Source organism: Pinus tabuliformis, chromosome J (genome assembly GCF_031772625.1).
Source record: "Pinus tabuliformis cultivar Carrire ecotype Pingquan chromosome J, CPIR1, whole genome shotgun sequence".
Classification (NCBI taxonomy): Eukaryota; Viridiplantae; Streptophyta; class Pinopsida; order Pinales; family Pinaceae; genus Pinus; species Pinus tabuliformis.
The window spans coordinates 621,551,670-621,623,758 of NC_142295.1; the positions used below are offsets into that span (position 1 = coordinate 621,551,670).

The 72,089-nt window shown below is 37.0% G+C and overlaps 2 protein-coding genes across 4 annotated transcripts; one reads left to right on the top strand and one right to left on the bottom strand.

The window, feature by feature from the left end:
- The first annotated feature begins 11,506 nt into the window (after positions 1-11,506).
- Positions 11,507-50,663, top strand: CHR5 (chromatin remodeling 5). 3 transcript variants are annotated; one of them, XM_089378229.1, is made up of 32 exons: positions 11,507-11,878; positions 12,513-12,748; positions 13,424-14,197; positions 14,382-14,455; positions 15,234-15,662; positions 16,694-16,927; positions 17,104-17,187; positions 17,448-17,507; positions 17,631-17,734; positions 20,910-20,961; positions 21,583-21,646; positions 21,947-22,040; positions 22,153-22,240; positions 22,348-22,482; positions 23,322-23,513; positions 23,657-23,724; positions 24,404-24,497; positions 24,643-24,767; positions 24,907-24,970; positions 25,148-25,360; positions 25,861-26,103; positions 26,218-26,328; positions 26,412-26,501; positions 39,358-39,540; positions 39,699-39,779; positions 40,109-40,354; positions 40,943-41,098; positions 41,214-41,391; positions 41,481-41,662; positions 48,894-49,292; positions 49,432-49,522; positions 49,701-50,663. In XM_089378229.1, exons 3-32 carry the CDS (start codon positions 13,486-13,488, stop codon positions 50,291-50,293), a joined length of 5,439 nt encoding a protein of 1,812 aa, XP_089234355.1. In that variant the 5' UTR covers positions 11,507-11,878; positions 12,513-12,748; positions 13,424-13,485; the 3' UTR covers positions 50,294-50,663. The 3 variants fall into 3 exon arrangements, with proteins under 3 accessions (XP_089234355.1, XP_089234356.1, XP_089234354.1); XM_089378230.1 differs by lacking the exon at positions 12,513-12,748 and having other exon boundaries at positions 14,385-14,455; XM_089378228.1 differs by lacking the exon at positions 12,513-12,748 and having other exon boundaries at positions 11,508-11,878.
- Positions 34,184-35,189, bottom strand: LOC149228489 (uncharacterized). The gene has a single exon (XM_089376864.1). It carries the CDS (start codon positions 35,165-35,167, stop codon positions 34,184-34,186), a length of 984 nt encoding a protein of 327 aa, XP_089232990.1. The 5' UTR covers positions 35,168-35,189.
- Positions 50,664-72,089: the final 21,426 nt, after the last annotated feature.

Sequence of the window (72,089 nt, forward strand, 5' to 3'; positions counted from 1 at the left end):
AAATAGGAGATTGGTAAGCAACGAATTTGGCTAAGTATTGGCTGGAGATTGTTTGTGAAGCAATGAGATAGATTAAGATAGTGTAGATGTTGCTTGGGCTTGAGCAAAGCATTGTAATATTCTCATATTTTTTGATTAATGCAATATACAAATAACATCGGTTTTTTGTTATGGATTTCCCTATAAAATTACTGCGTTATGTGTGATTGAATTATTTCTCTTTTATGCTTCGTGATTTCATCGATCGTTTATTGTTTCTGCTGATGAGTAGAGTAGATTCAAGTCAATTATTTTAGCATATTACAATCTGCAGTTTAAATCTGCAAGTAATTTCTACATTCCATTCTTTAGAATTGTATTTTTGTCCTTAACTGAGGAAACATTTGAGAGTGATATTTTGTGAGCATAATAGTGAAGGAGGAGGATTATGTAGTAGTCATTTAGGCCACAATGTCAAAAAGGTAACTTCGTATTGAGTTCTTGTTCCTTTGTATGTGCATTTTACAATTGAAGCAAAGAAAGTGGAGCATAGGCCACACCTTATAGTTGGGTTTTCTCTCGTATTAGATTTCTCTTTTATTTTGATATTTTTGTCATTTCATAAAATTCGATGAAAGCTACTATTCAGTTAATCTATGATCTAAAGGAAAAAAAATAGTTCACATGGTTTAAGATTTAAGAATATTACAATATTTGTTGTGATGAACTATTCTAGTGGAATATCCATGGCAATTTGTAGATCATATATTCATCAAAATTCTACATAATTATATTTCAAGCATATTGTTCTACATGGAGATGACACCTTTTGTCCAAGTTACTCGTGAAATCCAAACATCCTATCACTATAATTTCATAATTATTCTAAACACATTAATTCACAAGCAATTAGTAGATAAATTGAAATGGCTAATAATGGTCATCATGGCAATACTTTTGGTAAAAAATAAACATTTGGAGGGCTAATGTAAGAGAAAATAGTCAAGAAAGGAATAACACTGTTGGGTCCCTATAATACTAGTGATTACCCCATTACTATTGTAGTTGTACCCCTTATTAATATTGTTGTGCCCCTATTATCCCCATATTGTTATTATTGTGCCCCATAGAATCCCTCTATTGTTATTTTGTGGCTTTATATTATTATTGTTAGGTCAGCTGGGTTATATTGTGACTCCTTAGACTCCTATATATAGAAAGGATGTTTTGTCATTTGAATCATCCAAGAATTATTCATTTATGTAATGTAAAGGAGATTGCCCGTTCGAAGAGGCTGAATTCTAAGGCGTTGATCTATCTTTTCTATCTTTTTCTTGAGCTGGTTTCATAACATTTGGTATCAGAGCTTTGGATTCTAGGGTTTCGCTGCTCCAAACAGGTCATCGTGGCATTTTCGCTACTTTTTTTCTGCGACGTTTCAGAAGTTGCAAAAAAAGAAAAACCCATTTGAGAAGAAATCGCGCTGAACCTCGGGTCCGAATTTCAGAGCTGTTCGCGCTATATTTGCGGAGATATGATTTGAGGAAGTTGGTCGTTTTGTAGACTCCTGAATTACATTCCAAACAGGTAACCTGGGGAAAAGCATCATAACTTTCTCTCTGGGGATCAGATTGAAATTTGGTAAGAAGGTACAGAAAGATGACGGACTGTAGTTTCTTGTATGCATTTTTCAGATCCAAAGGTCGAAACAGTGACTCGTGGCAAGTCGTACAAGTTCTCTCTACTGAACTAGTCTATAATCAAGTCACTGTGGGAGATTTCGTATAACTCTTCCTTGGAGAATCCAATTTGGGTCAGAATTGTGGCATTGGAAAGAGGACACAGAGGGCTACTGCAGGTCACAAATTCAAATCTAGATGATTGGAAAGTACAAAGATACATCAGAGGCAATATGGAGCTCCTACAAAGTGAAAAAATGTGTGTATATTTTCTTAAATTTTTGCTTAAGCTTGGTTTGAAAATTTATTTTAAAGGAATTCAAAGGGCATAGTAGAGCATTATTATTGGTAACTGATGCCCCGAGGAAAGAAAATGCAAACACCTGGTAAGGAACCTGAAAGCTCTAGCATGACTCATGAAGAAGAGGAAGAAATGCAACATGATATATCAAAATTACAAGACCAAGTGCAACAACTGTCCCTTGCACAAAAAGGAACAAAATCTAAGATGGATGGTTTAAAGAAAGGCGTAGAAGCTAAGATGGATTGTTTAAAGAAAGGTGTAGAAGCTAAGATGAATGACGTGGAAGCTAGTATGGATGATTTGAAGGTAGATTTGAAGACAAACATGGAAGAATTGAAGATAAATATGAATAAGTTGCTACAAGAAAGGGTCACTAATGGTGAAAGGGTAGTAAAGGAAACTCATGACGAGAACAAAATAAATGTTAATCATGATTCCATAGACTCTAATGTTGGATCAAAGACCCACCATATTCCAAAAATCGATATGAGGAAGTTTGATGGCAAGGATCTCGAAACATGGATATTACAGATGGAGCAATTTTTCGATCTCAATAATGTGCAAAACACACAAAAGGTACAATTTGCAACTTTATATTTGGAACCAAATCAGTTTGTATGGTATCAATGGCTTTGCTCTTGTAAACAATTTATCACTTGGGCAATGTTTACGGAAGAATTGATAGCACATTATGAGGATACAAAAAGCAACACTTTTTTTAGCCAATTGATAAGTCTCAAACAAAAGGGTTCAAAAAATTGAACATAAGGGTAAAAGATATTCCAGAGGAGCATAGGATTGATGTGTTCATAGGGTGTTTAAAGGATAATATCCAACATGATGTTCGCCTTTGGGAACTTGATTCATTAAAGAAGGCATTCAGGTTAGCAAGAAAAATGGAAAGCAAAATTATGGCAACCAGGAAGCATACCACTCACAACTATAAAGACAGAAGTGTTGTTGCCGCTAGTCTTCCACAACCTATAAGGTTGACACCACAACAATTGGAAGAAAAAAGAGCAAAAGGGCTTTGTTACAGTTGTGATAGCAAATACACTAAAGGTCATAAGTGTGCTGAGAAGAAATTATTCTACATAGATTGTGAAGAGGAAGAAGAAAAGGAGCAAGAAAGGTCAAAAGAAGAGGATATACTCCAGGAACAAAGCCTAGATAAAGAAGAAATGAATCCGACCATATCTTGTAATGCATTGGTGGGAATTACCACTCCTCAAACCATCAAGATAGAAGGACAAATCAAGAAGAAAAAGGTAATAGTGTTGATTGATTCAGGAAGTACCAACAATTTTATTCATTGTAAGGTAGCAAGAGAATTGAATTGCTTCTTATATCCAGCACCAGAGTGTCAAGTGATGGTTGCAAATGGAGGAACAATAAATTGCTCGGGAAAGTGCCATAATATCAAGCTATCCATGGGAGAATATGTATTGACTAGCCCAATGATTTCCATTCTAATGGGAGGTGCTGATGTTGTACTAGGAGTCCAATGGCTACAATCCTTGGGTACAATAGCTTTTAATTTTCAAGAACTTATCATGAAATTTTCTGTGGAAGGAAAGGAAGTTGAATTAAGGGGTATTGCAGGGAAACCGGGAAATATAATCGGCTCTAACGGTATGACAAAGCTTCTAAAAAAGGAACAAAGAGGTGTAATTGCACAATTATGTTCGCTAGATGTGTCCATAGTGGAATCATCTATTTCTCCAGATCTCCAAAAAGTCTTGGACAATCATTCCAAGGTATTTGAGACTCCCAAAGGTCTCCCACCTATTCGTGATCATGATCATGCTATTCATTTGATTCCAGGAAGTGTTCCTCCAAACATCAGGCCGTACAAATATCCCTATGCCCAAAAGAGTGAAATTGAACGTATGGTTGCAGAAATTCTAGAGGCTGGTATAATTCAACCAAGTCAAAGTTCTTTCTCTGCTCCAGTCGTATTGGTGCACAAGAAGGATGGATCATGGCGCATGTGTCTCGATTATAGGGAGCTCAACAAGCTCACTATTAAAGATAAGTTTCCCATTCCTGTCATTGATGCATTACTGGATGAATTGCATGGATCAATTTACTTCACCAAGTTGGATCTGTATAAATTTTGAATAATTTAACACATATTCAATGGAGATTATCCTGATCATGTACTATTGCGGAAAACATACACAATACATAAGCTCCTCTACGTTGATCATCAATATAGCAGCATCAATAACAATAAAACATCAAGAGCATTCACACATTAACACAGTATGTATCCCGGGGAAAGCATCTCGCTAAAAACCCCAACTATCTGTATATTAATGATTGAGTCATGTAACATTACACAGCATAATACTTCTCACAAGTATCTCCACCTCTGTTACACACAATACAGCTCAGATCTGATCTCCAAATCTCTTCCACTGCTTGCCTGCCTCCACTGCTCAATACCTGCTCAAGAACTGATGAGAATGGCTCACCAAACTCGTTTTTCACCTGCAAAATAGTCACTCACACTTTGTTGGACGTGAGCACAAGCTATAATGTGGGCAAATACGTGAGCAAACTCATTGGCATACTCAATCCCTTGATTGTGCAAGATCTGGTGCACAACTATAGTCACAACTGATAGCAATCTGATTCTCTACCACCTGTCCCTATTGAACTGAACATGCACTGACATGCAACGGAGTTAACTGATGTATTCATTAGTTGTATTATGAGTTAATAACTTGTGAATTAATTAATAACTAATTCACCCAACTATCTCTAGTCTATTTGCCAGTTAGACTAAATACAACCAATTTAACAAAGCTAAACTGAACACAACTCCATCAACTCCACAATCAACTCCACCAAACTCAACTGATTGAGTTCTAACTGAAGTCATGCATGCAACAACTCAACTGACTCATAAGAAAAGCGTATTTCCTTCTGACAGCTGCATGTGCCACCTCTGTAGCTCAAACTGAAGTGCTCCAAGAGAATAAGATTAAGTTTATAGTCCAAATATTATTGTGAGATAATAATATTTGACTTTTCTATTTTTGACAGCCAGTCTAAAAATAGACTTTGATCACTCACACTGTGATCACTCACACTTTCATCAAAAATAGAAGTCCATATATTTTTCCCAACTTGATCAATCATCCATAAACAACAACCTGCAATCCATAGACATGATCCATATGTCTAAAAATAGACATAGTCTAAAAATAGACTTGCGCCAAAAATAGCCTGCGGGCCCACTTAGTGAAGGCGACTCTTTTCACTAAGCTCCATCACCTTGTTGCAATCTCAACAGGATCTTCGTTCGGGATATCATCAATCAGAATGAAGATTGAAGACATTTCGAAAACAGCATTTAGAACTCATGAGGGTCATTATGAATTTTTGGTCATGCCTTTTGGCCTTACCAATGCACCTTCAACATTTCAAGGTTTGATGAATTCAATTTTCAAACCATTCCTTAGAAAATTTGTGTTAGTATTTTTTGATGATATACTAATCTACAACAAGTCTTGGAAGGATCATGTTGAACATGTTGACAAGGTGCTACAACTATTGGAGGAGAAACAATTATATGCAAAAAGATCCAAATGTTTCTTTGGAGTACAAGAGGTGGAATATCTGGGTCATATTGTATCTCATGAAGGAGTTAAGGTAGACCCTAGCAAAATTAAAGCCATTAAGGAATGGAAAATTCCCACATCTATAAAGCATCTGCGAGGATTTCTCAGGTTGACAGGGTATTATCGCAAGTTTGTTAAGAACTATGGGAGAATAGCAGCACCTCTAACAACATTATTGAAGAAAGATGCATTTTCATGGACTCCAGAAGCAACAAAGGCATTCGAACATCTTAAAGAGGCAATGTGCCAAGCACCGGTCTTAGCTACACCGGACTTCACAAAAACCTTTATTGTGGAATGTGATGCTTCAGGAAATGGAATTGGTGTTGTTTTAATGCAAGATGAAAAATCCATTGCTTTTGAAAGTCGTCCAATCAAGGGAAAGTTCTTACACAAAGCTATTTATGAGAAGGAAATGTTGGCAATACTCCATGCACTTAAGAAATGGCGACCCTACCTAATGGGAAGACACTTCAAGGTAAAAACGGATCATGATAGCCTTAAATACTTTTTAGAACAAAGATTATCCTCTGAAGAGCAACAAAAGTGGGTCACAAAGATGTTGGGTTATGACTTTGAAATCATCTACAAAAAAGGGAAGCAAAATGTGGTGGCAGATGCACTCTCAAGAAAGGATGAGGATGTGGAAGCATTGTTGTGCGCCATTTCTATTATCCAACCAGATTGGATAAACGAAGCAAGGGAGGAATAGAAGAATGACGAAGAAGTGTGGGCACTTATTCGAAAGTTATAACAAGATTCTAGTATGTCTGATACATTTAGCTGGCAAAATGATTCGTTATGGTACAAAGATCGCTTATACCTCTGTAAGAATTCCCAGCTAAAACAAAAGATTCTTATGGAATTGCACACTTCTCCCTTAGGAGGGCACTTAGGATTTTTAAAAACTTACCACAGGGTTAAGAAGGAATTTTTTTGGGATGGCCTTAAAGCAGATATTCAAAAGTTTGTGGCGGAATGTTTGGTTTGCCAACAAAATAAAGTTGAAGCAATTAAGACACCGGGTCTATTACAACCTTTATCCATTCCAAGCCAACGTTGGGAGGGGGTTTCAATGGATTTTATCACAGGTTTACCCAAATCTGAGGGAAAGAGTGTCATCATGGTGGTAGTTGACAGACTTACCAAGTATGCACACTTTTGTGCATTATCACGTCCATTTAAAGCCAGTACAATTTCTACTTCATTTATGGAAACAATTCAAAAGCTACATGGAAACCCAAAGATTATTGTAAGTGACAGAGATCCCATTTTCACTGGAAATTTTTGGACAGAATTATTTTCTTGTCTTGGTACTCAGTTAGCTCATAGCTCATCTTATCATCCTCAATTTGATGGGCAATTCAAGGGCTCATCACCTATTGTTGTGAATCTTTCATTCTTTGTCATTTGAGTTATAGTTTCTTTCTTATTAGGTTATGATAACAATGACCTTTCCTCCCTTTGTTGATCAACATTTGCTCCTAAGTTGACATCTCATCCTATAGTCCTTGACTGATAGTACCTATCCAACATTGACTTGGATGTGAGGATTCATACCCATGAATCATTTGATCCACTCACTAATAAATTTGAATAAACTAAAGTACAAAGTAGGTATATGCTTCCCTCTCTATCTCTGTTAATTTATCTTCCATAGACCTTGAACACTTTCTACATCTCTAATAATATGTCCCCATGATGAATATAGACTTTATAGTTCCCTCTTCCCCATCCCTTATATAGTCTATCAATTCCTCCTATGTTACCTCTAATTTCCTATTGGTGACATTGATATACCATGAACTCTTATTTTGTCATTCACATTCTCCACGATATGTGATACTTTGTTTGTACTCTATATAGTTTTGGATTGCTCATAGTAACATTTAGTTTTTTGTTCCAATTATAAATGATTTAATTAAAACTTTTGATTGTCATTTTGAGCCTAAAAAAAGCTTTCTACCATATTTCAACTTTTATACAAAATTTCACTAATTTTTTTTGGTTAAGAACATATTTTTGTGTTTTTTGTTATTGTTGTCACAAATTCTAGGCCAAAAAGTTATTTTTTGATGTGTATGGGTCAAAAAATGGGCTTATGGTCAAAGTGTAGGATACACAAAACTACTTAGTCATGTCCCACTTCATTGATGACTATGTCAAACTCATTGCTTACCTACATCCCTTTATAACAAACAAAATTTAAAAATAATGGCCATGAAATCAATCTTAAAGAAAGGCAACACCAAAGATTGATTCCAGATATTGTCCTTATTTGGCCACTAATTTATGTTATTTATAACAAATATTTCAGTGCCTTTGAGAATTATCATTGGAGTTAGATCTTTTTAGATATCTTTTTTGTCACCTGACAAAGACATATGCCTTTCAAAAGAGGTTATAAAATGGAACCAAACACAAGGATGGACGAGTGATAGTCGTTATATACATTGTTTCTTATTGAGAATATGCTCCTTACCAGCTCAACATACTTAGTCTTCACAAAATTGACACTAACCATACTTTAGGCCAGTTTGAATGTTAAAAATAGCAACAAGAAAATCCTAGTTTAATTTGTCCTTGAATTAAATTGTAATTCTATTCTCATAGCAACTTGTAGCAGTTAACTAAGTTAAATTGACTTAGTTGGCTCGGTAGATTCGAGTTGGAAGTCTATCTAGAGTCGTGTAGAGTGATCCCTAAATTTTAGGGGCCCAGGTTGAGTTATTATTGAGTTGTAATTATTTAATTAAGTTTATTTGAGTTAAATTCGGTTAAACTAGCTCTAACTGTTGGAGGAAATAGCGAGTGGTCAAGTGAATCAAATTGGATTTAATTCACATGTAGTGATCAATCAAATAACATATAAATCACTCAAAATAGTGCATGCATGTCAATTCAGATGAAGACCTGATTGATATTAGAGTTCAAGGACAATGTACTATTAGTTGTATAATTTTTCTAGTTGTACAGAGGGTGCATGTAATCAATAGAAGGCCTATGATGGATTGCGCAGTTGTGGTGAGGGATTTTCCCAATTAAACATGAGCTAATTCCCTTAGGTATTGCATAAGGAAGTAGGAGCTTGGCAGGCAACAATTTTGGCTAAGTGTTGGCTTGAGTTGGTTTGTGAAGCTGTGAGATAGATTGTACTTGTGTAGAGATTGTTTGGGTTGAACAAGCATTGTATTTTCTTCTCAAATCTTATGGTTAATGCAATATCGATAGTCGGGGTTTTGAGCAGTTGCTTTCCCCATAAAAATATAGTGTTATGTGCGATTGAAATTCTTCCTTTTTCTGCTTAATGTTTTCATCAATCAATTTTTGTTTCCACTGATGAGTATAGTAGATTCAAGTCTTTTGTTCTAGCATATTACATAAGCAGTTTGAATCTACAAGTAAAAATCTACATTGAACTTTTAGAAGAAACCTTGGCTACAGTAGTATACATCATTGTAACAATCAATCAAGTGGGGAATCCCTACATAATGATCAACATTTAGATACATTTGTCGATACATTGTCACACAATCAACCTCTAACATTTGCCATATAGTTATAATTGTGAGAAAAGTGAAAATACAAAACGTCTTATTAGTTGATCCAAAATTATGAAGGAACAAAATGAAATACATATGTAAACATAACACATAGATACAATGAAAGAACATAACTTTAATGAATTAATAACAAGTATTGAAAACTGTTTACATGCAGAATGAAACAAACTAGCTCGGGCAATGGTAGCTTATCTTTGAGAAGAGAGGTGACGACCACATGCCTTTTGAATTGTGTTGCAATGAGGCTCATAGTCCTTTTGATCATAAAGAAGAAGTGTGAAACCCTAACCCTAGGAGAGGAAGTGCCAACGGTTTTGGCCCCGTTGGGGTAAGTTGGATTGCCAACTTTATGAGGTTGTAACTTTGGCATATGATCTCCATTTGGCTATCATAATACTTCGTTTCGAAGATCTCAATGAGAAGGCAAAAAAAAGAATCCACGAAACAAACTTGGGTACTTTTATAGTCTCTCCATTTTCCAAAAAAATGTCTTTTAGGACCTTAAAACAACTCAAGAAGTTTAGGACCCAAAAACTACCAAAAATAGAATGTTGTGTTAGAATTAAGGAAACTGAAAGGAAACAGTGTTGGGGTCCAAGTAGAATACGCAGGTGACCACCAATATCCACCTGGATCATTAGTGGTGTCCATGCTAGCTCAAATACCCTATGAATGTATTACAATACTATTTCTTATCTCAATTGGCACAAAAAGTACTATAACATTAATTCTTTCACATCATTCTTGCCACACGTTAAGTTTTAGTTTTCCTTTTCATAAATTTCAAAGACATGTCATGTTACTTTTATTTTAATCAATAAATTTATTTTTAATAAATTAGAGGGAAGTTATAAACTTGTTGATGGGCCTTGAGTATGCCCTAGGACTACTTTTCATCGGCTAAGAGCTCGTCTTCCTCGAACATAAGGAAACAAGTTAACGACCCAAGACCCAGAGTCATCTCGTAGGAGTGACAGCCCGCCCCCTTATGGACCACCAACAAGTAATTCTAGGTGGCGTAGTTTTCCTTGAACAATAAGGATGAGTCAACACACATTTGTGAATAACAACGAGTAATAAATGTCCCCACAACTAAATTACGATAAAATTTTCCATTATATTAAAAAATACAATATTAAAAACTAAACCTTATATTTTCCAAAATGAAAAAATATAATACCATCAACCATATAACTAAAAATTTACAATCAAAAAATTATAAACTTCAATTTTGACCATTTATCAAGTCTGACCTAATATAGCCGTTTTTTCAATTTAGCTGTTTTTGAGTCAAACCTAGCCGTTGGAAGATCTGCTCTCCCTATTTAATATGCAGCCATGATCTGGTTCTTCAACTTGTCATGACGATGAACCACACTGGTTGGTTCGAAACGCGTCGACAAATATTCTATCATGTGATTTACGCCGAATTTTTTTTCTCAATCTTGATATAGATCACATAAGCCTCAACTCAACAAACTTCAATTCTATATATTGACATTATACAAATTAAATACAATATTAAAAACTAAACCTTATATTTTCCAAAATAAAAAAATATAATACCTTCACCTTACAATAACCCCACGATTTTCATCTATGCACATTTTTCACATTTTTTTTGAAAATCCTCATGTAGTGAAATATACATGGAGGGTGGCATGACCCAAAGAAATCATAAGAGTTTGAACATAAAGTTATTTTTATCCTCCTAGGGAATTAATTATTTTTAAATGAACATTATTATCCATGTATATTCCCTTAAAATAGCGTTATTATTCTCACCACATATTTACTTTAAAATAGCATTATTATCCTCACCGGCTCCTTGATTTAAAATAGCATTATTAATTTCACCACCCCCATGATATACATCTTCCTCCTATGATTTTGCAATTTTAACGAAATGTTTTAGCATCATAACCATAACTAAAACTTAAATTTAAAAAAAAAACAAAAGCTTTACAACAAAAACAAAATAAAATAAAATGGGAAGACGAAAAGCTTCTAGAAAAGGGAGAAGGCAAGGCAAGGCAAGGATGAACCCTAATCCCCTCTAGGAAGCAGCAGAAACAAAACGAGAACCATCACCATCACGTGTCGTCGGCGTACTAAACTGACGAGGCAAGGCAACGCAAGGTCTTTAAAGAGGCGTGATGAATAAGCAACTGTTTGGCACATGGCTTATTCTGATTGGGTATGGGTGCCTTCATGTGCGTGATGCGTTCCCTGCCAGCGTGGCCCCTGACCGGCCGTATCCGCCTTCCAAGTAATTGTCATTTGAAGGAAGGTTTAAATTGCGATTATAAACACACACTTAAATAAATAAATAAACAAAAAGGAAGAAAGAAATGACAGAGTGGAGTGGGTGGTTTCGTATTTTCATTCTTTTTTCCTATTTTTATCGTTATTAAATATATTCTTGTTCTTGTTCGTGCTCTTCTTCCATGGATGATGGCAGGGCTGGGTAGAGTAGTTTTTAGGGATTATTGCCTCCACGCCTTCTGCTCGCAAGACGGTCCGTGCGGTGCCTCGAGCCACCGATTAGGCTCTTAATCGACCTCCGAAACCCTCGGATTAAACAAAACCTAAGAAACAAAACCTCCAAGCCTTAACAACAACAAAAACAACGGACGGAATCCATCAATCTTTCTTTCTTTTCACAGGAGCCGCGCGGGGGAACGATCGATCGATCGGATTGCTGCCTTCCATTAGTTTTGGCCGGTGAGGTTCCAACCCCTGAGTTGTTCGGGCAATTTATTTTCTCTTTCTTTTGCATGGAGCTTTCTTTTTTATAAATTTGAAATATGGAAGCGGGGAATAGGAGACGTAGGAGGAGAGACTTGAAATAGTTATGGTTATTTTATCAGAAAAATACATACACAGCTAGGGTTTGTTAAAATGAATACGTGTCCTAGGTCGTCGATTCCCGATTCGTTTTCGTTGCTTCTTGATTCGTGTTTCTAATGAAGAGTCACACGCATATTTGACAACAACCCCTTTTATGGATCCGATCAACGCTATTTTATCAAAGGAAGTATTCTTTGAATACGCCCATTCTGCTTATCCATTATGATTGTTTTAAATTTGGGTTTCTTTCCGATGTGATCGGTTTCTCTCAAAACCATCTATCGGATTAGGTCGACAGGCTCTTGACTTCATTCGCATTTCTTCTACTCTTATGTTGGGCGTGGGCAATTGGTTTTTGTATCCGTCATCGCATAGGAACCATTTGTCAATCTCTTTTGCCACAAATTTGGCTACAATTACCATTCTACATGTTCAATTATTCACCTGCATTTTTTTTCTTCGCCTTTACTGAACGCTAATTCCAGCCACACTTGGTTAACTATATTAGCCATGCAGTTTTTGTCATGTTCCATTTCCATGGCCACACATGAAATGTTCTCCTCCGATGCATTGACTTTATCCGGCGGAAGACTCGTGCATAAATGCCGTCAATGAACCCCGCGTAAATCACTCAAAAGATCAAAAGTTTTAAGCCTCCCAAGTAGGTAATAATATGGTGGGAGGTGGGTACCAGTGCCATGAAATGCAAAGTTGTTCCATTCCTTAATTCGAAATTTCGTACAGGTAAATTTGTTACATTCCTTAATTCGAAGAGCTCAGAATTGGGTATTGTGCGTGACAGGTGAAGTTCAAGCGTCAATTCCTTCTTGTGATCTTATACTGAAATGAACCTACTATTTCTTTAAAAAATTGCGAAGTTTCTGTTTCCATATTTAATTTATTTGTAAATGGGAGGTCACCTAAGCTAAGCATTAATAATTCCCCCCAGTACTTCAGCATAATTTATACTAAAATGCGTTTTCTAGATCATGCCTCCACTGGAAACAAATGGCGAATAACCTTTTAGGACTGAATTTTTTCCACGACTGGTTTCTAAATTGTAAATTGAATTATAACTGTAGTCGGGATGTTATCATCAACCGTTGTCCATTCAGTTATTCTGAATTTAAACATTCAAAACAGAACCGAGGGTAGAACTATGCCAAGTAAAGATTCATTTTAACCCGACCATTAGTCAAAGTGTCAAGAAAGCGCAATATTAGTTATATGGGCCAAAAGAAGTTCCGAGGTTTTGTTGTATAGGTGTATTGGTTGTATGCAAGATAATCCCAATTGAAAGTCTTTCTTTTTCTGAAAAGTAAATTCATTTCTTGAAGTTCTGTTCTTGTGAATTTGTCCAACAATGTTTTAAATTGGTGTTTGTAATGTCTCACTATCTGTTTGTGGATGTGGTTACAGAGAAATTTTGCCTTTAGACGTTTCGGATAATTTTGTGTTTGAAGAAAGCTTCCATGTAAAGAATGGCATTTTATGGGGATTATAGCATCGGTGGTGATCCAGACCAAAATCTTGCAAATGAAAAGGCTGAAGAGAGCAGCTATAGAGATGGAGAGATAGCTCACAGTTCCTTGGGTAATGGCAGGGTAGATGCGAGTTCAAGTGATAAAGAAGTAGTTGGACAGTATCAAAGTGATGATGAAGTGACAGGTAATAACAGGATTCATGATAAAGATGATGAACCTATTACTGGTAGGCGGCATGGTTTGCAGCATCCATCAAGGAGGATGGTAGGCAAATGGGGTTCAGATTTTTGGAAGGATCGTCAAATGATTGATAAAGGGGAAGTTTCTGATTCTGAACAAGAGTCAAAAAAGTCAGACTCAGATTACCAGGTCGAAGAAGATTTTGTAAATAATGCATCTGAGGGTGGAGAAGACCAGTCAGAACCAGTGGATTGTTATGGTGAGAAGAACTTTGGAGAAAATCAAAGAGACCAAGCAGGGGTTCCTGTAGATGACATGTTGTCGGATGATTATTATGAGCAAGGTGGGGAAGATCAAAGTGAATCATTATCAGGTAAAGAGGGTAACAAAGTAAGAAGCTTAAATTCCAGGTTTTCAAGTAGGGATGTTAATAGTAACAAGAACCTTGCAAAGGGTCTAAAGGCAGTAAAATCAGATTATGATGACGATGAGGACTACCATGTAGAGGATGGTGAGGATGAGGAAGATGGTAAGCATTTCAAATGCTTAATCCTTCTTTATCGAGTGACCGGGATTGATTTGTGTAATTTTCAGTATCAAGGCTAGTTAGAATTTCTGTCCGTGTTGTAGTAAATGTAAGCTCTTTGAGTATAAGTGTTATCAATTTTTAATTAAAAGTAAGAAGTGTTTAATCTTTCCCATCAAAACTGTAGAAGATGATCCTGATGATGCTGATTTCAATCCTATATCTGTGGGCTACGGCGGAGGTAGACATCAAAAGCGGAAGGTAAGGATTAGGTTACAGAATGTATCATCATATTATCCTTTAGAAGAGAAAATGATATAAAGAGAAATTTTTTTCAAAGAGAAAATGATAGAAAGATAAATCTATTTTCACGACATTTAACTGAGGAAGGTTAGTCTCTCTGGTCACAAAGGTCAGATAAGGAAACAACTAAAGATCTTTGAAAAGCATTTCCTTACAGGTAGGTTGTTTCTGCTACTGTTCAGGGTAAAAATGTAAGGTCAATGTACTGCATTGTTGTATATGACCTGAACTTGCAAATAATAAACTGAATTTGTATATTTTTGTTGTACAAAATCATAACTTAATTTTGATTAGTTATATCTTTATTTTCATAATTTTAAGTCTTGGTTGATTAATTGCAGTGCATTGTTTGGAATTTAAAAACGGAATAGTGATTAGTTAATGCCCAATTTGAAATCTGCATTTGTACACCAGGTCTTGCATTGTAGGCCTTGGAATCAGACATCTATCAACTTTATTTAGATTAGCCTTAAACAAAGTGTGGCATGTGGAAGTATTTGTAGCGGTTTATTGCATGTATTTAGTAGGTGTCTTTTGTGGTTTCCAGTTAGTATATAGTCTGGGCAGCGTACTATTTATGTTGCCTAGACCTATTACTTTTATCAAATTTTCATGTCAGATGTTCTCTGTAGATGGTTATCTTTAATGATCTCTTGAGAATTAGAAAAAAAATGGGGATGGTTTAGAAGATATAGGTACTTTGAAATTGAATAGTTACTAGTCTGTCTCTTGCCAGGTTGAGCATTCTGAAAGTGAAGATTATGTAGAAGAAAAAGATGAAGACGAAGATGCAGATTCTTCAGACAGTGATGAGGAGTATACTGGGCGTAGCTATCGAGGTAGGCGCAGAATTACAAGATCTTTACATTCTGGTAAAGAAGCAAAAAGTGTCTCTACACGTCAAAAGAGAGGTAGGATAATATCAGATGAGGAGGAATCTTCTGCCCAGGATACAGATGAAGACAGTGATGAAGACTTTAATCGACAATCGAGGAAGGTCACATCACTTCATAAAAGGGGTGGGAGTCGACAAAATGCATTTGGGAACAAAGATGTTCGTTCAAGTGAACTGCGGACTTCAAGAAGATCAGTTCGTAAAATATCATATGCTGAAAGTGAACAAAGTGAAGATGAAGAAGAGGAAAGGGCCAAGAAACGGGTCAAGGTTTGGATCAAACATACATTTCGTTATTTGTTAACATGCAAAAATAGTTTGAAATAGTGATAGTATTCAGTATGGATTTTCTACAAAAACTTTAAGAAATTTGAAATTGTTACATTTGTGAATCTCATCTAGTTTAAATAATTGGACAATTCTTGAAATTGAAGGATATTGTTAGATCTGGCTTGCTGACTATTGTAGGCTCATTAAGCCATAAAATAGTAAACTATAACATTTTGAAAATATTATTTGTGCTAAGATGTCTTGTAATATTATTTCAGATTGGTTGCTTTAGAACACAGTGTGACAGTCATTGTTTCAGATATAATGATTCTATGCTAATATTGTCAGTGTGCCAAGCTGCTTTGGTATGGTGGTCATACTATTTCAGATGGGTCACTTCAGAATATGTGTGATATCATTCAAGCACATCTTGTTGATACAATTATAGTTACTTTTATTTTAAATTTAGCTTAATTAGTAATGAAACATTTGCATTTGAATTGATTTTCCAAATACTTCCCTAATTGATAGGTATAAGAGGGTCAGTTAATTGTCTGCTGTTTCTGAGCAAGGTCCTTACAAATTGTTATATTTAAGAACTTGCACGCTTGTTATTCATGCCTCTTGTATCAAAATAAATTCATATCTAAAATATCAAAATAATTCTTCCTCGTTTGTGATTCTTGTGTCTAGTAATTTTTCTTTTAGCATTGGCAGAAGTGAAGTGATTTCCAGTCTTGTGTTGTTTTATTTTAGTTACCAAACTTTAACAACTATAGATAAACTAGCATTGATCGACCTTAAACTTTGGATCTGTTGTGTTTTTTTTGATCCCTCTTGAATAGATCTGGGATTAAGATGTATCTATGCTACTTGTTCTAGTGGTCAGTTATCAAAGTTCTAATGGAATGTATTTCATATTCTTAGTTTCTTTGGTTTACCATTTTTGGAAAGGACACTTTATGCTGGGAAAAGTTCTGTCTTTGTCAATGTACATGTCTGACATTAAACAAATATATCAATCTCTGCAGGTTTCGATAGAAGAGGCTGAGGAAGATGATGCTGATGCAATTGAGAGAGTATTGTGGCATCAACACAGAGGAATGGACCAAAGCAGACTGGCAGAAAAAGAACAGCCTGAGCTGGTTGTCTTGAACATGCCAATGGATGGGGAGCTAGATTGGAGTGAAATGGAGTTCTTGATTAAGTGGAAAGGACAGTCGTATATGCACTGTCAATGGCAATCTCTGTCTGAGCTTCAACATGTAAGCTGTAAATCAATTTTCAGATAGAGAGGGTTATTTCAAATTTACGACTTATAGATAACTCTTACTCTTGCTTACTGTCTAAGAAACTTAATTTAGAATCATCATTTTGTAGTTTACTATTTAGTCATATGCAAATTTAGGTAAACAATCCATTCATTGTGATGATTATACAGCTGAGTGGTTTCAAAAAGGTGTTAAACTATATGAGGAAGGTGGAGGAGGAGCGAAACCATAGGCGGGCACTTTCACGAGAAGAGGTATGTTACTGTCTAATTTTCTGTAAGCATTGGAAAGCTCTGAATGATAAAAGATGAGCCCAGTCGTGAAAGCTTAAAGGGGAAAACCTTCTTTTTAGTCATCTGATTTTCATCATTATGCTCTATTGACTGCTACATTTATTATATTACTCTTTTGCAGCGTTTAGTCCTTGCTTCATCATTCATTTTTGCTAGATTAAATGTTATCTAAAACTTTGCTACTCAATTGTTGAATTATTCTTGTGCGATTGTTTTTACAGGCAGAGGTCCATGATGTCAGCAAGGAAATGGAGCTAGAGCTTCTCACTCAATATAGACAGGTAGTGCCTGGATATTGGACTGACTTGTATAATCTAGCTTGATTTCTTAAGAAAGTTTTGTTTTCAGCATTAGTTATTTGATTCGTTGAACTAATCAAAAAGTTACGTGGCATCTGTGAATAGGTTGAGAGGGTCTTTGCAGACAGAACAACAAAGATTGATTCTGACAATGAGGTCCAGGAATATCTAGTTAAGTGGAAGGGGCTGTCATTTGCTGAAGCAACCTGGTATATTATTTGTTATGCATTCTGATTCTAGTAGTGAAATTGGATAAGTATGAATGCTTTTTAAATCAGTAAAATGAAATTATATTATGCTACCTCAAATCAGTCCTTCAGTATAATCAGACAGGTGACAGAATATCTAATCTAACTTGAAGGGGCTCTCATTTGCTGAAGCAACCTGGTATATTAATTGTTATGCATTCTGATTCTAGCAGTGAAATTGGATAAGTAAGAATGCTTTTTAAATCAGTAAAATGAAATTATATTATGCTACCTCAATTCAGTCCTTCAGTATAATCAGACAGGTTACAGATTATCTAATCTAACTTGAATATATTTTATAGAGGTATGATTAATAGGACTGATTTGGATTGCTTGAATTAGAAATTCATTTTTTGCTATCTGAATGTGTACAGCCCTGATTCTATTAATTTTTTTTAACTGAAAATTGAAATCCCTTATTTCCTATCCAACTGTCTGCAGGCTTGACTTTACTAGCTTTTTACCTATGTGTTTCCACTTCATGTCCCTTCCCTTTTTTGAACTGCCATTTGGTTTCTTTTTTCTGATCTTTTCATGCTTGGTACCCAAACTTGGTGGGGTGCTGACACCATGTATTTTCTTGGTCATCCTCACTATCAACCATAACCTTTTTCTTTTACCCTGTTTAGAAAGGCCTTTGTATTATCGATCCTCTTTGAATTTCCTAGAGCATATCCCATTAGCCCACCATTTTCTTCTCGAATGTCTGGTTTCATGTTGAGGTTGTCAATTGGCCAGATATGATTAATCTATTGTTTTACTCCCTGGATTTCTTTTAGGAATGCCCTGTGTTTTTTGGTTCTTTTGTAGTTTCTTCCTTCCTTGTATGAAGAAATTCTTTTTATGATTCGGCAGCTGCTTGCTCATTTAAATTCTTGTAGCTTGGTTACTGATTATTTCTTTATTTTCTCTTTTATTCTCTACCTATTTCCAGTCTGGCTTGGGCTGATTGTCTTTCTAAACAGTCCCTATCAAGATGGTCATGTTCAGAATGGTCCCTCAATTTAAAGGTTGTGATCTCATAATCTAATATTTGTCATGAGGCTAATCCCAAATGTTTTAAATTGAGGGAAGCAGGAAAGCCTTTGTATGAGTCAATATCTAGTATCTACACAAATTCTAACATTTTATGCAATATTGTTTTTTTCTTTTATAGCTTGAGATATTAATAACATCTTGCTTGCTCATTTACTGAACATTGCACCGCCTTTGAAGGTTTTATATCTTGTTAAAACCAATAGCAAGTAGCCTCTTAAAAAAAGAGTTGTATTGAATCTTGCAAGTATCAAGTTTTGGTGATCCTATATAGTCTGCGTTATTATTCTTATGGGAGGTATGTATGGGGTTAAACATTATATGTAATGGGGTTAAATAACTAGTAAGAGTTCCAAAACTGAGTATATTTGAAGTTTGTGAAGTCCAATTGAAGTGAGACCAGTGCCATTGGAAGAAAAATAACAACAGGTTGTTATGGGTATGAACATTGCATATCTTATTATGGAATTGGTGGATTTAACATCTGTACAACATTACTCTTCAGATAAGGGTACACAACAGGCTATCACAGCTTCAAAGTTCAAACATTGCAGATGCTAGCATGAAATAGGTGGATTTAGTATCTGTGCAACTTCACTCTATATACAAGGTTGGAAATCAACAAGTTTTGGCACAATAGCGATACTTTTTGTTGGAAAACCAGAATTCAGTGAGGCCTGTGGCATTGCAGAGGGGACATATCAGAAGTGTTATATGCCGAATTCAGGCTCAGTGCTGTAAAAATTTCATAGATACACCTATTCCAAGGTTGTCCTGTACAGCAGTCCTCCAGCAAGGGCTGAAAAATTCTGTTAACTTGGAATTAACATAACTTTGTGATTGGAAAATCTTGATTGAGGTGATTCAAAGGCTGTTGGAAAGTGGAAACAGGACAAGCTACAATGATGAAAGTAATCAAAGACTTACAACTACAACAAATTGGACAAGCTACAATGATGAAAGTAATCAAAGGAAAGGATGCTATGAGGGATTTACATCAAAAAGACTTGAATGTGGATGGGTGGATAATCATTAGTGGTGGCAAGAGAGTAGGGGTATAAGGGATCTCATTACTTGGTTTCATACTTAAAACTCTTAATTACAAAACTTTTCGATTGTTAAAATCAGGGGTAGCTTCTCCTTATGAATGATTTCACTTTTCTTTATTGGTGTATACTTTCTTCTTGTGTGGACCCATACTGCAAAAATCGTCTGTGTTATAACAGCACTGGTGACAGCTTGCTATAGGTGCAGCCCAACTGTATCATGTCATCCTGCAATATAATTTTCTACTTTTCATCGACCACCGAAAGCCATTTCACTTCATTAGTATTAACTTTGGACTTATAAGCATGTGAATGTTACTTGCATGGGAGTAAATGAATAGGTAAGTTCCCTTTGTTTTCTAAGCCCTACGGATGCCCTCTGCAATTGCATGTTATGCAGTACTACTTGGTGTCATTGCCCTTTCACAGTTATTGATGACTCTTTTAAGGAGCCTGTGTTGGGGGTTGACTCACTCTTCCTTGACAGCCAGTTCTAGCTCCAGTAGAACTTGACATTCTCTCTTCTGTTCAGCACCGAGATTCATCAGTTTCTTGGTGTTTGGGAAGTGTTACAATGCTATCTTACTGTTCACCAACCGTAGAATCTATGGGGTGTTGACTAAGAGAATTATGTGTATTAGTAAAGTTATATAGTTCTTTCGCTTTGTTAGACATAAATCAAATGGTTTTCAAAAACTTTTGTATAAAACTTAAATAGAAAATGAGAAACAATTTGATTCCCTTTCCCAACAAACACATACATTTATTTGTAAATTCTGATGTAAGATTGTAAGATGTATCATGTAAGATTGTGATGTATACTGTGATACACTCTTGCCAAAATGTGTATTTTTTATTTCTCTTTATTCGGTTGGTGTGGTGGTGCCTCTTCAGCTATCTGTCAAATGTGAACCCCTGAATCCTGTGAAACATAGCTTTTGGTTGTATGGTAGACGGAATATTCTTTTTAATTTGTACACTTATGCAAGGAAGTGCCATTTTCCTACTTGGTAATGGACATAGTCTGAATATAATGTTTGATTCTTATCATACAGGGAGAAGGACATAGACATTGCTTTTGCTCAAGATGCTATTGATGAATATAAGGTGAGCTTGTGTTATTATTGGTTTCTTTTGTCCTTTCTCTATTCAGTAATTATGAGAGTGGTTTCCTGGAAACAAGGCTAGCTGTTTGCTTCACTATATATATTCATTATGAAGACTTGCTAGTATATGTTTGCTTCACTATATATATTCATTATGAAGACTTGCTAGTATATGTGCTGTGAAGCAACATATTATTCAGTGTTCCTTCTTACCATATGGTTCAGTTAATTGAGTTTACCATTTTTTTATTGTGGTTGGTCAGAGTTTCAATATTTGGTTGTACTCTCTCATTGTCTTCTATAATAGTCATTTTCATTTGAAAGATAGGAGGCAATAGCTGGAGGATTAGAGAAAGAAGTCCCGTTGTTTAATCTGAAAACACAGATGTACAAAATGTGATAGCCTTAAGTTTTATATTCTGTAACATTAATCTTGAAATTACAATCTGTTAATTCAGGTGATTATTTATGTCTTGTGCATTTACTACTTAGCAGTGTTGTGGTTGTCATACTGTATTTTTGCTGAATAATCATCCATGCATTAGTGTGTTTTTTTGGATTTGGATAAACTTTTCATACCTTCAGTTTGTCTATCTAATGTATTTGTTGGTAATATGTTCAGAGTCGTGAAGCTGCGATGACAATTCAAGGAAAGACGGTTGATGCCCAAAGAAAGAAAAGCAAAGGTTTAATCCTCATCAAAGCTATAATGCATATATTTGTGGTCTCTTTTTATTTAGTCATCACATTTGTATTTAAAAGAAGGTAGGAATTTGCAAATTTTCTGAGTGATTGAGAAATGTATATGGCTGAAGGTATAAGTGAAATGTGCCTAGCCTCTTTTCTTCTTTACGAGAAAAATAACACAGGATTGTAAATGCTGTTGATAATTGCGAAGAAGCACCGATGACATATGAAGATACAAGCTGTGTTCCAATTTTTTTTTTCTGATAGATATTTCTAACAAAATTTCTTCTACTATGCAGCAAGTTTGCGTAAACTTGATGAACAACCTGAATGGTTGAAAGGAGGCACACTTCGTGATTACCAATTAGAAGGGTTGAATTTTCTTGTGAACAGGTAATCATAGGTGACATTGTTCCTTGTTTCTTGCTGTTGTTTTGATCAAGTTCTATCCCTTGGATCAGGATGTATAGCACTTGTATTTTACAAGCCCTGTGTTTTTATACAGCTGGAGGAATGATACAAATGTTATTCTTGCGGATGAGATGGGCCTTGGAAAAACTGTGCAATCTGTGTCAATGCTCGGGTTTTTACAGGTAAGAGAAAAAGATTTGATGATAACATTTTTTAATTCTTTATCGTTTTGTTAAATCTTTCTGCAGTTTTTAAGTGCTCTCTTTTTTTCCCCTCTTGTTGGATGCAGAATGTGCAGCAGATACACGGTCCTTTCCTTGTAGTTGTACCCTTGTCAACATTAACAAACTGGGCGAAAGAATTCCGCAAATGGCTGCCTGACATGAATGTTGTTGTTTATGTTGGCAATCGTGCAAGTAGAGAGGTATGTTGCATATGCGCATTAAAATTAGTTATGTTTTCTCTTGGTTGCACTTTTTGAACAAATATATTGTTGAAACATGACTCTTCATGATTTCTTGATTTACATCATCCTGCATTTATATGCCTTTTGGTTGCTTTTCCAATTGAAGGTTGACTTTGGGGGGGGTTATCCTTATTTTTTTTGCTTCGAGGGTCACTTTAATTGTCTGTTGTTGGGCTTGTAACATCCCTGTAACATTATTAATATAAAAAAATTACATTCTGTGGATATTGGGCAGCATTGCTAGACTTTGAAAAAAATGGAAGAGTGGTATGTTCTCTATCCGATCAGATTACATATTTCCAGATTAACCAGAACTGTCACCAAAATCTTGATAGAGCATCTCCTAGAATTTCTTCCCTTGGAATCGAATCTTTGTCTTCGTGAGGTTAACTAGGCCCATCCACTGTATCTAGTGATCCTTCGAACTAGTTCAACATAGGTTGGGGCATCATTAGTTGCAACATAGGTCTATAGCTTACAACCCAGGGTGGAGGAGGGTGGGGAAAGAACCATATTTCCTTTTCCAATTCCATATTCATCCCTATTTTGAAGTTTGCATAGTTACATACATAAAAAAATGGAACTTGGTAAGAATATTATGGACTTCTGAGGTCTGATTTGTGAATGGTATGCTTTGTGTCAGACATGTTTATCTTACACAGAATGACAGGAGACCATTTAGTGGTGGAAATTGGAATGCAGAGGAATATGATTTGGTTGATGTTACATGTAGATGCTATAAGACTCACTAGAATTCTGAATTTTCTTCTCTAATTTGAAATTTTCTGTTTTATCAGGTTTGCCAGGAGTATGAATTTTATACCAACAAGAAGACTGGCCGACTTATTAAGTTAAACACATTATTGACAACATATGAGGTTGTGTTGAAAGACAGGGCCATTCTCTCAAAGATCAAGTGGAATTATCTCATGGTTGATGAAGCACACCGATTGAAGAATAGTGAAGCCTCACTCTACACTGCTCTCTGTGTACAATTCTCTGCCCTGATTGTGCCTGTTGATCGTGATTAAGTCATCCAATCGGTCTATCATACTGCATAATAATTAGTTGTTACAGTTATTACTTGTATATGATTTTAATACTAGCTGTTATGGATGTCTTTTTTCCACAGGAATTCAGTACCAAAAATAAGTTGTTGATTACTGGGACACCTTTGCAGAATAGTGTTGAAGAGCTGTGGTAAGATTTCACTCATTGCACTTGGCTTATAGCTTTTCATTTTTCATCCTTCGTTTGTAAATCAAACTCAATAGTTTATTTCCCTTTTCATGATGTTACTCCAATGAGAATAACAGTAACACTGCTATATTTAAGACCTAGAACACCTAGACCATTAGAACTAGAAAATTTAGAATGCTTCTAAACTAGATACATGTTATCTTGAAGGATATTTTATAAAGGGCATAACAATCATTGAATCTTTATTCAAATTAAAGCTAAATGATACCTTAAGTATAATTGGAAACCTATTCTTGTGTAAGTCCTTGATTTGTTTTGTGTAGATTATTCCCTTGATGTCATGTGGTGCTAGACAGTTTGTATGTAGGTTTCCCTGAAAATTATAGTAGTTTGATTCAAGTTTTTGCTTTGGATGTTTTCAAGTTTGTGGCTTTCTTATCATTTTGCACTTTACATTAGAGATCTAAATGCTTAATAGATGCTTTATTTTACTGTCTGCTAATTCTCTCTACTTTTTTAAATAAAAATTTCGGAAATATTCTTTGCAGAAAGATAATTGAAAAGGATAGAAATGTTATCACTCCACTTTGATTTTTCATTTTGGATAATTTTGTCAGCAATGTAAACATGTGGAACAATTGTGGCCATTGTTTTGAAAATCTATGTTGCTGTTACACAGGGCTCTATTGCATTTTCTTGATCAGGACAAGTTCAGGAATAAGGACGATTTTGTGGAGAAATACAAGAACTTGAGCTCAATCAACGAGAATGTGGTAAGTGAGTTTGGATAATATTTGTAGCTTCACTATATGTTCTTATTCATTTTTATTATTGTGTTGATCTTCCTGCCATGCTTTTCTTCGCCATTTTGTGTTCATAATATTACAAAGAACCTTATTGCTGTTGGTTGTATGGTAGCTTGCTAATCTACACAAAGAGCTTCGGCCTCATCTGCTCCGAAGAGTCATCAAAGATGTTGAGAAATCTTTGCCGCCAAAGATAGAACGCATTTTAAGAGTTGAGATGTCTCCTCTTCAGAAACAGTGAGAACTTTGCATGGATTCATATTGCCAAACTTTTTTTTGTGAACTGTATTATTCAGTCGATCCTTTTTAATTATAAGGATGTAACGAGTGCATCAGTCTTTGACTGTTTTCTGATTATTTTTACCTCCAATGAAAGGTACTACAAATGGATTTTGGAGCGGAACTTTCATGATTTGAATAAGGGAGTGCGTGGAAACCAGGTTAGTTCTTGCAGTGTCAAGGATCTTGCCTGGAGCTGCCTATGATATTCCTTGGCATAAATAATAAACTGTTGGGATGTGAATATATCCCAATTTAAATGGCATCCATGAACAACTTAACTTTCATACGCTTTTCTACTGCTCTATTGCATATATTTATGACTTTTCAAATTTCAGGTTTCACTATTAAATGTTGTTGTCGAATTGAAGAAATGCTGTAACCATCCATTTCTATTCGAGAGTGCGGATTATGGCTATGGTGGAGATGCCAACATGAATGATAGCAGCAAAGTGCAACGTATCATTTTAAGCAGTGGCAAGCTAGTTATTCTGGACAAATTGCTTAATAGGCTGCGAGAGACAAAACATCGCGTCTTGATATTCTCACAGGTTTGTACCATAAACATGTTACTAATTGCCCATAATATCTGCGTTTGGAAGGTTTTCTGGACATTAGAACACATTGGCTGCTGTTAAGCATGCTCTAATTAGGTAAAATTAGTAGAATATACTTTTTTTCTCTAATATTTTTGGGGAAATACCTGTGTGTATTCTAGGAGAAGAAATGTGGTGATCTAATCCTAGTGTGATCACATTAAATTGTTTCATGAATTTTGACTGTCCTGGTAAAATTGCTAATTGTGTTGAATGCCTCAATGCAATTGATGTTTTATTTCTCAAATGATATAGCTTGAAGTGGTTTTTGGAACTCTGGCATTTTTTTATTATTTGATTAATGACCAGCATTTCCCAGTCAATAGGGAATAAAGTTTAAACAATTTTTTTTTGTCTTGTCTTTTTGTGAATTTTGTTAGGATTTGAGAGAGACACATCTAAAAGAAATGTGACTTACGATTTCCATTTTTGTTATGATTCAATGCATCAATCAGATGGTGAAGATGTTAGATATACTAGCAGATTACTTGTCTTTGAGGGGTTTCCAGTTTCAGAGGCTGGATGGTAGTACAAGGGCAGACTTGCGTCATCAGGCAATGGAGCATTTTAATGCACCAGGAAGTGAAGATTTTTGTTTCCTACTTTCAACCCGTGCAGGAGGTCTGGGAATCAATCTGGCTACTGCGGATACAGTGATTATTTTTGATTCTGATTGGAATCCTCAAAATGATTTACAGGTTTTATTTTGATTCCAAGTCTCTTATGGATTTATTCAATTAGTTCATTTGTACGTTGATATTTTTCTATCCTAGATATTTTCAATTTTGCTAATGTTTTCTTATGCATCATAGGCAATGAGTAGAGCTCATCGAATCGGTCAGCAGGAGGTTGTCAATATTTATCGCTTTGTTACCAGCAGGAGTGTTGAGGAAGACATTCTAGAACGGGCTAAACAGAAGATGGTACTTTAACATGTTCTATTCATGCTTTTTGCAGATATTTTCATGCTTGTAGTGAATGCTGACATGCTTTACATGTCTGTTAGGTTCTTGACCATTTAGTGATTCAGAAGCTTAATGCACAAGGCAGACTGGAAAAGAAAGAAACAAAAAAGGGAACTGCATTGTTTGATAAGGTATTTTTCTTTGCTTATCTATAGAATTCAGCCTATTATATCTTATTTGTGACAGTGACCCTAATTGAAGTTTTTTCTGACCATGGAATTTGTCTGGTTAAAATTAGTCTAGGTGAACCTGTGATGCATATATTTGTGCAACTGGGAAGAAAAAGCATCTTGTTTTTATTTTATTTTTTATTAATTATTTGTGTTACGGCAGTTGATAGATGATGATGATAATAATAATAGTCATAATAACAATATTTAATTTAAGGTCTCAGCTTAGCCAGACATCAGATTGACATATAAAGCCTCCTTGTTTGTGGGACAAGGGACACACTCTGCACAGTGGTTTAACTGCTTAGTATATGGAGGTGTTCATACCCTACCGCCTTTGGATATGGACATGTGATATCCAAGGAAGAAACACATGTTCTTAACCATTAGACCCAGAGGTAGCAAACATATTTCTGGTGTGTATATTTTTGCTGTTATGGATATTGAAATATACACACTCGGGATGCTTGAAGCAATCCTGATTCCTAGCCTATGACTCCTTATTTCTAGAGTGAAATATTCACATTTGTTGGTGGTTTGTTCTCAGATTATGGATGCTGTACATGCCCACTTTAATTTTACATGCATGCATAGACATCAAATGTCATAAATGTAATTATTTGTAAGTTTGTAACCTGCTTGTTTATTCTACTGTGTTTTTGTAACAAGGTCGGGTACTTTTATATTCTAAAAAGGAGAAGGACTAGGTCCTTATACATTTCGGAGGTAGAAGGTCTATTATGAAGGTGCCAAAATGGGAACGCAGTCCCTACCTCGACATAATAGCCTTTGTTTCTAGCAGACTGAAAAAAAAGATACTTATATTGACGAACATACTGGCCAAGAAGGAAACAAAAGGTGCAATACATAGAAGAAAGAGAGGCAAACTGTTCACCAAAACTGATTTACTGATTCCTCCGGGTAGTGACCCTTCTTTTTGCTGTAACGGGAGGAAGTTCCCCCCTGCTCACTTTGGTTCAGAGAGTTTATGTATTCCACAGCGTCCTCGAGATGTTTACACTTGTCTTTCAAAGCCTCTATCTCAGCTCTTTGTTTGTCAATCTCTGTTTGTTTGTAATTATTAACACTCTTCATTTCTGTGCGGAGATCTTTGAGAGTCTGGATGAATCGGCCGATCATAAACCTATTGGCACGACACAGGGCACAACTGTCGTTTTTCTCTACCTTTTCCAGAGGATTGCAAGACATTTTGGCAAGCCTGGATGTCTCTGTTTGCTGAATGTCTCTGTTCTTGTTGTTAGGATGATCTGGTCGACTTTTTCTATTAGCTCTGTTTTTCCTTCTAGCAAAGATCTTTTTGAACTGCCAGCTAAACTGTAATCTCTTGCTGATGATGGAATGAACGCTGGGTTGCTTCTAAGGGGAGAAATAGACAGAGACTATTACTCCCACAGGGAAAGAGACTGAAGGGGGCAATGAAGTTCGGGTAGTGACAAGGCAGAGAAGAGGCCTTAATCTTTTGGAGTTCGCTAACAGAGAGATTAAGGGGGGCGAGGATTTTGATCCGGTCCATGAAGAGAAAAGGTTGAGAAGCACACTGTTGGGAGCGGGGAAGAGAAACCAAGGCTATGAATGAAGGCCAAACTGAAGGACGTGGGGCCTGCCAAAGAATGAGGAGAGCGAGGTCCTCAGAGAGTGAGCTTGTCACGATGAGGCAGCTGCAAACAAGCTCAAGAGAGAGAATGCTGTTAGATAAATTATCATTAACAAAAAGAACCTTGCTTTTACCTCCTTTCGAAACCTACCAGTTGAAGATGTTGCAGGCGGATCTATCCACTCCAAACTCTGGAAATTGAGAATTTGCGCGCTTTGAGCGATCTCTTGCCTTAGTAACAACAAAACTTTTCTGCTGATGAATCCTGCTAACCCAATGCTACTTATAAACTTGATTGCTCACACTCTTCTCGTGCCTCTGATCACTGTTCCTGAGAGTGTTCCTACCAAAAACATCATTGCATCGCTAACTAGTGAGGGCGCCTCTGCTATTGATTTGACTAAAACCAAACTTATGCTGATCCTTGGGACAGAGTTTTCCCCAATTCAAGAACCTATGGGTATCATTCTTCCTGCTGAGGATTCTCCACTCTGCTCTAGGAGGATGAGCTGAGATTTTATTGTGAGACCTGTGCTGGGCAATCGCTTGTTGCTTATGCATTTGAGATGTTGTCACCATTTGTTTGATTTGATTGACTGTACAATGAAACTTAATCCCGTCCAAAGGAAAAGGAAAATCAAGGGATAGCTTTTTCATATATGTCTTGATTTTCTTTTACAAGCCCGACCCTCCTATTCACTGCCTTGTTGGCAAGCAAATCGGCTTCTTGATTGTGAGCTCTTAAAACATGCTTATAGTTGATGTTTCCCAGAGGTTTGGTGTTGTCTAATATTCTTTGTCTGATTCTGTTTAGAGCCTAGTTTTTGAATTCTCCACCAGTTTCCATAGCAGCAATGATTATTGCTGAATCGCCAATTACAATGGGGTCTTTGACCTGGAGTTTGTTGAGGATGCAGGAGCCTAGTAACAGACTATAAGCCTCCGCTTTGTTGTTTGACATGTTACCAAGCCCCCATTCGTAGGAGGAGATGACTTCTCCTTTCTGATCATGAATTACCCCACCGGCTCCTGCTCTGCCAGGATTATTTTTTGAAGCGCCATCAAAGTGGAGAGTGTATTTGTTTTGATTTTTGATCCAGTTTTCAATTTCCTTTTCGTTTCCCCTGAGCTTCCAGCCTCTAGCTCTTCCCCCAGTCTTTGCTGACAATTGATTCCTCACTGAGCACACCAATGGGATTTTGTTATACCACACCTTTTCTTCATGCTGCCAATTATTTTGATCCACACTGAACACAGCATTGGCGCTAATCATCTCTGCAACTAGCCCCCAAGTTTTGGCAAGAATGAGACCTGGGTTTGGTTTTTGGCCTTTGAAGATGCAATTGTTCCTTGCAAGCCAAATTTTCCAGCAGAGAACAGAGGGGAGACACTTCCAGATACGGATAATGGCAGATTTGTTTTGCTTTGTATATGGATAGCTTTGCTCCCAGTTCTTATTTAGAGTTGTGAGTTGGTCGAAGAAGTCACTGGTCATCTCCAAAGGACTTATAATTTGATTCCAGCAATGCCTTGCCATGGCACAATTTAGGAAGAGATGCTGACTGCTTTCTTCATCCTTCTGGCATAAAATGCACATGGAAGGCCCTTGAATACCTTTTTTCCTAAGGTTTTCCGCAGTGAGGATCTTACCTTTTAGGAGAGTCCAAGCGAAAAATTTGATTTTTGGGAGGCACTCGTTCTTCCAAACAGCAGACCAGAGACTCCAGTTCTCTAGATTGTTGTTGGTTTGGAGGAAATTATAGCCAGATTTCACTGTGAACTTTCCTCCACTAGGTTCCCAAACATAGCTATCTTGGGTCCTTTTGTTTATAGGGGCAGCACCAGCCAGAGTAATCTTCATGTCATCCCACTGTTTTTTCAATCTGTTTGGGAGGGGCAACTCTCTCCAGGCAATCCAACTGTTTTGCTCCCAGTCTGAGATGTCATAGAGAGAGGTTATGCCTTTGTTGACCATCCAATCTTTCAAAGCTCTAAAGTGCTGGCTTTGATTCAAGGGAGCAGATCCCATGATTCTATCAGTCCACATGGCAGTATCTTTCCCATTCCCCGGACTCTTCGAAATATGATCTTTGATTTGTGGGATGACTTTTTTTTATAAGTTTCCACGCTTGAGTGCATGGTCGATCTGAGATCATTTCAGTGAGGATCTTTGAATGCTGGCCATTGAGATATTTTTTTAACAGAGCCTCAACCCACCAATTGTCTTTCTCATTTAACATTCGCCAAACAAGCTTGATGCCTAGAGCCTTATTTGTCAAGCTCGGGATCCTAATGGAGATTCCTCCTTTTTCAAAGGGGAGGGTCACTTGGTCCCAGCGGACAAGGCTGAATTTTTTGGTGTCTTGTTTCCCTCCTTGCCAAAGGAAGCCTCTCATGATTAACTCCATTTGCTTATGAATGCTGGCGGGAGCCAAAATTATGGCATACTGATAGATAGGCAGGGCTGAGAGGAGAGCTTTGATGAGAATAGTTCTGCCTGCTAGGTTTAACCACATCATCCCCCAACTTTGAAGTTTCCCTCTCATCTTTTCTATTTGTTTGTTCCACACCTCTGTCTTGACCCCTTCCTTAGCCAGAGGTAACCCAAGGTAAGTGAAGTGTCCCCATTTCCGTTGAACTGGAATGTCCATAATTTGAGAAATCCTTTGCATTATATTTATTGAAGCATTCCAGGTATAAATCTGCATTTTTTGTTATTAAGCAGCCCTCTTGAGACAACAAGAAAGGCATCTAAGACTTTCTTGAACCTCTTAGCAATAATACTAGAGACTCCTCCCATGAGAAGAGTATCATCTGCAAAAAGCGAGTGATTGATTTCTTTAACCCCTCGGGCTATACTAATGCCAGTTATTTCCCTGTTATTCGTTTGGCTTTCAAGCTGAATACTTAAAGTTTCCGCCATAAGGATGTAGAGGGCTGAGAGGAGAGCTGTGATGAGAATAGTTCTGCCTGCTAGGTTTAACCACATCATCCCCCAACTCTGAAGTTTCCCTCTCATATTTTCTATTTGTTTGTTCCACACCTTTGTCTTGACCCCTTAGCTAGAAGTAACCCGAGGTAAGTGAAGTGTCCCCATTTCCGTTGAACTGGAATGTCCATAATTTGGGAAATCCTTTGCATTATATTTATTGAAACATTCTAGGTATAAATTCTGCATTTTTTGTTATTAAGCAGCCCTCTTGAGACAACAAGAAAGGCATCTAAGACTTTCTTGAACCTCCTAGCAATAATACTAGAGGCTCCTCCAATGAGAAGAGTATCATCCGCAAAAAGCGAGTGATTGATTTCTTTAACCCCTCGGGCTATACTAATGCCAGTTATTTCCCTTTTATTCCTTTGGCTTTCAAGCTGAATACTTAAAGTTTCCGCCATAAGGATGTAGAGGAAAGGAGAGAGCGGACATCCTTGCCTCAGACCTCTAGTGCTGCGAAAGTAACGACTGGGCCTCCCGTTGATCAATGGGGTGGTCCATGGGTTTGAGATGCATTCCATAATAATGTTGATGAACTTGATAGAGATTCCGAACTTTTGAAGAACTGCCACTAGGTAATGATGGTTAACTCTATCAAAGGCATTGGCCATATCCAACTTAATGACCATGCCTTTTTCATTTCTTTGGATACTGCTATGGATGGCTTCCTGAACAAGAATTACATTGTCTGTTATCTGTCGTTTGGGAACAAAACCACCTTGGTTTTCAGAGATGAGACTGGGTAGAACCTTTTTCAGTCTATTTGCCAAAATTTTTGTAATGATTTTATAAGAGGCGTTACATAGAGAAATGGGCCTGAATCGATCAAAAGAGAGAGGATTTGGCTCCTTGGGGATGGGAGCCAAATGTGGGGCTTTGGTGTTTTCTCCCATGTTGTTTTTTTTGAAAACATTTTTCACCATTCTAACAAAATCTCTTTTTATTATGTCCCAATGGGTCTTGTAGAATGCGATGGTGAAACCATCTGGCCCAGGTGCTTTATTCGGGTGCATGCTCCAAGTTGCTTCTCTTATTCCCCCCTGTCACCTCCTTTTCAAGTTCACTGTTTTGTTGATCTTTGAATTTGATGTTGACTTGCTGAAGGAATTCAACACTGTCCACTTGCTGATCTCTTGCTATTAAAAGGATTTTGTAATAGCTGTGGGTTGCTTCTTTAATTTCCTCCCTCTCTTTTATTTTCTTCCCTTCAACTTGGATCTTGTCAATTTGGTTGCCCACTCTTCTTAACTTGAGGTTATTGTGAAAAAAGGAGGTATTTTTATCCCTCGCTTTTAGCCAGAGACATCTGGACTTTTGCCTCAATTCCTCCTCCTCTTGTCTATTTTGCTTGTAGAGTTCCATAAATATTTCTTTTTCATGGGCATGTTCATGTTTCGTTGCTTGCTGATTTTCATTTTCCTTGCTCCATTTTTCCAGATTCTTTTGCAGCTAAACTTTTTTGTTTTTCTCTTTAAGAGCATTCTCTCTTGCCCAGACTTTTATTTTTGCTCTTAAATTTTTTAGTTTGGATTCCCAAACATAGTGGGGGGAACCTATGACATCTATTTCCCAGCTTTCCTTTATAATCTTGCTGTCCCAGTTTTTGTTATATTTAAAAGGGATCGGCCCATAGTTCTCCAACCTGTCCAAAATCAGAACCACAGGCTTGTGGTCGGAGGCTGAAGCATGAACTCTCTTGCTCTTGATAGATGAGAATCCTGCTGCTATGCTCTCTTGGATCATAATCCTATCATTGCTTATTCTACTGTTATCTTTCTATTTGAGAAGTTTATTTTTTTTTTCCTCTGGTCATCTAAAGCTTTTTTCTTTTTATGTTGATGCTCACTACATTATGATTAATTTGGGTGTGTCAGTATACTTAAAAAGTACCACGACTTTCTTGTTGATTATTTCTAGAAAATGTTTCATATGAGATGAGGTGATATAGGAAGAGTGATAAGTTACAATAGAACAGGGATGGTATTTTTCCAGGCAAAGGATCATCCAGTTAATTCCTCTTAAATGGAATGAATATGGCCTAGATTCTTTTGGTTGTTTCTGTGGGTACTTGATTAATCCCACAATTTGGTATAGGCAGAAATTCATCATCCAATATCTTGATTTAAAAATTAACACAGTAATTTAAAATACATGAGAATGCTTTTACTATAATATTTATGGAAAATAGTACATAAAATGATTTGTATTATAATTTTCCAGATTCTTTTGCAGCTCAACTTTTTTGTTTTTCTCTTTAAGAGCATTCTCTCTTGCCCAGACTTTTATTTTTGCTCTTAATTTTTTTAGTTTGGATTTCCAAACATAGTGGGGGGAACCTATGACATCTATTTCCCAGCTTTCCTTTATAATCTTGCTGTCCCAGTTTTTGTTATATTTAAAAGGGATCGGCCCATAGTCCTCCAACCTGTCCAAAATCAGAACCACAGGCTTGTGGTCGGAGGCTGAAGCATGGACTCTCTTGCTCTTGATAGATGAGAATCTTGCTGCTATGCTCTCTTGGATCAGAATCCTATCATTGTTTATTCTACTGTTATCTTTCTATTTGAGAAGTTTATTTTATTTTTTATCCTCTGGTCATCTAAAGCTTTTTTCTTTTGACTTTTTTCTTTTTATGTTGATGCTTGTTGGACACCTAATCCTAAATGGGTTAATGTGGAAGTCGAATGGACAAAAGCAGTCCAAGAGACCTTGGGATCTGAAACCCAAGAGTCACATATTGTACTATAAATGTATATCTCATGTTAATAAAAAATGTATTGCATGTTTTATCTTTCATATTCTCTTGCTGTCCATGTGTGTTTAACATGGTATCAGAGCCGCTTGTTTTTCTGTGGCCTGTTATGTGCATGTCAGTCCTGCACCTCTGCCCATAATCCTGAAATAGTAAAATTAGCGTGCTAGATCTGCAAATTCAAATGTTTTATATCAGCCTGGTCTTCATTACCTGTGTCTGAGCTGCCTTGAATAGCGCTGATGTGGTCTTCATTATCTCTGTCACTGTGTACGTTTTTGTTGCTAACGCGCTACTCCTGACTGACATCTCTGTCCATTGCTCCTGTGCTGCTCACCTCTGTCCATGGTATTTTTAACGCTGGCCTGGAGAATCCTCTGAATCGCTGAGTAGAATGCCCTTGAGATCAGCTGGACAACCTGCAATTTGACCATCTGGACTGTAGTAAGATTCTGGAAGCGCTGTGCCATGCATTGAACGCTGTTTTGGTACGTTGCCCCTATTCGTTTACCGTGCCATACTCTGCCATAACGCCTGACATGGTTAACGCCTGGCATGGTGAACGTTTGAGATTCTTCAAACCGAGGCTGCGTAAATGGTGGAAGGAGCCATTTCGCGTTGAATGTGCTCGTATGAACGCCGGTATCGGTTGGTGCCTCATTTTCTGCAAGCCGGATCTTAATTCTGTGCACAGCTTCCTTGGTCAATCCCTGGGCAGCCTGAGTTACATCCTTAACAATTGATTCCAAGGACTGCCGTGCATTGTCCAGAGCTTCTGCTGGAACAGGAACAGCCGCCAGTTTATCCACGATTCTGTCTTTCATTTGGGACAAACTCCTCCGTATATCTGCCGCAACTCCCTTGGAAACCTCTAACACGCCTTTTCCCTTATTCCAAAGCTGTGTGTGCTCTGCTCTATTCTCCAACCCTTTACCGTTCGTTTGCAAATGAAGGGCATGTTCAGGAGAGTATAATTTCCCCTGTCCACTGCCATTTTCCTCCTCTTCATCTTCAATTTTGTTTTTGTCTTGAGCGTCGACATGAACTGAAAGCTCCGGCGAATACAGTTTGCCTTGTGAGATAGAATTATGCTTCCCATGTGGGCTTCTGTCGGGAACATCTGAGGACAATTGGGTTTTTCGGGTTCCATCACCCAACTCTTTATATGGAGGCGCGTAGAGTTTTCCTTGACCAATTTGCTCCTGTTCCTGCTCTGGATTGCTGTTAGCTGCACGCCCAAATTTAGTGGATGATTTAGTAGGATTCATTTGCTTTGAAGAGGCAAGTCAATGCGTTTGGGATTCTAGAGGCCAAATTTGTGCGTCATCCAGATTCCAGACGGTCGAGTTCCGAGCTCAAGCAGAGGTCGAACCAATTAAATACAAAAAGGCCGAGTAGATTGATGCTCCAGATTACCAAGAGGCCGAGTTATGCCATGAGGCTGAGAATAGCAGCGTAGGTATGCTGAGCTTATTCCCTGGTGTGGCTGCCTGGACCAACATAAAAGAGGACCGAGTTCAGAGATAGGAACCGATATTATCATTTGCTGAGTACTGGACAAATTTTCCCCTTAGGTGTGACTGTGTTTGACCTCAAGTATGCCATGATATATCAGCTGGGCTGTCATGAGCTTCCTGATTTCTGAGCTGACACGTATTTGCAGTCATTTGGGGAACTGTACATTAAGGAAGGGGTCGTATAGTTGCTGGTGTAATGTGGGTGAAGGCAGTCCTTGCGTGGGACTAATATCTTGTGAAAGAGGGCTCAATTACAGCTATCCTGAAGCTTATTCTCTGAGTATTGTATTGCTGGACAGTGCCATAAAAAACACACCAGGTCCCTCTATCCTCCTTAATATTCTCTGTGCATGCTGGTAACAAGTTAGTGAAGGATTGTTGCTGATTAGTGGAGGTCAAACTACCCTATGAAATGCCTATTCGAGCTGCCTCTTAAATCTGGGTTATTTGCTGAATGCCTCCAGTTTTAATCAATTGAAAGCATGTGTGTTTAACATACTTCCACACCGCGTCTCTTTTAATGGAATAAACCCTACATTCGATGTATTGATGATGCACAATCTATCTTGCGTGATATGTTGAAGAAGAAATGCTCAGCTGGTTATCAGCGCCACCAAAAGGAACCTTATCAGCTGTTCACATTCCATTTGTGGGTTTTGAATAGCAAGGGTGACTGTGCGTTGATTTGGCATCCGTTCACTGAGTTTGAAGTTCTGCCCACGAAAGGGCAAGTTTCATTCTGTTTCAAGGGACAAGTTCTTTTCCCTTCTAGTGGCCGACTTTAGTCTAAGAAATAGGTTGAGTTTTCCATCACAGTGAGTTGTGCTCTTCCTGTAAGTTGGTGGTGTGAACAAAATGCAAACAGAAAATCATTCTGGAAGATTGTGCGAGTTGTAGTTGGGGAGAGGGTAAGGGCATAAAGAATGATCTAGCCCCAAGGCTACAAACTTGTATTTTCTGTGGTTGTTTCAGTTGAGCAGCATATCACTGTACCTGTGCTTGAAATCTTAATGAGTATAGACTATTGGAAGTGATGTTTGGTGATGTACCTCTGCTATAGAGGGTCTCAAACTTCCTCATCTCATTGGATGTGTGGCTGTGAATATATTGAAGACACTCCATATTTATTTCTCTGTCTTGGAGCTGAATACGTTGCATATATTATCACTGTGGTGTTTTCTTTGTAATGATGGAGCTTCTTTGATGTTATAACACTTATCTACAACCACTGTTCTTCCTAACATTTGCTGGTATATTCTACTTCAGATCTCTGTTATTATTAGAGTTGATATATCAGAGGTATATGTAATCCATTCCTGTAGTTGAAGTTCGAATTTCAAAGAAGGAAGAAGTCATTTAGTTGTGCATCCATACAAAGCGTATCTTGGTATACCTGAGCATTTTAAGGGTGAAACATATCTATTGTATCTGTGTTGGAAGGACTTTGAGCCTCTCATTTTTGCTGGACACAAATCTGTTAGTGATTGGCTAAATTCCTAGCTGGAATCTCTGTATTTTGAGGGCAGAATACATAATAAAGCCCTGCCGAAGTTTTTAACACATTGCATATGGTATTAGTTGAGTGCCTTTTGAATACCTTCGATGAAGTTTTTTACATCATTGGGGTCATTTCCAATAAAAAAAAAGGGGTTGAGATTCTTGGGTTTATTATTGAAGGAAGAGGTCGAGCTACCCTTGTGTATATTCGTGGAGTTTGGTATTGGACAATGTACTTTTCAAACTGATATTCTTAATTTTTGAAATCTTCAATAGCTGGGGTTTGTTTAGACTTGCTATAGTCTCGACTAGGATTGTTGAGTGTTCATTTCTTTGTTGAGACAATGGCTAGATTTGATGATGTATTAGAGTTACTGAATACACTAATACACTCCACTATTGGTGGGAAGGTAAATGTTAGCAAAGACACTCTTTGTGACATTCAGACCTGCCTGCATGATGCACAAGAAAATATTGATTTTTTGCAACTAGAATCTCAGTTCCAGCAAGATGAGCTTCAACAGATTTGTCATTCCAAATTGTTTTCTGCTCAAAACAATATGTTGTTCAAGGTTAAACCAGCAAGTGGTGAAATTAGTAAGATTGAGGTTGAATCAGATCCAAAATCCAATAAAGCAGCAGTTGTATATGCAGATGCAGAAACTCAGTCTGCACTTCCCAAGCCCATCATCAGACCTTGGGAACAGCTTGTCCACAACAAGCACAAAACTGGTCTTGGATATGACAAGGACTTGTCCTCTCATATTCCAGACTATGCCAAGCCCATTCAGTTTCAGAGTGCTGGATTCATTCATAACAGTTCACTTGCTCCTCATGACAGTTCACCTCTAGCTGTTCCAGATTCTGCCCCTCTTCCACAACAACAACAACAACAGATTGAGAAATGCCAACACTGTGATCAAGTTGGCCATTTGAAAGATCACTGTTTTGATCTTCATCCATGTAAGCACTGTCATAAAACCAGCCATTCTTCACACAGATGCTTAAGAAACAAACGTCCTGCAAGAACAAAGATTCATCTTGGATGGATCGCTTCTTGGCAATGGGCATCAACAGCCAAGAAGATATTCCAAACACATGTCAGAACTTGTTAGAGTATTGAACAGCCTTGCAATTGAGTTTTCTCCATCATCTCACCTTGTATCTGACAGGGGGGAAAATGATGGTCATCTACAAGCTTCAAAGCCACATCAAGTGAGCCTGAGCCACAACCTGCCACACCAGTTTCAGAGTTGTAGCTAGAGACAAAGATGCCCGTGAACATGCCTTCAGTTGGCAATCTGGGACACTTCCTCTAGCAGAAGACTTCAGCTTCTTGCCAGTTTTGGAAGAATTCCAGGAACACAATTGAGAACACTTCCTCTAGCAGAAGACTCCAGCTTCTTGCCAGTTTTGGAAGAGTTCCAGGAATTGCATTAAGCATTCCAGAGTTGTTGGTTATCCTTAAACCATCACAGGTTGAGACTTCCCTTTTCAGGTTGAAGTTTTACCTTTTATGCGGGGTGAGACCTCCCTTTTATGGTTGAAGGTTTCCCTCTTTAAAACAATAGGATCACTTCCTCTAGCAGAAAACTTCAGTTTCTTGCCAGTTTTGGAAGAGTTTCGGGAACTGCACTAAGCGTTACAGTGTTGGTGGTCATCCTTAAACCACTGCCCTTTATATACCAACATTTCATAGAGCACATTCAGCCTAGTGCTGCCATGCATTTTTTGCACATTTTGTATTACAGCTCTCTTCTTGGACTCATACATAACCCTTCGGATTAAGGGGGGGAATGTTGGACACCTAATCCTAAATGGGTTAGTGTGGAAGTCGAATGGACAAAAGCAGTCCAAGAGACCTTGGGATCTGAAACCCAAGAGTCACGTATTGTACTATAAATGTATATCTCATGTTAATAAAAAATGTATTGCATGTTTTATCTTTCATATTCTCTTGCTGTCCATGTGTGTTTAACAATGCTCACTACATTATGATTATTTTGGGTGTGTTAGTATACTTAAAAAGTACCATGACTTTCTTGTTGATTATTTCTAGAAAATGTTCCATATGAGATGAGGTGATATAGGAAGAGTGATAAGTTACAATAGAACAGGGATGGTATTTTTCCAGGCAAAGGATCATCCAGTTAATTCCTCATAAATGGAATGAATATGGCCTAGATTCTTTTGGTTGTATCCGTGGGAACTTGATTAATCCCACAATTTGGTATAGGCAGAAATTCTTCATCCAATATCTTGATTTAAAAATTAACACAGTAATTTAAAATACATGAGAATGCTTTTACTATAATATTTATGGAAAATAGTACATAAAATGATTGTATTATAAAATTGATGAAATGCTTCTGTCAATAGTTTTCCTTTGGTTTGTACCAATCATTATTTATATCCTCATTCCATATACAATAATATATGTGCAGAATGAGCTTTCAGCAATTCTGAGGTTTGGTGCCGAGGAGCTCTTCAAGGAAGATAAAAATGAAGAGGAAGCGAAGAAGAAACTTGAGAACATGGATATTGATGAGATACTTGAAAGAGCTGAAAAGGTTGAGTCAAAGGAAACTGAAGAGCAGGGTGAAAGTGAACTATTAAGTGCTTTTAAGGTAGGTAGTCTGTCTGATATTTGAGACTGCCTGTTATTCTCAACATATTGAATTCTATAATACTGCATTTACGTAAGTGAAAATAAGGGGTGTCAAAGGGAAAGCATCTAGAGGCATAGTTTGGATTGACATCTGGTTATTCTTACTCACTGTTTCAGGTTGCGAATTTCAGCACTACGGAAGATGATGGGACATTTTGGAGTCGTTTAATTCATCCTGAAGCGATATCACAAGCCGAAGTATGTATGAGGCAACTGTTCAGTCCAAAGTATGCTGTGACAACTTCATTGATTCTGCTAGATAGCATGTGATATACATGTATAGGATGGCAAAATTGTTTTAGATTTTGGTTTGACACCTTATTGGTTCTGCTTGATAGTTCATGATACACGTCCTGGATATTAAAACATTTTTTAGATTTTTCTTTCCTGTTAATTTTTAGGGTCAGATTTTTTTAATTAGCCTAAATTTCTGGCTTGGTTCCTTGTTTGTGATTGCTTCAATGGTGTTCAGTGACTGGTATGTTAGGTTGTAGAAGGATGCCTTTGACAGAGGCTTATATTTGCAGGAAGCATTGGCACCGCGTGCTGCAAGAAGCACCAAAAGTTATGCAGAGGTTCCCCAACCTGACAAGAATGGAAAGAGGAGGAGGAGAGGAGGTGAAGTGCATGAACGGTTGCAGAAGCGCTCTGGAAAAGTTTCAGAAGCACCTGTTCAAACATTGCTCCCTCGAATTGAAGGTGCTGCGGGTTATGTTTGTGAATGGGCAGGTGGTGGGCTATCAAAGAAGGATGCAAATAATTTTGTAAAAGCGGTGAGATTTCTTGCTGTGAAATTGATGTTTTTATTTCATCTGTTCTAAAAGATTAATTTGGAACAATTTATGACACTGATTGTTATGTTTTGTAACTGGCTTTTGAGTTCAACTGATGCTTTGTTTTACAGAATGTAGAGCTTGTTTTTTAAATTGTTTGCCTTTCTTGTTTTCTTCTATATGTACCAAGCATGTTCATAGATATTTCTGTGGCTTTAGTCTTTTTTAAGCTTATCTCAAGTCATATCTAGGTATCTTTTTGAGAGTATGAAAATGTACGTATGCAAATTGTCTGCCTTTCTTGCTTTCTTCTAAATGTACCAAGCACATTCATTGTTATTTTAGTTGCCTCAGTGATTTTATGTCAAATCTTATCCAGGCGTTTTTTAGGAGTGTGAAGCTTATTTGTCTAGACTGTGCATGATTTGAGTTGCAGTGAATTTTATTTATTTATTTTTTATTTAGATTGAAACTTGATCATCTAAGAATTACTTTTTTTTTGTTCTCATCTGTCAAGGCTAAGGTTGAAAATATAGTGCTTCTGTTTCTAGCCGATGCTTAATGCATATTGTTCTCTTACCTCGCCAGGTAAAAAAATATGGTGACACAAACCGCATCAACGTGATAGCAGCTGAAGTTGGGGGATCAATTGAATCTGCTACAACTCGTGCCCAAATTGAACTTTTTGAAGCATTAATTAATGGATGCAAAGAGGTGGTTAGAGCGGTAAATGGCGAGGGCAAGGTTTGTGCTGTCTTAGAGATGTTTTTGGAATGGCGCTATTGTATATATATAGGTGGATTGAATCATCAAATATATTTTCTGTTCTCATGTACTTGTATCTTTATTTAATTTTCAGGGGGTTGTCTTGGACTTCTTTGGAGTGGCTGTTAAAGCACAAGAATTGGCAGAACGTGTAAGGGAACTCCAACTTTTATCAAAACGTATCAAGCGATTTAATGACCCTGTTTCACAATTTCGATTGAAAACACACCCCAGAAATCCCTCATGGTCGAAGTCTTGCAGCTGGAATCAAGGTATGTCAGGAATATGTTTGCAGGGTTATCTCACATTTTGTAACAATAAATTTTATAGTTGACACATTTTCTTGTTTCTCATTTGACAGTGGATGATGCAAGGCTTCTTCTTGGCATTCACTACTATGGGTATGGAAATTGGGAAAGGATAAGAACAGACACTAAGCTTTGTCTAACTGGAAAGATAGCTCCGGCCGGCCTTTCAGCTTCAGAAACATTTCTACCTCGTGCTCCGCACTTGGACGCTCGAGCCTCTGCTCTCCTACGGAAGGTTGCCTTTTATTTATCCCATTTCTCTTTTCTTGTTGCATACATGTCTTTGTTTCATCAGATATACTTTTTTAAATTAGTGATTTAGAATTTATAGAAATTTGGCCAGATTGGGCAAATTGATATTGGTCATGCCTTATGATAACTCTTTCTGAGTTCGAACCAATAACTTTCCTCACCTAATGATATCCCATAACTTCATAAACTCTCCTGCTTATTGCTATGTGCTTTTACTTCAATTGGTTGGACATCCTAACTGTGCAGAAGTATGCATGATGTTACTTCTGACCCCACCAACAGGCTCTGTTCTTTTGTCTCATTGTTATTTCCTGTCCACCAAAATGGACATCTTTCATTTAAATATTTTATGGGCTGTTCCAGAGGCTTCCATATCCCAGGTGATGGTTAAAGTATTGAATAAAGATCCATTCCTTTTTTTTAAAGAAATGATTAGGTTTTTGCTATTATTTTAAATCTGGTCTCAAAGCCAGAACCTCTTACATATGCAACAGTGACTTCTTCTGAGTTCAAAAAAGACCACAAAAGTTTGCTTTCTCCCTACTCTGATTACATATGGCACTATTGAACTGACATTGCTTGTAAATCCTCCAAAAAATGCCTAAAAACAACACAAACATACAATACATAACTTTAACCTAAAGGGTAATCTAGCTTGCAATATTTGAACCGTATTCAAGTGGAAATTCATCACTTTCCTTTGCATTCTGCCCTGGAGACTGAGGAGCAGAATCCTGGTGTTCTTTCGCAGCCTCGGCTTCCCTCTTCAGGACTGGAACTCCTGTAGCCTGTTGCACTTCCAGCATCTCACTGTCCACATTCACTCCTACTGTGGCAGCCTCAATCCCATGCATAGATGCCATACTTGTCAAACGAAGCTCCATTATGTCAACATTCGTCTGCAATCGTTCTTAGTTTGGAGCAGGCCATTTTTCTGATGAAGCAGAGCCAAATTGAGCCTGAACTTCAACAGCCCCCATTTCTCCCTGCTTAGTTAAGAGAGAATATACTCCATTGTAGCAGTAAGATAGTCCAGATACTGGCCGAAATTATCTTTCTCAGAGCCAGACGAGGATTCCATTGTAGCAGTAAGATAGTTCAGATACTGGATGGCCGCGGCTTATAATCTGAGAGACTGGCCCCCACCATGTCGTCGAAGTTTTCACTATCTTTAATGCTTCTGGTATACCTGTACATTCAATTCTCCTTTGACAAGATCTTTGTTTCATTGATATACTCCTCGGATTTGGGTTGGCTGGCTTACTAGTTAAGCCCCAAATCCAAATTTGGTTAATAAAGTCAATTGGTTATTTTTTTCTTTGTTTTATAAATTGACAGGACTAAATACCAGGTCTTCAAATATAGTTAGTAGCTCTTTGCTTTCCACAATGATGTCTTCAATACTCTATTTACCACAGGTCTATTTCTCTTTGACCACGTTAGTAACTAACCCCCCTCCATCTTAGCTTTCAAAATAACTTTCACAAGGATTATTTGAAATATCAAATTTAGTTTATAAATCCTTTTGGAATGTCGACTTCTGGTAATTGAATATATGTTGGGCAGTTTGAGTGACACAAAATCTGTTAACAAAGATTCTGAATTTGAATAGAGTTGCTTATAGAGTAGTGATAGGCAAAAGAAATGGACTAGGTAAATTGAGTCAGTTGAGAAACCTTGATGTTTCAAATAATGTCTACAAAAGCCATATCCTTTGCAATATACGGTCTGTCCTCATCATGTCTCCCAACGTAGGCACCACCATACCAACAAAGCTGCAAAAAATCAACTAATGGTTGTTTATGGAAAGTATTTTTTTCATTTGACCCTATCAAACCTCAACAGGAATTATAGTTCTGATGCAAACTGCCTTTTTTCAGTGTTGTGCTCTCTATATTTGCTGTTGTGGACTAACTACCATGGAATATAAAACTTTCCTCATGGTCCATATGTACTGATTCATTACACAGTGTGATGCAAATTTAGTTTTCAATCTTTAGAAGTTGGAGCTTGGCAAATTTACTATACATTGCTTCTGCATGTTGGTGATTTGTGGTAAAATATGAATTTCTTTATCTTTGTCACAACTTTTTTATCTATTCAACTTCAGTAACAATAAATTTGAAAGTAAGATTCAAACTGTGAAACCGCAATGGTGTCTAAAAATTTGGTGATACTAACTTCAATATTGGCACAGAGTAAAGAGGATATATTATCCCTGTTAATTTCCACGGAGATCAATCTGCTGGATTAGTGTTTAGCCCATCTGATGGCAGAGGGAAACAAGCTCTCAGAGGTCAAACACCTTCCTTCAGACAGACACAAAGGCTTTACAACCACTCGGGTTTTAGCCTGGGCTGTTTTCATGGTGGTGCCCCATCCCAACCATGAAGCCACACACTGACAGATTCTCACCAGTGCCTTGTTCCTACTTATCAAATGCTTTGCATGAATGTGCATTGTCTATGATAACTTGCATGGTGTTTGAAAGTTCAGGGCTTCAATTTCATTGCTGTGGTTTGTAATAAATAATTGAATTTCTTTTGCCTCAATTTTCTTTCACCCAATGAGCTTCCACAACAATAGAATTGAAATTGATAATGGCTGCAACTACTTTGCATGAATGTGCATTGTTGGTTTGTGTGGGACATTACTCCAATATTTACGAATGGCCCATTGGCCATATCAGTCCAAGCTTTTTACTCTCTCCATAGTCAACTTCTTCTTCTGTAAAAGGTTGGTGCGTACATTCTCAAAGTTTGGCTTTTGTAACCCTGGTGCACTTCATTTAGTGCTCTAAGCATGTCTTGCCAATGTAGAGATTGAACTACATTGAAGGGTACTAGACGTGCATCTATGGCTTCCGGACTCTGCTTTCGGTCTCTCCCTCCTCAGCCATGTCAAACTTTTTTGTCAATGGTCTGGTGTTCAATCTCGTGTACCTCTTTCAATGATTAACAACTGACTGCCCCTTTTTTGCAGGAGCTCAAGTATGCTTGCTGCTCCACCTTACCTTCTAGGCTCTGTGCTTCATTGTTCTCCTTTTGAAACTGAGCCCTGTCCTCTTGGCTGATAACTATGCGAAAGCTAACTCCATTGTTAGGAATCCAAAGTAAACGGGCTTTAAACCTATATATGACCCTGTAAAATTTTGTTTGCACTTGCTGTAATACCATAAGCATTTTGAGTTTTAATCCTTCCCTATCTTTTTGACATACATCTGAAGAAGCAAATGGGCTTTAAGCCTATATATGGCCCTGTAAAATTTTGTTTGCACGAGCTGAAATTCCATAACCATTTTCCATTTGAGTTCTAATCTTTCCCCATCTTTTTGACATACATCTGATGAGGAAAATTAACATGTAGTTCTGCTGTTTTCACAATCTCCTCTCCTTCCATAGCTAGGGCCTTTCTGAGCGGATGAATGTGATGCTGTTGGAATAATATCTGAGGATAAGAAATAAATAAAGAAGAAACAAGGGGTTTCTTACTGCTCTACAAAGATGAGCTTGCAAAAACCGTTTTCTCTGAGGCATGCCCTTCAAATGTGCTTTTCAAAGTTGTTGGTCTTCCAAATATCGCCACAATCAGTTCTTCTCAACTATGCTCTGTAAATGGTTCTGCTTTGTATAGTATGCGAGTACAAAATGAGTGAAGTCAGGGTTTTCTTGTGTCTTGTAGGTTTTTTTGATTTTTTTTGTGAGGTGCAGGTATTGTTTTGTTCAATTGGTGAAAATTCCAGATGTCATGAAACTATTTCCTGCTACAGGAAATGGCTTGTTGGAATAGTGTGAATAAACATGTAAACAATATGTGAGCATGAGTTTCAAGCTGAGAGATGTAGGTTAGGAAAACGGTTGATGTACCTAATTAAACATTGAGTCACGAAGATATAACGCAAAGTTCACAACTTAGAGATCCTAATATAACATTACGCAAGCATTATCTAATATTTACTCTATAAACCTCCTTTGATGGTCATATTACAAATTACACCAATGCTATCACTAAATTTGGCTAACAGATTCAGACGGGGAGGTTGCTGAATAGGTCTGGATGTAATGGCAATATATCTTCACATGCTTTGTTTGCTCATTAAAGTCTATTTTTTGCCAGCTTTCAAACACTATGACTATCATAGTAAAGTGTAGTAGGATCAGTGTATGCATCTTGCATATCAGCAATATTCTAATATTCTCATGAACTAAACTGCTGGACAAATTTGTAATCACTGCTGCTCTATACCTCGTTTTAGATGAAGAAAGTGCTACTACTCATTGCTTCTTACTGGACCAAAGAATTTCACTTTGTTTTTTACAAGCTTATAACATAACCAGTACTAGGCTTCTATCATCAGCTGAGCCTTTCCCTTAGTTTGTGTAACCTGCCAGTGAGAATTCCTCTCCTTTACCATATGTGATGCCATATGTCAATGTACCCTTCATATAAAAATTCTTTTGGCAGCTGTCCAATGTTTAGTCTTAGGGGCTATCGTAAATATGGATATAGCTGATTACAGAACTCAAGCCTGATCTTGTTGCTATAAGATATATCACGCCGCACACCAATTGCCTGTATATTGACTCATTTTCTGGTTCAAGATTTGTTTTGGATGATAACTTCAGTGAAACCTTCATTGGGGTAGAAGTCCCCTTTACAAGATGCAGTCTACTATTTAAAACTTTTCAAATGATCTCTTGGCATGCTTGATTTGTGGCAAACTCTTAGTCTGTCAAAAGTCTACAGCTAGACAATAATGAGGCAGCCTTAGTCTGTGATGTTAACTTAACACAAACATGATTTTACCTTTTGAATTGTGTCAGCCTCACCTCCTTTAATGATAATGCCATTGGCATAAACCATGAAATCATCATCAGTGTTTCTACAAAGATTAGGATTAAAACGACTTATTTCGAATCTAGATCCTATAATATGCTTATCAATACTAGATGCAGTTTACTATGCCACTGATACATATATGCCTCCACCTCCAAATTACCTTTGAAGAAATCACTATTTAGATCCATTTGCTGAAGTTTCCAGCAAAAATGTGTTGCCGTGGCCAGAACTGACTTGATAGTTATCGACATTGTTGTGAGGGCTTGAGTCTCTTCATGGTCCACAGGCCACCCCCTCCTGTGCAACCTCCAGTGCTGCTAACCTCACTAATGCTTATACAGTTAATCACTTGCTTTGTACTGTGTCTTGTAAACCCACTTGCAGCTAATAGGTTTCTTGCCTGGAAGTAACTCTTCCAACATACATATGCTGTAGCACCACTCTGGCCTTCTGTTTTGTGCTCTGCTCTTCATGTCAGCGCTACATTCTGCTTGTTTTGGATCATTTTCGTCTTCCTCAATGCCCTGCTCATCATGCACACCAATTCTTGATGACTGCTTGGTCCTGCAACTTCTTGTCTGAATTTATATCCTTGAAATTACCACTATTGACAGATTTCTGGCTGGAAAGTATGTGCACTTTCATTTACAATGATGTATCTGGTAACAGTTACTTTGTTGGTTTCCACATCTCACAATTTGTAAGCCTTGGATTGGCTGCTATAACTGACAAACACTTTCTGCATTTGGGATATAATTTCATTTCTTCTTTTGAAATTAGAACATAAGTTACAAAACAACTAATTTTAAATGACCAATCTGTCCCTTCTCTTGAACAAATATCCAATGATTCTCATGTCGAGATATTGACAATACTTGTTTATCTCAATCATGAAAAGAAGATTTTAACAACCATGGAGTGTGGAAACATTCTTCCACATAGTGCTCGCTTCCATCAACCCAACACCATTGTTTTTGACCCGGGGTCTTATCCTCCACAGAGTCAACGTACTAGTCACTTTTGTTAGGCATATGTGTTGATGCTCTAGAAGAAAAAAAACACCAATCATTAGATGACTAACCTTTATTTTGAGATGCCACAAATGTATTAGAGCTCTCCTCCACAAGCCTGCAATGTTTTATTGCTTTTTCCGAGACTAACCTTTGTCATGATTTTTATTCCACAACCTCTTCCTCCAATCTTTCTTGTATGCCCAAATTTACTGCAGTAAAATGTTTCAAATTTGTGACCCTTGATTTACTTGTAATTCCTCTTTCTTGCATCTCCTTGCCTGGGACTTTTCCTGCAGTACACTTGGATTCTCCACCACCACTTCTAAACTGCTTCTAGCCATCTTTATGGAACAATTGACTACAAACTTGTGAGTGTGCTGTGGGTAGATTTTTCAGTAACATAGAGTGTTTCAACAAAATTCATAAAAGATGGAGTTAGGCTTTCTAAAGTAACCAGCTTGTCCTTGTATACTTATCTGCCTATGGCAAACCCCTGGTCAAGGATATCTTTCAGTGTCAGTAAATGTTCTGAAATTGAATCTCCTTCCTCCATTGTTGTTGAGAAAATAAGACTTAAGAATAGAGGCCTCATCTTTATCGGAATTCTTGTTCAACTCCTTCAACATTGTCTACACTGTAAGCATCCTTTGTGTCTTATTAGGATTATTGCTTTCTTGTTATTTTGCTTCAATAGTTTTTTGCTGTTCTTCATTCAATGGGTCTCCTGGTATGTACAAATTTATGTAAATTATCTTTATTTAGAGTGTTTACTTATTATGATAACTTAATATTACAAGCGTAGTGCTCATATTACTGAAATAAACTGAGAATGTAATAAAAAGGATATAAACAGTGACCACCACACCATCCCCATAATGAGTACAAGATACAACTTGGGAAACCCAACACGTGAAAACTCAGCCAGAAGTTGAGGACTATGTCTTGCTCTCTTCTTCTCAGGTGTGAAATGCAAATACAAAGAATGCAAATTAGAGCGTATCTCAGCTCTAATTTTCAGATGTCAACACTCTGTGGTTCTGTTACTATATTAAAAATACACACATATATCACCACAGAAGAATTATGCAGAGAGGTGAGAAATTTGATAAATTATTTATGTATGAAAAGCAATACATAAACATGAGTATCAAGGTGAGGGACGTAGGTTAGGAAAACTACCTGCATAAATGCAAAGTGATATGTGACTAATTAAATAAAGCATGGAGTGTTTTTTGTTCCACTTTTACTGTTTTCTTGTCTTTAAATTATTCAACTATACTGTAAATGATAATAATTTGCATCCTTATGCTATTTTTATATTTACTATATATATCTATCGATATAAATTATTTTTGGTTGCAGGAATTTGAATCTGAGAAGGACCAATCAACTGCAAGATTTCAATCAACTGATAAGGTAGGCTCTAGACGTGAAAGAGATGATATCAAAACTATAAATGTCGACTTGAAGGAAGGGCATGGACTGTCCTCTAAAACTGTCTCCAGTAATCCTAAAAAGGGGACAAAGCCTAATAAGGAACGCCATCAGAAACGTCCTAAGGTTGAACCCAAAGTGAAGGAGGAAGGTGAAATATCTGAATCAGAAGAGCCTCAGTATCAAAGATACAAGGAAAAGATTGACCAAGAGACAAGAGAAGAACGGTGGAGAGGATGGTGTTCTAATGTTATGGATGATCAGTTACGCACTCTAAAAAGATTACAGAAGTTGCAGACAACCAGCGTAGATCTTCCTAAAGAAGAGGTTAGTGTGTTTCTGATGGGCTCAGGAAGAGAAGAATGCTTTCTATCAAGTTTATTAAAGCTCTTGGTATTGATCAAGTCTGCTGGGCGAGCCATAATAATTTGTGATTTAAGATTTACTGAAACTCAAGTATATGCAGGTACTCTACAAAGTGAAAAAATACTTGCAGCTTCTTGGACAGAAAATTGACGATATATTGAAAGAACATGCAAACTCCCGCAGTTATTCTAGTGAGTATTTCCTGTAAATTAAGTAGTTTTGCATTGGACAAGTAGGTCCATTTACATTTTTTGTTCTAGTGAAGCCTAGAGAAGAAAGAAATGTTGGCTCTCATTAGGTGCTTTTGACTGAGTGAGAATTGAAAGCAAAACAATAATAAATCATTTCAACTATATTCGTGTATTACAGGGATGGTTACGAGGCTATGGAACTATGTTGCTACATTTTCAAATTTATCTGGAGAACGTCTTTCAGAGATATATCATAAACTCACTCAAGAAGCACATCAAGATACTGGGGGTGCCTCTACTGACATTAACAGCTCCGCAGCTGGCCCTAGTGGCAGAGATGTTGATCCCAGTCAGACCGCTTCATTTGCTTTTGATCATCCCAATATACGAAGGTATCAGCCTTTGGAAGGACAGGTGACAGGCACAATTCACAGGGACCAGGAGACAGGAAAGTCAGAAGCTTGGAAGCGACGTAGGAGAATTGGTGGTTATGAAGATAGGAATGGGCAAGGAAGTATAGATAGGCCTCCAGTTAGCTCGTATTCACCATATGGGGTCCCATCAAATGGTAGCAAATTTCAGGATCCGAGTTCAGCAGGTATCCTGGGGTGTGGTCCTGGAGACCATAGGCGGGTGGTTGGTGAAAGATGGAACAGGCCACACCCGAACTATCCCGTATCCGGACAGGCAGACCATGCTATACCCAGACAGGGCAGGCAAACTGATAATGGCTCCTTCCCAAACAGTCATCCTCCTGCTTTTATGCATTAAATTTTATGTGATGACATTATCTAGCTGCATCAATTGCATCTTAATTATCTTCAATATTGATGTGTGCAATAGCACATGACCTTGTGGTAAAGCAGGGGAAGCTGCTGCAAGGTAGTAAGATTCAATCTGGTCAATGGGGGTAGCAGGTCAAAAGAGATGGGCTATTGTTGGTGAAACCTTCTGGCTGACATAATGAATGTAAATATGGGTTGCGGGGTGTCTCTTCAGAAAAAAATTATCTTGTTATTGTCCCCTCAGATTTTTTGTTCTATGCAGGTAATAATGGCATATCCTCCATTGGTTTCTCAAATTGGAGAAATTGTAAATCATTTTTGAAGTTCATATGAAAGTTGTTCTTTACATTCTGTGATACTTATGTGGATTTTTTTTGTACAATGTTCTGGTCTTTACCTATGACTATCCAAATGTCCACTGGAAGACATCAAGGAATGCTTTTGGTACCGACATTTTTGTAAATTGCATTTCATACTTTTGCAGTTTTGTTGGGAAACTCACAATGACATTACTTAGACCAAGAGCGCAGCATTTGAGAAGAGTAGCACACAAATCATGAAAAGAGTGCAGTGAAGCCTTCTTAGTAAGAAGGGAACATAACACTGATAATTGGGGTGGCTGAGAAATTGTGGTTCCATCTAACTGTGAAATATTACAATAACACAATTAAAACTTTGCCTAATGAAGAGTTCCCTGGGAAATATGATCCAAGGGACTGGAGGTGATTTTATGTAAAACTGTTTTGAAGGTAGATGTTTTCAGGTTTGGTCGTCTCAGGGGCCTAAAATGATCTGGTCTTGTGTATACTGTAGACTTGCTGTTATGGATGGCATTGAGGCGGTTTTCAATGTTCATGTCAAATGAAGGCAAGGTTGTTTGTGGTCACTTCCTAGCTCTGGCATGAGAATGCAAAGACTGCCTGAATTACCAATTCCCATCCTGGCTTGCCATTAGTAGAGTGGTCTATAAAAGCAGACTGCAGGCTTTATTAGACATGATGAACATAAGTGCGATATGTGTTTTGTGTATTGATTCAATGGTGAATTCTTTATCTTCTGTAACAACTAACTCATGACTATTTGCAGCAAGTGTCTTGAGTATTCGAGGTTTACTGTTCTATGCTGCTTAACATATGTCAGAGAATTTGTGTCACTACTGACTGCTTATGTGCTAAAGTGAAGTGTGTCAAAACTGACTTCTTGTGTGCTTTTCTTAGATGGTAAGTATCAGTCAACTGACTGCTCACAACTCACTGCTTATGTGCTTTCTATGCTGCTTAAAATATGTTAGAGAATTTTTGTGTGTCACTACTGACTGCTCATGTGCTTGCTGGGGTGTTCTGATTTCTTTGATGTGTCAAAACTGACTTCTTATGTGCTTTTCTTAGATGGAAAGTATCAGTCAACTGACTGCTCACAACTCACTGCTTATGTGCTTTCTAGGGTGCTATGATGTGGTTAGCATCCATTGAGACCTACAATGGTCTACGGAACCTTTACAAAGTTCTTTTTTGTATTCAATTAGGTTGTTTCTAAGATCAAATGACTAGGTAAAAAGATGACCAAACTCACTTTGGTGCATGGGTTAGCACATTATAGATATATGCAGTGGGACGAATGTTTTGAAAATGGTATTTAAGTTTTGTGTACCTTGTGCACTTAAAAAAAATGTTTACATCCAACCTTCTTAAAATTACAAACCATGTAATTCTTTGTCCCCGGGTGTTTTAGGTTTTTGTCCACCCTCAGGTTTTTACCATGAAGCTGATTGGGGTTACTCGTGACTATTTGCAGCAAGTGTCTTGAGTATTCGAGGTTTACTGTTCTATGCTGCTTAACATATGTCAGAGAATTTGTGTCACTACTGACTGCTTATGTGCTAAAGTGAAGTGTGTCAGAACTGACTTCTTGTGTGCTCTTCTTAGATGGAAAGTATCAGTCAACTGACTGCTCACAACTCACTGCTTATGTGCTTTCTAGGGTGCTATGATGTGGTTAGCATCCATTGAGACCTACAATGGTCTACGGAACCTTTACAAAGTTGTTTTCTTATTCAATTAGGTTGTTTCTAAGATCAAATGACTAGGTAAAAAGATGACCAAACTCACTTTGGTGCATGGGTTAGCACATTATAGATGTATGCAGTGGGACGAATGTTTTGAAAATGGTATCTAAGTTTTGTGTACCATCCAACCTTCTTAAAATTACAAACCATGTAATTCTTCCCCCCCACGGGTGTTTAGGTTTTGGCCACCCTCAGGTTTTTACCATGAAACTGATTGGAGTTTACCCTTATTCTAACAATATTTGGTGTCTGGTATGGGCGAAGAAAATGTTTCCTCTTAAGAGGTCACTGGTTCGATTCAAAGTAGTTAAGAGGTCACTGGTTCAAGTTCAAAGTAGTTTAGAGTATGTACACTTCCATAGACTTTAGCAGTCAAATAACTGCAAGAGGCAGGTCCCTTGTTTCACAAACAAAGGTGTCCCTTATACACCACTTTGGTGTTTGGCTTGGTTAATCTTAAAATTATATTATTACTATTATTACATATTGACTCAAAAAATGACAATGTAACTAGTAAAAACAATATTATAGAATCACATGTTCTAATTATATGTTTTGAAGAAATAAATAAAATAATAATAGAGATCCTTAATTTCCATTTCTGCCTTGTAGGTTTTGCTGAGTAAACAAAAAAAATAGGAGGGAGAGTTGGAATATAATTAACATCGCACTAGTAACGCTGGTTACACATCTTGATCGAAGCGTATAATGTTATAGCTATTGGGCATCATTTAATGTTAATCTATATAGGATATATAGGATGTCTGAAATGTGTTATGAATTTCATAATGAGGGTTAGTTCAATGCACTGAAATGTTAGCGTTCTGAATTTAATTCATAACAAAAAGAAAAATCATAATAAAAAGTCATTTAGGGACTGGGCATTTTTTAATTCAGTTCATTATATATGATTGTAGCATGCATAATCTTATTAAAAAATGTATTTAATTTATAAATAGAAAGCATGTCAGTTTCATTCAGAACAATTATGGTTATGTTTAAGATTGTTGTCAGGGGCATGGGTAGAGTTTTAAAAAATGTATTTAATTTATAAATAGAAAGCATGTCAGTTTCGTTCAGAACAATTATGATTATGTTTAAGATTGTTGTCAGGGGCATGGGTAGAGTTCTTGAGAGATTAATATATGCAAATGACTAAATGCAACCAATATGATGTAAGGTTAGTGTATTGTGAAATTAGCTGTTAGGTAGAGATAAAAAACAATATGATGAAAGGTTACAATGGATTTTTAAACTGTAATTTTCTGCTAGGCACATCCTTTGATCTATAGTGAAAGCCCTTGGGAATGGTCAATTGTTCATGTCATTGTAAAGGGGATCTTTGTGCTAATGGTGTTTTATGTGAATGAGTTTATGAGGGAGTCTTCTATGTGAATGAGTTTATTGGGAGTTGATTGAATAAATGGTTTTTTTAGGTTTCGTAATTGGATTGTATTTTTAGGTCGAGTCTGTGTATGTTGTTTCATTAACACTAGCTTATCGCGATGAGACTCGAGGGGTAGGTATCCCCTTGATGTGGGGTCCCCAATTGATCATTGATGCATGTGTCTTCAGATGTCTTACTAGTTTCACCCAATTTTTCAATCAGAAAACTTTTTCTACGAAAGATTTCTATAATGTTTATTTGCTTACATGAAAATGTATTTATAATCTATCACCCCCTCCTATAAGCACAACATTTGTGGTCTCGTCTTAAGTTGCCTTCTTGTCTTCATCCATGGTAACAGATGCATGATGAAGTAAATGCAAAAAAATCTCGTGGTCTTAATCCAAATGTTATAACAATCTTGCCTGGACTGACATTTAGGCATCCTTTAATAGTTTTGGTCTAGAAAGAGAGTTGTATGGAAGTAACAATGACATAAGGAACATTAAACATATAAGAACATTAAATTATCATGCCTTTACAATATCTTTTTAACAATGATAAGCATCCAATATTTGTGACTTTTTAGATTTAGAAAATAAATATTATTTTTTTGGTTGTTTGAAGTCACAATAATATGGAGAAAATAATTTGATAAATGGATACTTGCGTTAAAACTCTTATGGAAGGAAATCACCTAAAAGTGAGGATTGACTTAGATTATTTAAAAAAAATTACATAATGCATGAGAGCATGTTGATAGAAGTTTGTTTGAAATAGAAAAATAAACATAATATTAAGGAAATATGTTTTCAATTTGTTTTAGGTACAACAAGATTAATCATTTTTGTCCAAAATACTTCAATGATAGTCTATACTAAATAGGTGTGGAAGATTAATCATTTTTGTCCAAAATACTTCAATGATAGTCTATACTAAATAGGTGTGGAGGTTTCAGCTCAAGTAATTTAAATTCTCACTCAACAATTTTTGATAGCATTTTTTGAACATAAGCACACTTGTGTAGTGTAGTGTGGGTGAGAGTGAAATGATGCATTATGTACAAATGAATGTACTTGAGGAACACCAATGCATTTCAACGGTGCACTTGTGCATTGTACAAATGCATTGATTGTGATCCACTAAGCAATGATGCATGTATATGATAATCGTTTACAATCTAAGATAATTTGGTGATTTTATATTTGTTTTCATGTATTGTATCTTGTGCATTGTACAAATGCATTGATTGTGATCCACTAAGCGATCATGCATGTATATGATAATCGTTTAATGTAAATGCAACTAAGATAATTCGATGATTTTATATTTGTATTAATATGTTGCATAATTTGTATGTTGTTATTTTTAAAATGATCCAAATATCAAATCTCTATTAGAATGATATTGATAATAGTGACAAGATTTTTGATTTCATCATTTGGTTAATTATTTGTATATTTAAAATGTCACATTAAATATCAATTCTTTTTTCATTATAATATGATCATGATCATGGCAGTGTTATCATAACACCATCATATAAAAAAGGAAAATATCCACATTAAATAAAACATGGAGTTTTGACATAATTATGCTCTAACAAATATTCCAAAATATAAAAATTGCAATATTTAATTATATTCATCTAGATTCCTCAAGGAGTTGTCTAATTTGTTTGAGTTATTTTCATTTCTTGATTGCAATCCATCTTTTTTTTATCTGTATTCTCATTGAGCCGAGAGGTGCTCTACACCCCAATGTAGGGTAGATGTGTAGGTTTTATGTAAACATTTTAAAATATCAGTTGAATTAAAGAATAAAAATTGGCTCAATTAATAATAAAAAATTTGAAGTAAGAAAACTAATAAAATTCAATTTGTTATATTTTAATTTTTTTATTAATAAAATTACGAACAATTTTTTGGATTAAAAAATCATAATACTATGAGCCAATACCATGGTTTATGAATACCGTGGACCATCTAGGCTTTTGATTATTATGTTATGGATCTAGGCTTTAATTATTTTGTTCCAATGTCATGGCTTATCAATACTAGATGTCTAAAATAACTTATTTCACAATCAAAATATTTTATAAATATTTCATTTTAATTTAATTTTATAACAAATTTTTAATTAAATATAAAGTAAAAAGGTTATAATTAATTTTGAGGTGTATATAAACATTGCATACTATTGATAAAAATATCTCCATAGAGATTAAATCAAGGTTTTAATAAAATTAAAAATGAGAATACTTTTATATATATAGAAGTGAAATTTATATAATATAAATAATATTATAAAGTACCAGGATAGATCCATTTTAAATAAAAATTCAAGCATGAGAGAAAAAAGTGACAAACAATGATAGAGGAAAGATAGTGCATGATTCTTTTAAGTTCTTTATTATTGTATTTTTTTTATATGATTGATCCAAAATATAAGTTTAATATTTAAGCCAATTGAGTATTTTTAATTTAGATACTTTCTACAATACAATACAATGGGATCGAATTTAAGAGAGAGAGAGAGAGGGAGGGGGGAGAGAGATGGAGGTGGGAGAGAGAGAGAGAGAGGAGGGGAGAGAGAAGTAGAGAGGGAGGGAGAGATGGAGTTGGATGGGCATAGAGAGGGAGGGAAGAACAAAGAAATTGAGTGATAGAGGTGGAGAGAGAGAGGGAGTGATAGGGGAGAGATGAAGAGGAGTGAGGGAGGGAGGGAAGAGACGAGGGAAGAGAGAGAAAAGGAGAGGAGAGAGTTAGGGAGAGAAGAGGAAGAGAGAGAGGGAGACATATATATGGAAGGGGGAGAGAGATAAGGAGAGGTGGAGGGAGATAGTGACAAAGTTGGGGGGTGGAGAGAGAGACAAAGCGATGTGGGAGAGAAAGGGAAAGAGAGAATGAAGAGAGTGATGAATTGAAGGAGAGAAGGAGAGGGAGGGAGGGAAGAAAAAATATAGAGAGAAAAAGGTGGAGGGAAGAGAGGAGAGTGGGAGGGAAGAGAGGGGGGGAAGAGAAGGGGAAAGGAAAGAAGGGGAATATATATATATATATATATATATATATATATATATATATGGAGAGAGAGTATGTAAATTTAGCGGGTGAGAAAGAGAGATAAAGGGAGATAGAGATATAGATGGAGGGGGAAGAGAAGGACTAAGAGAAAGACAAAGTGAGGAAGAGAGAGATATACGGAGAGAGAAGGGAAAGGGAAAGAGAGAAGGGGGAGAGAGAAGGGGAAGGGAGAGGGAGATAAAGATATAGATGGAGGGGGCAGAGAGGGAATACGAGAGGAAAAGAGAGGGAGGGAGGAAAATACATAGATATGGAGAGAAGGGGAAGAGAGAGAGAGGGAGAGGAAGAGGGATGGAGAGAGAGTGTGTATGTTTGTAGACTAATATAGAGATACAACGACGGTGAGATAGAGGGAGATATAGATGGAGGGAGGGGGTGATGGAGGGAAGAAGAGAGAGACAAAGAGAGGGAGAGAAGATGGGAGATATGGAGAGAGAGAGCATGGCGTGTTCGGGGGAGTGAGATAGAGGGATAAATAAGGATAAATGGAGGGAGGTATAGATATAGATGAGAGAGAGAGAGAGAGAGAGAGAGAGAGAGAGATGGATGAGGAGAGAGGAGAGAAGGAGGGAGATAGACACAAAAGGTGGAGAGGGAAAAAGAAAGAGACACTGACAATATAGATATAGAATTTGGATTTAGAAAGTCATGAATATTTTGGATTTTCATTGAAATAGATGCATTGATTTTAGTGTAGTTGATTTCTAATCCTATTTGATTGCGTGCACTAGATGCATTGATTTTAGTGTAGATGTTGATTTCTAATCCTATTTGAAAGCTTGCATTAGATGATTTGATTTCAACGTAGATCTTTACTTCTAATCCTATTTGAATTCTCGCATAAGATGCATTGATTTCAATAGATGTTGATTTATAATCCTATTTTATTGTTTGCACTAGATGCATTGATTTCAGTATAGATGTTGATTTCTAATCTTATTTGATTTTTTGCGCTAGATGCATTGATTTCAGTGTAGATGTTAATTTCTAATTCTATTTGAAAGCTTGCACTAGATGCATTGATTTCAGTGTAGATGTTGATTTCTAATCCTATTTGATTGCTTGCACTAGATGCATTGATTCAATGTAGATACTGATTTATGATTTAATGTAACTAGATGTATGATGTACATTAATTTAGTAAGCACAACAAAATTATTGATGATATGCATTGACTTATGTGTCACAGTAATTCAACCATAAATAAAATACTTGAATTTTCATCCGAAATAGTATGTTCACTTGCCTGAAATGTCCGCTTCTTGAAATTGTAAGCTATTTGTAATGGGATACATTCTTATTATTCCCATTTGCCATCATTCAACATTGTTAGTCACTTTACATTCGAGCGAGGTAATAGAAAACAATTACTGATGGAAATTACTTAGGGTTTTACACTCCATAAGTCACAATGATTTGACTTTGGAGAAAGCTTCTATTAATATTGGAGAGCAAGAGAGACAAGGTACGACATTTACTATAATCACTTGAGTTAAATATTTGAATGGTCTATGATTTCAACTGCCCTTTTCATATGATCATTATGAAAAGATGGCAAAATTAATAGGTGTGACAATAAGAACAATAAAAGAAAATAGTTTGAGATTTATCACAATGAAAACTACTTGTAATTGACTACATTCTTATTATTCACATTTTCTATCATTCAACATTGTTATATTGTCACTTTGCATTCAAAATTTTTAATCCATCATTTTTTATCATTCAAGTTATTAACAATCTCTATCATTTTAACACACCGAGGTAATTGAGAAAATTTAAAATTAAATTGACCAAATCAATATTAGGCATATTTAGCATATTTAAAATGATCAGAATAATTAGATGTTCAACAAATTTTGTTTGACCGTGCACGACTAAAACTAGCCTATATCCATCTTAACACTGGATCTATCAAGTGCATAGATGGATCAAATCTCTCAAGGTGCAAACCTTTCCGCAAGTTTTGCACTAAAAAAAGACATTTGCAGGGTTAAGATCCAAGGTTAAGATGAATCTAGGCTAGTCTTAGTCACAATACTTTATTAATAAATTTGATTCACATTAACTATTCAAATATAAACCATGGACATATTTTGTAATAATTTCTACCCAAAGTAGATAAACAAGACTATACAAGGCTATAATTTTTTATCAAGTCATTCTTTAGTGGAACTTTTTGCATTCAATTGAAAGCAACTGATTTAGTATATATGTTTGTTCCTAGGATTCAAGATTGGATAAGAATCCCTTCTGTCTTTATGCAGCTCCTTCAAGGAGGCAGGGAACTTCAGGAGGGACATTCACTCAATGATTACGACATTGCCAAGGACACTTCAATCTCTCTCGTTTCAAGTTTAAACTTCCATAGGCAGGGGTGCACCTTTTGCTTCTAAGTCTTTAAGTCCTTTAGGGATGCCCTCAAGCCAAGGCCCATTCATCTGACACATAAGGAGCTCTCGGGGCTTGCCTTCATTGTGAATAAGGTGGAGGATATCCCATCAAAGTGCCTCACCCTCACTCTTACAAATCCAGCATGGATTTCTTGTAGTAAGTTGTTATTTGTCGTTTTAATGGGTTTTGGCCATTAGCATTAGAGCATTGAGAATGGGTGCATAAGACCTGGACCTTAAAGGTAGATATTTTTTTTTTCTTAAAGGGTTTATTTGTGGTGAAATTCAAGGATCTACAAGTTATGATAGGGTTTTTTAACAAAGGACCATGGTTTTTGGGTCAAGTTGGGCTTTGCATGAAGCCATGGTTTAACGATTTTAATCCTCTATGCCATTTCTATCCATGCTAGTTTGGGTTAGACTCTTGAATATGGCCATTCATTTGCTACATCCAGATATCTTAGCTGGAGTGGATAACTCTCTCAACCGTTTCATAAAGGTAGACATAGACAGGATGGAGAAGTATATTGTTACATTTGCCCACATGTCCAAATAAGTCTCACCAGAGCATTGCCGAATAAAATCCCCATCCACTCAAAGGGCATGATTTTTTTGCAGTTGATGGACTATGAAAATATGACTTTCCACTGTAGGATTTGCCAATAGCCTGGTCATATTCAAAATGATAAAATCCCCCTCCACTCAAAGGGCATGATTTTTTCGCAGTTGATGGACTATGAAAATACGACTTTCCACTATAGGATTTGTCAATAGCTTGGTCATATTCAAAATGTCTGTCCCATATTCTCAAGGACATTTTCCTCCTTCAGATGTCAAGAATAAGACTCGAGTATGGAAAGACCCAAAAGTTTCAATGAAATCTAAGAAATCTACAACAAACTAGCTAGATAACTCTTAACACCAAAAAACCTCTTTAGATAAATAGAGTCATTCAACCTCAACTTAGCCACATGCAATCCCATCTCATCCTTCAGCCACTGGTGTCCACCCTTCAAATGGAGCTGCAAGAGACATAACTATGGTTTTAGCTTTGTCAATGAAGGGGCATGGACATTGCCATGAATCAAATCACTTAGATAGTGATAAGGAAGCAACTACAATTGCAAACTCCCCAAAATTGGAATTGACTCAAGGAAACATAATCATTGTACTCTCATCATCTGTTCTTGGCAATTCCTCAGGGTGGATAGAAGTCCGCAAGGAAAAAAAGGATCTTTCGAAAGATCCATGATCATTCTTGGGATCAATACCCAAGATAGACATAAATGTATGGGTTGTGTCAATCTTTAGGGTTCTAGTCTTCAGGGTTTGGTTTTGATTGGTTTGGTTAGGGAAAATCAATCAAAATCCATTAGTTTTCATGTAATCTCAAGTTAACTTGTATCATGATTATGGATTTGGTGAGTATCCTCTTGGGATTGACCAAGCCAATTTATCAGTCTGCATGTACCTAATTGATCAAAAGGTAGTACGATTTTCAATTCACAAATAAAATATTTAATGTTACATTTTGATTTATTCAATTGCCTAAATATCTTTCATATTTAAATGATTACATTAATCTCTAAGATCAAAGTAAGATGTTGTTTGTCATGTGATCACTAGTTGGTAGGAGTTTCAGATTAGGGTCGTCAAATGAAACCCACAAGCTTTTATAATATAATATTGTAAATCATGCAAATAGTTAACCAACGATGAAACATTTTAAAAAAACTACTGTAAATATAAAAACCCATCATATTAATTAGAAATTTTTTATTCCAAGTATAATTGGGCTAGTGTTAATCTAACCTCGTTATAATAAAGGCGAAAATATGCATGAATTTTTACTACAATTTTCCTATGAAAAACATTTCCAAAAACAAAAGATTTTAATATTTAGTTATATCTATCCATACACAAAAGATTATAATGTTCAGTTATATTTGTCCATACATCTCTAAAGATTTGTTTCATTGCTTGCAACCCTTATTTCTTCATCTTTGGGGATGCTGTTTTGGTCTTAATTATAGTATTATGTTAATATGTTTGATTTTCAACCTATTCTTCAACCTATGAACATATTAATCAAGGTTGATTACAATATACTAAAATGACTTATATAATTTTCTATGTTTTTATTACTATACAAAGATAATAGTGACCGCGTCATGAATAATACACATTATTTTGAAGATTGTGTAATGAATAATACACATTATTTTGAAGCATGTTTCATATTGAATACCACCAAATTCCTTAGTCAACTCCACTCAATTATTTATTTCTATGGGGTCTATACATTACAACAAAGTTCATGTATATGAAGTTAATTGTTGCAAAAATTATTAAAGAAATAAAGGATTGAAAATAACATAGCTACTCAATTCCTCCAATAACTTTCATACTTCAACATATACTTAAAACTTTTATTTAATTCAATGTCAATCAAACATTTTGATAACCCTTCTTTATATATAAGCAACTTATAGAAAAAAAATTCATAGTCCAATGGAAAATGACTACAATATGAGGTAAGAATAAATATAAATAAAAACTAATAAGGAAAATGTTACTAATAAATTTTGAAATGAACTCATCTATTCATTGTCTTGTTAGTCCCTGCCTCACCTACGACTTGTTGAAAAATGCAACAAGATTCTCAATTTGATTTTCCCTTTATTAAATTGAAAAAAATTGAATTTCCACATCAACATACAACTTGGATGTAGTTAAATTATGTGACATGGATTGTGTCACCTAATTTACTCATTAAATTCGAGTTGGAGGAGTTAGAGTTCAATTAAGCATGTGTCATTGCTAATTTGTAGCAATCAAGGTTAGTGATCTCAAGTTGTTTTTTAGTTAAACTAGTTCCAACTATTGGAGGAACTAGTGGAAGGTCAGTTGTGTAGTGGGGCTTTAGTCAAACTCCGCGATCATCCAATTAATTGATCAATTAACCCAAAATAGCTAATGCATGCAAAGAATTCAGGATTCCCAATTGTGGTGGAGATTCCAAGGTAGTGTAACATTAGTTGTAGACTAGTCTTGAGTGTACAGGTGTTGCATGCAGTTATATAATCAACCTTGGGAATTCCGCAATCCATTTTTGAGAAATGCCTAAATAATAGGGGCCTCAGTTCTCAAGGAATTGTGCAAGGAAATAGTGGCTCAAGTAGAGGAAGAAATTGACTAAGTCTAGGTCATAGCTTCTCAGTGAGAAAAGAGATATGTTATTCACTTGTAGGTTGTGCTCAATTAAGCAAAGCAATTGTAATACATCTCTATTCATCATATTAATGCAAGCAGGTATTGGGGTAGTTAGTAGATTGATTTCCCTAGGAAAAATACTATTTGCATGTGTGTGATTTCTTATTGTATGTCTGAAATTTTTGTTCTAAATTGTGAATTAATGTCGCAGAGTAGTAGAGTAGGTTTGTGTCTTGTGATTTTGATTAAAAATTCATGGGAAGTTGCAAATATACACCATAATTTCTACATGGTATCATAGAAGGATTCACATTAGAACAAGAATTTCAAAGTTGTTTCTCAGGAGGTTTGCATTTGGAGCTCAGTGCAACAAGATTTCTTCATAGCTGAGAAGATGGCATTTAATGGACTAAGGTTAGAGTATGCCTTGGAAGACACCTATAATTTTGGTGCATGGAAGGATTGCATGGAGGCTGTATTGGATGAAAATGGGTTGCTAGAATACATCAAGACAAATGTTGCAAAACCACCATAATCTGATGCTTGGAACCTTGCTAAGTGGAAGAAACATATATCCAAGGCAAGGAGAATAATCTTGGAGGGAGTACAGGATCATATTGTCTCAAATATCCACAGAAAAGAAACTCTGTTCGCAATGTGGAAAGCACTGACATAATTGTTCGAGAATAATAGTGATCACAAGAAGTTGGCGCTCAAGGATAAACTTCAAAGTATCAAGATGCATAAGAATGACACAATTCTGCAATATCTGAGAAAGTTCACACAATGTTGTGATAAAATTGGCGGGGTCGTTGTTAATTTCCATGAAGAAGACTTGGTAATCCTAGCCCTTCTAGGACTTCCCAAGAGCTAGCATAACTATCAAGATTTGGTGAATGGGAGGGAGAAAATACCGAATTGGGAGCGCTTATGGTTCGATTTGGTACAAGAGGAAATAAGGCAGAATATCAGAGATGAGACTTCATCCAAGTGTGAGGATGAAGAAAAATTTGCATTGGCTGGAAAGGCAAAGAAGGGAAAAGGGAAGGCTCAATCCAAACCAAAATCCAGTCAAGGGGCAAGAAGAAAGATTTGTCCTAACTTAAATGCTTCCATTGTCATGAATTCAACCACTATGCCATGAACTGTCCACACAAAAATGAAAGCAAGAAGACCTCAGGAGGAGTGGCAGGTGAAGCCTTGGCTTCATAGTTCGAGCTTGAATTTACTCTTATTGCATGCATGGTGAGCACAATGATGGGGAGCGTGTGGTACTTGGACTCAGGTGCCTCATTCTGCATGACAGGGTGTAGAGATTTTTTCAGTGACCTGGAGGAGAAATATCTCCATATGCACATCGATCTAGGGGATGAAAAAAGGTACAACACGACCGAGATTGGTATAGTCACCTTTCATAAGAAGTCAGGCTCCCCTCTCAGGCTTAAGGATGTCATATTCATTCCAAGTCTAAAGAAAAATCTCATTTTTGTTGTAGTTTTGAAAGACCGTGGTTATGATGTGATCTTTAGCAAAGGAAAAAAATTCTTGAGACACATAGCCATGGGACAGGTGAAGCAGATTGAGGTTCGTGTGAAGAACCTATATAAGATAGATGTGGAAGACTGTGTTGCATTAAGAACTAAGGCAGAGAAAGTGTAGGCCCACAATGTCGGTGAACTTTGGCACATAAGACTTGGCCATTTGCATCATGATGCCTTGAAGATTATGCAACAAATAACCACCGACCTCCTGAAAGGAGCGCTTGAGCAACAAGATGTATGCAAAGGATGTACCTTGGGGAAGTATGCAAAATCCACATTTCATGATTGATACAAAAAAGCATATGTAGTCTTGGAAATGATCCACTTTGATATTTGTGGACCTTTCTCGACAGCCTCCACTGCAAGACAAAAATACTTTGTCATTTTTATTGATGACTTTTCTCGGAAGTGCTGGATTCTTCATGCAGAAGAAAGATGATAAATTTTCCAAGTTCGTAGAATTCAAGGCCGCACTGGTTGAGAAATAAACCGACAAGAAGGTGAAGGATTTTAGGAGCGATAATGGAGGTGAGTACATGTCAAATGAATTCAAGAATTTATGTGAGAAAGAAGGCATTCAGAAAGAGTTGACAACACCCCACAACCCAAAGCAGAATGAGGTGGCTGAGAGAAAGAACCGTAGCATTGTGGGAGTAACGAGGGCGATGTTGCATGACCAAGACCTACCTCTACATTTGTGGGATGAGGCATGTAACACAACAGTCTATTTGCAGAACCATAATCCTCATCGGATTCTTGGTATGATTACACCAGAGGAGGATTTCTCAGGGAGGAAGCCGGATGTGTCACACTTTAGGATTTTTGGAGTGTTTGTTTACTTCCATGTCCCCAAATAATCAAGGAAGAAGCTTGAGCCAACATAACCATTGAGAGAAGGCAGAAAAATACTAGGAAGAGACTGAGCCATCCTCTTTCGAGGAAGCCGTAGAAAAACCTGTATGGGTTGATGGAATGGAGGAAGAATACAAATCCATTGTAAAGAAAAGTTTTTGGGAAGTGGTCCCAAGACCAACTGATAAATTAGTAGTGGATTCAAGATGGATCTTCAAGGTGAATAAGGCAAAAAATGGAAACATAGAGAAGTATAAGACCAAATTTGTGGCCAAGTGGTACTCTCAAGTTTAGGGAATTAAAAATGAGGAGAACATTACTGCTGTAGTGTGGTACTCATCCATTAGATCAATTCTTGCACTAGCAGCACAAATGGGATGGAAGATCCACCAGATGGATGTAGAAACAACAGTCCTCAATGGGGTTATTGAGGAGAAGGTGTACATTGAGCAACCAGAAGGTTTTGAGACATTTGATCAGGAGTCTCATGTGTGCAGACTCAAGAAAGCGTTGTACGATCTCAAACAAGCACCCTATTAGCACCAAGTTTGTACTTTCAAGAAGGGGTCATATTGTTAGGATTTTTACAGTTAGGAGTTTTACAAGCAAAGTGGGATTAAGTATAGGATTAGGTTAAAGTTTGGTGTGAAAAGGTGGAATAAGGATTAAGGAACATGTTTTGAAATATGTTTTTGTCATGAAATTTTTTTTACCCAAATATAACACTTATAGGATGCCAAAAAAGGAGGTGGCGCTATGAAATATTTTTGTAGCGCTTGCAAAATTAAAAAAGTAAATAAATTTTTATGCTATCATTTAAGTTATTTTAAAATCTTTAAGGCTCTTTGATGTAACCTAGTATGTGTTGTGACTTGATGTGATGGTTTGAGGTAGTTTCAAAACGTTAAAAAAGGTTTGGAGAGGAGGCTTAAAACCAAAATTGTGCACAAATCAACCATTTTCGTAAAACCCAGGTGACTCACTGACAACAAACAATGAAGTTTTTAGCAGTTTTTTACAGCGCGTGGCAGAGTGCTACATTTTTCTTAGTTAAGCAATGGGAAATTCAAGTCATGTGAGATGATTTTAACCATATGGAGTATGTTTCAAGGTTTGTGATGAAGTTGCAACTTTATTTAGAAATGTAGGATGGGAGACGATTTTCTAGTAGTTTGATGGTTACAATTTGAGTTGGTGTTATAATTTGTTCACTCTTTTGATGGAAACAAAGCTCATATAAGAGGAATGGAGTTTTCAGTCACTGAAGATTCAATAGTAGAAGCCAAGAGGTTGCCCATTGAGGGTGAGAAGTGGTTCAAGAAGCGAATGATGCAGAATGTGGATCTCAATTTTTTTTTCTCTGAAGGGAGAATATCAAAACCCTAATTGGAGCATGGGAATCCCTCAGAAGATGTTGAAGCTTGAATGGTCTAATGCTCTAAAGATTGTGAATCTCTTTTTTACATGTGAAGGCAGGTATTCCAAAATATACCTTTACCACATGAGGTCATTATGTCATTTTGTTGGTTTTGCAAAGATGAGCTTACCTTATTTGTTACATCAAAGTCTACTTAAAATATCCACTAAGGCCAAAACCAAAACATAACTGTTACCTCATGATATATGTCACCATGGCCTGATTAAGATGCTGTATATACATGAGTTAACTAAGAAAATACAAACCCTGAGGCAGAGGACATGGAGAAACCCTTCACCCAGAAGATTAAGAAAGGGTAAGGCTAAAACTCCTATTGAAACCCTAACCCTAGAAATAGAGGCCGAGTCCAATCATGTGTCTGTTGAGAAAAACCATGTCGAGGAACAAAAGGTTAAGGTATATGAAAAGAGAAAAAGAATACAACATACACAAATGTTAGAAAAAGAGGAGGTAAAGCATAAAGCAGAAAAAAGTGAGAAATATAAGTTGAGTATGGAAATAGAGGTCGAAGACACATGAACAAAGCCTAGGGTTTAATATAGGAAACCCCATACTCGTCCTAAAATAAATTAAGATTGGGTTTTAAAGCACAGCTTAATCCTAAGCTAAAGGAACCAATGATAATTGATGAAGAGGAAAATGTGACGTCTTCAAAGGGCAAGAAAAAGGATACAAAACAGGGAAAACAAAGTATGAAGGTAGGAAAGGAAAAGGAGCTCTAGAAGCTAGAAAAACTATACAAAAGGGTAATATAAGGATGAAATGAAGTCAAGACAAGTTAAACCTCCTTGCTCAGGCTGCAGAAGTTATAGAAGAATGATCAAGTTACCTCATTGACAAAGCAATATTTGAAACCCTAATTTTGTTGAAAAAACCCTAATTTTACCTCAGTGTTTTGGCATGCTCCATTTTATCTTTTTGACAGTTAGTTTATTTTCGATATGTTATGGTAATATGTCATAAAGGTTTTGTAGCTAAAAGAGAGCAAAAAATATGAGTCAACACAAGAAAGAAGGGCCGTAAAGAGTGTAAACAGTTACACAATATAGTTGCACAGTTTCAACCGATTTCAAAGGTTCATGTATTAGTTTTGCTACAAAGGAGGTAGGCGAGTTAAAGTTCTAGATACAAATCCTACAAGGTTGTGAACACTTCCAGTCCTACACTTCAGCTATTATTCGTCCTTTTCCCAGAAGAATGCAGAGGATGCGTACAACAATTTTTAGATGCTTTGACCAACGTTTAGTGACAAATAGAGATCCAAATAGCTAGAAGGATAAGATTTTAATTATGTTTTGTAAATTAAACTCTAGGATATTGTAAATATTTTATAGTTATGTTACCAAACTTTGGGGATTTTAAATTTTGTGTATTTTTCCTATATAATAAATCAAAAAGGAGGAAAAAAGGTTGGATTTGGAAACAAAAATAGTCTTTTTTGCTATGTGTGATCAATTTGTTATTTTAAAGGACTAAAAGATTATGTTCATGATACATAGATTCCTGTGATGGTACGCTCAATTAGTTCTTCTACTATGGTAGTTTCCCTTCTATGTGATATCATTCAACTTCTACCTTCTTGTTGTTGGGAAAAGTATCCAATACAGAATGCCCCTATCCCACTATAAGAGGTGATAGTGCCTTAGCAACAAACAGGTAAACTTATTCGAGTATTCTTCTTTATGAAATGCAAGTAAGGAAGAAGGATCTAACTAACCTGTATCTTCCGCTAGTTTGTCGATCCAAATCACTCCTCTCTTCAGTAGCTCCCAACTTCTTGCTCCTTCACCGGCCCAGTTTCACTGAATTCCTGCAAGATCACAAGAAAGAGAAACTACACAAAGATACATATATACATTCATAAAAAGCTCAAGATCATATTAAGCTAAACATGTAAGCATAACAAAACATCATTGGTATACAACATGTAGGAGAAACTCAAATAGTTTATTGATAAGATAATAAAGTCTGAGAAGAGATACAACCAAGTGAGTTCCGATCCAGCATCTACCTCCCAGCAAAGGAATCCCTTCCTCTCCTCCAACAAAGCATAAATCACCCAATGTGCTAATATCAATCTCAAACCAACAACAATTCTCTGCAAAGTACAAAATTCCAGCCTCCTGAACCTCTGGTGAGAGATCCATATATAGATGTGAGCAGAGAGGATGAGTCGGCTCATGTTTTGACTTGTGGCTTCTCTCTGTCAGTTCTTGCTTCCACTTGGAGGTTGAGAACCTCTTACTCATCACTAGTCGAATTCATTGAGGCAAGTGTCATTGGAGAAGATTCTGGAAGCTTCCAGGGTCTTTCCACCTCGTTGAATGAACTTGCCATTTGTCATTTTCCGCTCAGCGCACCCTGGTAGTGCTTCTACCTGCGTTGCTGTGCACCTAGCCAGTGTAATCTCTGCATTTCAGGCAGACAGCTAGTGGAGCCTCTGAATTGATCCTGAATTGACTGTTTCTGAGTGGTTTTTGGTGGAGAACTTCTGGGAGAAGCTGTCATTGGTTGACCTTGTTCCTTTAGGAGCTGTAACAACTCATTTAGGGACTTTGGATCCCTTGGATTATGGACATTTCATGCTCAATGCTGTAAGGCACAAAATTGTCTATAACAGTTGCCCCCTAAAGTATGAGGCCGTTTATCGGGTGAAATGCTTTATTAGGAGGATCCGAAGTTCTTCTAATGCTGGGAGGAGACCTGTAATAAGATACAATACAATACATTATTTTTCATACTGCTTTCATGATCTAGCTGAGGCGGGCATTCCCATGCTCAGCTTTATAAATTCATTTTTCTGTACATAGAACAGACAATCGTCTGATGGTAGACTGATGATTTTGATGAAATCATCATCCTCTTGGTAGGATGATTATCTGCTGTAATGCTGTACAAGTCAATGTCTTTATTTTTCCTGAATATATATCGCAGCCCGGATGGATGAAACTAGATCCGGGGTCTTCAATCTCGTTCGATCTTCACTCTAAGTACAAGTCGATCCATGTGAGAAATGTTCTGAAGTCTAACATGGAAAGACATCGCTTGATTACCGGTCAATGAGGTAAACCGTTAACAAGCGCGAGAGGAATCACCGATAATGATAATGACCCTCAAGGTACTGCAGTACAATTCACGTGGTGTGAATAAAGGACTTGCGTCGAACACCACACAAAATCTTTCGATCGAAGGTCATTGATGTATACCTGTCGCCGGAAGTGAGAAACTTGCCATTGAGGCATGCAAGCTTCAAAGTACTGAAGGGGTTGTTCCTAGATCAACTTCTTGGATAATGAGCTGATTTCGACAAGAAGCGATCCGTCAAGGGAGGGCCTTAATGTATCCCACATCAGTGACACGGAACGGAGTAAATGATTTTGATGGAGGTGAAAATGATCTGATGATATATGATTCAGGGTGGTGGTCATGAAAGGATGAAGGATAATGTATGGTAGTGGATGGGACATGGTTGACTTCTCTGGATGACTTCTCTTGAACATATCGGCGACACTTGTGTGATGGATTGGTAGCATTTACCCCAAAGATGGATGGTATTCGTGAGACCATGGTGATGTGACCGGTGAATGAAACAACCCAACCCGACTCAGGCACGGAGTGGAAGTGTCATGTTCAAGAGCAACTTGCTACCAATAAAGTTCTTTGAGTTTCTTCCCAATTTTTCCCCAGTCATTGCTGACCGGTACCTCTTTATTTTTGTCAAGCTTGAGGATGATAACATATGCTTGTTCTATAATTTTCCCTTCGGGCAAACCCATCGCTATGTTTTAACGAGCCTAGCGATAGTGAAACTCGTTCTCGTCTAAAGACAAGTTTGTCGCTATTTAATGTTTTTAACGAGTCTAACGACAAAGATAACTTGGTCCTTTTCATTTTTAGAGAGTCTGAAAAGGTACGTAAAGTCAACTCCGAAAGTCCTTTTTCGTCATCTGATCCCTTAAGTCCGAAAAAGTATAAAACAATACAGAAGGGATGAGTTTTCGATAGTTTTAATGAGCCGAACAAAAAAAGCGCTTGATCTTTTTGTGCAATAATCCCTCAGGTCCAAAAAGATTAAAATCTAGAGGAGGGATAGCACTTCCGGCCGCTTTAACGAGGTGGAAGGCCAAAACTCGGCAATCTTTTCATATTTTACGAGTCAGATGAAAAGAGCTTAAAGAAGACTCGTCTTTTGAGGAACGAGTGATAAAATGGGTTAGCAGCTGATTCCAGGTAAGGGTTGGAATTTTCCAAGCATGGCAGTGTCACAAGGATGGCTAGTGAAATCACTCTTCGCAGCTGTTCCTCAAAATGGGTAAACAATCATATGGAGGTGAACGATCGGCCAATGGAAAAGTGGAGGTGACGGTGCAAACACGACCAAGGCTTTAATGGCTGATAATGTTACATTCACGGTGGTTATTTACCGGAAGATAGTTCATTTTTTAACGAGCTCAAACGCTGGTTGAAACACTTGCTCGATTTTATGTTTATTTTTTAACGAGCATGAACTATGTGCTAAAACTGCTCGATTTTATGTTTATTTTTTAACGAGCATGAACTATACGCTAAAATTGCTTGATTAACCAGTCATATGATAAGAATGTCTCATGTAAGATGCCATTTTTTATGGAGCTTGCGCCTTACCAAAGCTATGCTCCGCATCCTTTCGTTATGCAAGTTTGGAAACGACTAATCCTACGAGTTTAAAGGGTTAGACCTACAGGTTTAAAGGGAGGACCTAAAAATTTAAAAAATAAATAGTCGCCCCTTGCTTGCACTCCAAAAGGTTTGCATGCCCCCAGGCATAAAGTACGATTTCAAGGTTACCCCTTCTTAGTCCAATATAACATTTGTTTTACCGGGAGAGGCCTACCTCTTTCAGGTTACCCAAAGATTGTCTCGTTAATCTTTCAAACAAAACACTTCTTCGGCGATATCTACCGAGATAGACAAAGGTGAGTGACAACGAGCGCCAAACACATAACTTTGACAAGAGAATCTTATTCTAGAATAACCCCTCTTCCAAGACGGACGGGGTACAAACTAGTCATATTCTCCCGTGGAAACCTACCCTATACCCAAAGTTTTCCTGCCGAAGCAGACTAGGACGCATGCCCCTTGGGTTCCAGTCATATCCTTCCGAATTACTCGCGCTCATCGGGAGGACGGACTGTGGGTTGAGACATTTCTTGCGTGAAGAGACCATTTAGGGAAGGTATATGACTATTTGCGATGCGTGATCCGGGAAATGAAAGCTGGTCCATGAGCTTGACCACTCTTCCTTCGTGCGGAAAACACATTACTCTAAAGAGTGAGGAGACGATGGCTCCCATGCAATATATATAGTCTTGTCCAAGGAGTAGGTTATAATCCAAGGGTCCTTGAATGACCATCACGTTCATTTGAACGGTCTTCCCTTTCAATGTGATAGGCACATTGGGGAGGATCCCTAAAGGTTGACTGGTTCCTTTATCAAAGCCTGTCAGATTTTTCATTTCAGGCAAAAGCGTTGGCGAACCAAGCGCTTTCCAAGCAGTGGAGGAAAGGATACTCACAGATGCCCCTTCATCAATGATGGTGCCAGCCATGACCATTCTGTATATTTGGACGATAATTCTGAACGGTATGCTTGCTGGCAAATGGGGTCTGCCTAGTTGGTTCCAGTCGAAGGAGACAACTAGGTTGCTTGGTGGTGGGACCGAGTAAACGGCCGGGTATCGCTCTGACGAACTTCCTTCCTGCGATAAAGGAATGGGGGGAGTGCCCCCGTGCTCGTCGGAGTCTGTGTTGATGAAGAGAATTTGGATGGT

Excerpts from the sequence above, each read along its gene's own strand:
- CHR5 (XM_089378229.1), top strand. The coding sequence starts at position 13,486 with ATGGCATTTTATGGGGATTATAGCATCGGTGGTGATCCAGACCAAAAT. Across the intron at positions 22,483-23,321 it reads GCAATCGTGCAAGTAGAGAG|GTTTGCCAGGAGTATGAATT; the intron begins GTATGTTGCATA and ends CTGTTTTATCAG. Across the intron at positions 24,498-24,642 it reads GCTCAATCAACGAGAATGTG|CTTGCTAATCTACACAAAGA; the intron begins GTAAGTGAGTTT and ends GTTGTATGGTAG.
- LOC149228489 (XM_089376864.1), bottom strand. The coding sequence starts at position 35,167 with ATGAATCCTACTAAATCATCCACTAAATTTGGGCGTGCAGCTAACAGC.